Source organism: Budorcas taxicolor, chromosome 2 (assembly GCF_023091745.1).
Source record: "Budorcas taxicolor isolate Tak-1 chromosome 2, Takin1.1, whole genome shotgun sequence".
Lineage (NCBI taxonomy): Eukaryota > Metazoa > Chordata > Mammalia > Artiodactyla > Bovidae > Budorcas > Budorcas taxicolor.
In genome coordinates this window covers 43,490,681-43,562,769 of record NC_068911.1, presented here as the reverse complement: position 1 = coordinate 43,562,769, position 72,089 = coordinate 43,490,681, and the positions used below count along the sequence as shown (strand labels likewise).

Genomic DNA, 72,089 nt, shown 5'->3' with positions numbered 1-72,089 from the left:
CTGTTCTCAGGAGAAAACTGAGAATATGCCGGGGTCCAGCCCTGGTGGATCCAGGGTAATTGAAAGGGGAGACTGAGTAGGCGTCCTAGGAAAAAACTTTTATTTAATTAAAAGTATAAAGAGAGATTAGAAAAGGATAGTGTAGTAGAAAAATTAGTGGAGAAAAAGAGGCTGAATAACTTGGTTTACATGGAATACCAATCACCATCTACGTAGGCCACAGGCGTCTTTCCGTTCTCCTGAAGGAGAGGAAGCACTGAGGCCTCCCCAGTCTGATATTAGAAGCGCAGGCAAAATTAGCAGGTTTGGTGAGTACCCACGTACCAAATGGAAATTCAGCCAGAAGGGGAAAGAATGACACAGGGGAATCAGTATTTCCAGAAACTAATCCCATTTCTTTATTTTTCAGGTTTGCTTATATACTCTTTGTTATACATAGGGATGAATACAGAGTCATGCAGGGGTCAGCAGACCTGACCCTTGTCAAAATCAGGTGCTTCATATAAATGTATACAAAGGTCTTATGGGTTTTACATCATCTTCTGGCCATGAGGCCTGCTGACATTTTACGGCCCTTTCTGATAATGGTCAGTCAACCAGAAAACTTATTTTTTCCAGGGGTGATTTTTTTCTTAAACTAGGCACCACCCTCCAAATAAAGTTGCATTCCTATAGGGTGAAGGTGTAGTGGGTTACAATCAAGAAAGGAATTTACTTAGCCTAAGGTTTAACATGATTAATCTTAAAGGTTAATATTTATTTCTCTTATGTGCTAGTTATATTCATTATAAGGGCAGGGAATATGGAGACTTAGCAGCAAATATTGGCTCAACAAATGAAAAACCCTTCACCAATATAATTTCTGATCCACCCACTAATACTATACTAATAATTTTGTAACTTCTCAAAAGAATCTGTATATAGAAAGTTTTAAATCATCTCGTGCCTCTCACGGTTGGGAGGCTGTAAACAATCACATGTGGCCGGACAAACCTATTCAGGTAGGCTAGAGAACGTTCAGAGGAGTTTGTAAGTTGAAACACTCTTGCCACGCCCAGGAATTTTTATTAACTGGAGCTGCAAGTTAACTCCTTCTCCGAGAGAAATGGTGATGGGGGAGAGACCCCCGTAAAGTCAGAAGTGTAGGTGAGAGCATAAATCAGACTCTGGTTTTGGGGGTAGATGCTCGGGAACAGGGGGTTTCTTGAGGCTCGATCCCACCTTTGCATATGCCAAAGCCTCCTTCCTCGTGACCTTTGCCATGGGCGGAGTTCCTCATGCTGGATCCCGGCAAGAATAGGTTTTCAGATGGTTAGATACATTCAGGAACTGATTTTATGAGTTAAATTTTCCTCATATCTAGAAAAACACTAAGTTCCTTCATGGTGAGATCTGGTCCTTGTGACTAGCAAAAACCTTCTGCAAAAAATACATGCTCAATTGCATGAACTCCCCTTCACCTAAATTACATGTATAATGACCTACCCTCCCAATCTCTTTGGAGCAGCTTCTCAGCTATCTGAGGTGCTGTCTCTCAGGCTGAAGTCCTCATTATGCTCCAAATAACACTTGCAACCCTCACACTGAGCTTTTTTTTTTTTTTTTAATCAGCATGTCTTTTTCAGTGTTTCTAAGACTAGACATGAAGTACTGTGACAGAAATAAGAGGCATCCATTCTACCATGAACAATGTAATCAATCATGGCCAAACCTAAAAATTGTGCTTCAGATGAGATCCAAAAGATAGAAAGTGGCTTCCATTAGAAGCACTCTTACAAGCAGTAAAATTGAGTAAAAGGTAATTAAGTGAAATTATCTTATTTCAGAGATGAACTGGTTTATATGTAAAAACACTAAACACTTAACAAGAATTTTTATTCCAATACTATAATACAAAGCTGTAGTCAGAGTGTGAGTTCTTGCCTTGTTCCTGATTTTAATGGAAAGCTTGTCAAACTTTCAATGTTGAGTATGATGTGAGGCTGTGCGTCTGTCTTGCACAATCTTAATTATTATATTAATATGTTGAGGTATTTTTTCTCCTCCAAATTTGATGAAAAAAATATTTTTACCATGAAAGGATGTTGAATTTCTTCATTAAATAATACAAAGAAGGAAAAAAAATTAAGAAAGAATACCATTTATAGCAACTTTGATAAGAACAAAATAATTGAGTAAACATAAGTAGGGATGCAAAAGCCTTGCACACTGAGAACTCCAAAACATCACCAAAAGATGTTAGAGAAGGTACACATAGATGGAAAAATGTTCAAGAACTAGAATATTTCACATTATTAAGATATCAAGATGACCTAAAGATCTACAGATTCAATGCAATCTCTATGAAAACTCCCCAAAATTTTTGTTGGCAAAAAAAAAATACATCCTAAAATTCATGTGATATGTCAAGGGACTCGAGATAACCAAAATGATCACAGGTCTTCATTCTAAAACATACTATAAAATTATGGTAATCTGGAGCATGTGACACTGGCATCAAGACAGACAGAGAAGTTGAAGTGGCTGTAATAGTGGAATAGAAAGACACTGAATTCATGTCCTCCCGTAGAAACCCTAAAATTGCAACTATTTTTGAAGCCACTGTTGATGAGAACAACCTGAAGACTAGCAGGTATTCTGTTACTAAAAGCATAAAGCAGGAAGTACACAAAGACCAATAGGACTTGGGTATACAGGCTAGAGTCAAGTCTCATACCTCAGGCAGGCAACACACCTATGGGGGGCAATCCAGTTGTAGAGCTTCTCCCAAAGGAGCATATGCATCTGAGCCCCTCATAGTGCTACTCAGCCCAGGGTTCCTACACTTGGAAAGTGAAAAAAATGAAACTGTTAGTTGCTCAGTTGTGTCCAACTCTTTGTGACCCCATGGGCCATAACCCACCAGGCTACTCTGACCATGGGATTCTCCAGGCAAGCATACTGGAGTGGGTGGCCATTTCCTTCTCCAGGGGAGCTTCCTGACCCAGGGATCAAACCTAGGTCTCCTGTATTGCAGGCATATTCTTTACCACCTGTGTCACAGGGGAAGACTGCTGCTGCTGCTGCTGCTGCTGCTGCTGCTGCTGCTGCTGCTGCGTCGCTTCAATCATGTCCAACTCTGTGCGACCCCATAGATGGCAGCCCACTAGGCTCCTCTGTCTCTGGGATTCTCCAGGCAAGAATACTGGAGTGAGTGGCCATTTCCTTCTCCAGGGGAGCTTCCTGACCCAGGGATAAAATCTGGGTCTCCTGTATTGCAGGCATATTCTTCTCTGTGCCACAGAGGAAGACTAAACACCCCCTAAATTGTAGGACTTTGAAAGACAATGAGGATTCTTTTTCAGAGAACCAAAGGCCTGTAGAAAACAAAGATTTCTTACAGGCCACACATAAAATCACATACAGTCCAAGAAGAAATAGAACTCAGAGGAACCTGAGTCAGACAGCTTGCTGATATTGGGCAGAGCCTCCCAGAGAGGTGGGGAAAAATTACAATTCACCTTGAAACATAAGTACTAGTAACAAACATTTTAGCCAGCTATCCCATGACAAGGACATGGTGCTGACAAGCATTGCATTGTAATCCTCACCTAGCGTTTCAGTGGTGGAACCCAGTCCCAATCACCACCTAGGTGACATCAGTCTTGAAAAACTCCAGACCAACCAGCTAGTTGGGCAAGGACACAGCCCACCCACCTGCCATTGGGCTGGCTATCTTAGGACACCTTGAGCCCGTAGCAGATTTGGGACCCACAAAGCAGATGGCCGGCACCAGCCCTGCATCCCTTCTTCCCTATTTTTCAGAGTTAAATATTTCTGTCTCCTAATCTGGTGATCTTTACATTTCTCAAGACAGTTAATACCATTGTGTCACATCCATCCTCAGGAGAGTTGATGTTGCAAAGGATTTTAAAATGTTCCTCAAGCATAAAACTAAGAACTAAATTCTTTCTCACTGCATAGCAATTAGTATTCTCAAAAAACATGTTTCAGATTAGAAATGCTCAGGGTTATAGTCTTCATTCTTTTTCTACTTTTAATGGTAAATAAAATAAATAAAAATCAGTATCCTGCATTTACAACACACTTCATGGATTAAAGCTGTTTCATTAATGTAGCTGAACACATGCTACAGGGAAGTCTGAGGACAGATGTTCAGTTTTACTGAATAGTATCATCACTGATGATGTCCCAACCTCTGTGTTTGGATGAGCTTTGCTAGCATTCTAAAGTTAACCCGTGGTCTTACCTAAAGGTTTAGACACAAGTTAACAGTATTCTCCAATTATTTTTTTCACTGTTGTCCCTTAAATTTCCTTTCTTGGAAATTCTATTCTCTTAACTAATTCCTCATTTAAAATAGCAATACCACAAATATACTATCTATGTATGTGTTTATGGGTATCTGTGCATTATTTATAAACACAGTAAGAAATTTTCACCCCAAAAGAAATTATTTTCATTTTGTGGTAATAGATAGTGCCTAAATTTAAAATACACATTGGGATCGCATGTACACCCATGGTGGATTCATGTCAATGTATGGCAAAACCAATACAGTATTGTAAAGTAAAATAAAGTAAAAATAAAAATTTTACAAAAAAAAATACACATTAGAAAAAATAAATAAATAAATAAAAGAAAGGGGCATAATGTGTTTATTTAAACTCAGACCAAACCAAAACTCTTGCTGTGCTGCAAATAACTACACAGATCTATATCCAGCTAGTCTTACCTTATCACACTCTTTAAAAATATTTTTCATCCTACCTGTTACTAACAATATAATATTTTTCATTTATTTTTACATTATTCAGCTCAGTTCAGTCGCTCAGCCATGTCCGACTCTTTGCGACCTCATGAATTGCAGCACACCAGGCCTCCCTGTCCATCACCAACTCCCAGAGTTCACTCAAATTCACATCCATCGAGTCTGTGATGCCATCCAGCCATCTCATCCTCTGTCGTCCCCTTATCCTCCTGCCTCCAGTCCCTCCCAGGATCAGAGTCTTTTCCAGTGAGTCAACACATCGCATGTGGTGGTCAAACTACTGGAGTTTCAGCTTCAGCGTCATTGCTTCCAAAGAACACCCAGGACTGATCTCCTTTAGAATGGACTGGTTGGATCTCCTTGCAGTCCAAGGGATTCTCAAGAGTCTTCTCCAGCACAACAGCTCAAAAGCATCAATTCTTCGGTGCTCAGCTTTATTCACAGTCCCACTCTCACATCCATACATGACTACTGGACAAACCATAGCCTTGACCAGACGGGCCTTTATTGGCAAAGTAATGTCTCTGCTTCTGAATATGCTATCTAGGTTGGTCATAACTTTCCTTCCAAGAAGTAAGCGTCTTTTAGTTTCATGGCTGCAATCACCATCTGCAGTGATTTTGGAGCCCTCAGAAAGAAAGTCTGACACTGTTTCCACTGTTTCCCTGTCTATTTCCCAATAAGTGATGGGACCAGATGCCATGATCTTAGTTTTCTGAATGGTGAGCTTTAAGCCACCTTTTTCACTCTCTTCTTTCACTTTCATCAAGAGGCTTTTTAGTTCCTCTTCACTTTCTGCCATAAGGGTGGTGTCATCTGCATATCTGAGGTTATTGATATTTCTCCAGGCAATCTTGATTCCAGTGTGATTTTTTCCAGTACAAAAAAGATTCATGACCCAGATAATCACGATGGTGTGATCACTCACCTAGAGCCAGACATGCTGGAATGTGAAGTCAAGTGAGCCTTAGAAAGCATCGCTACATCGAACATAGACTGGCGATTTGGGATGCTTGGGACTGGTGCATGGGGATGATTCAGAGAGATGATATGGGGTGGGAGGTGGAAGGGGGGTTCAGGATTGGGAACACATGTACACCCATGGAGGATTCATGTCAATGTATGGCAAAACCAATACAGTATTGTAAAGTAAAATATAGTAAAAAAAAAAATTTTTTTTTTTTTAAGAAAAGAAAGCATCACTACAAACAAAGTTAGTGGAGGTGATGGAATTCCAGTGGAGCTATTTCAAATCCTGAAAGATGATGCAGTGAAAGTGCTGCACTCAACATGCCAGCATTTTGGAAAACTCAGCAGTGACCACAGGACTGGAAAAGATCAGTTTTCATTCCAATCCCAAAGAAAGGCAATGTCAAAGAATGCTCAAACTACCGCACAATTGCACTCATCTCACACGCTAGTAAAGTAATGCTCAAAATTGTTCAAGCCAGGCTTCAGCAATAAGTGAACCATGAACTTCCAGATGTTCAAGCTGGTTTTAGAAAAGGCAGAGGAACCAGAGATCAAATTGCCAACATCCCCTGGATCATCCAAAAAGCAAGAGAGTTCCAGAAAAACATCTATTTCTGCTTTGTTGACTATGCCAAATCCTTTGACTGTGTGGATCACAATAAACTGTGGAAAATTCTGAAAGAGATGGAAATACCAGACCACCTGACCTGCCTCTTGAGAAACCTATATGCAGGTCAGGAAGCAACAGTTAGAACTGGACATGGAATAACAGACTGGTTCCAAATAGGAAAGGTAGTACGTCAAGGCTGTATATTGTCACTCTGCTTATTTTACATTATTATTATCCATCTATTCCCCTGGAATCTTATTTCCACATAAAAATAACCCTTGATCTTTATCATGTATACCCAGGTCCCATAACTCTCTGTCTCATTGAATAATCAGAACAATTATGTGGGGATAAACTAAAAAAGTCAAAATTTCCAAAACTGAATTTCTCATGAAGCCTTTTTTTTTTTTTTTTTTCCTGCCAATAATACATGTTAACACTATGGCATAGCAAGGTGAAAAGCTCTATGGACATAGTACTTACTTAACTATTCAAGGTTCTAATCTCATGCTCAAACAGAATGTCAATCTCCTCAATGACTGAGTTGCTTGTTTTCAACTAAGCATCTCTTTCACCCAAGTGGCACTTCCTTTGAAACTCAGACATTTGAATTCCATTTATTGAGTCCATTTTCATGATGCCCATGAAAGTAATATATCTGCAGAAAATAGATCATCAGATGACTTTTCCTTGATACTGGAGGGGTCACGTCTTAGTGACTGAGCATGAACACCAGCAAGAGCGAGGGGTCAAGAGAGTGTAAGTAGCCTGGTAAATGAAGGTCAGCAGAGAAAATAAGAAAGATAAACTAAATCCCCGCACCCCTCTCCTCTGCCAAAAGAGAGTAATGCCTCAGTGACAGTCTTGACAATGTGGCCAGTGGTCAGACCCGTGTTTTGACGATTTCTTGTCATGACAGGAGGAGTTCTGTGAAGTGAGGTGAATACAGAAATTCAACCCTAAGAAACTTCATATTCTTGCTTAGCTTTATTGAGTTTCATTTCCCTCTTGCATACAATGGAGTGAAACTTGATCAACTAATAACTGTCCCTACAATAAGAGAGTTTAAGTTTGTAAAGAACCTGTCAAAAATGTATGCCTCATAGTTGGCCTTCAACAATAGTGAATTCACTTCACTCACTTAATGCCTCCTAAAATTTTCACCAAATAAAAATTCCATATTAAAACAAAGTATCCTTATACACCAGATCCAGACATTCTGTCTCATTAACTTTTTAGGAGTAACATCACTATGCCCTATATATATATATATATATGAATCAGAGTAGTCGCTTGGCAGTTGCTTCTCAGGAGATATTATCAAGAATGAGTGAAAAGGAATTTCTAGAGGAGATTTAAACTTACAACCAGCAAAACTTCACCCACTGAGATTCCATACAGCCTACAAATCCTTCTTCAGTTCTGACACCTTCCAAGTTTTCTGTTGAAAATTTTTAATTCATACAGCATTAATTTTCTAATTCCTCCATTGACCCTCTGATATAGCCCCCTAAAACACAATCATTGGTCTATTTCCAACTTCAAATCTTCCCTTTGGTCTTAGAGTAGAAACAACATTTACTCAGGACTTTTTTATTCACTGCTCTTGGATTAGTCTCATCTCTTCTTATCTCCTCATCATAATAAACCACATATCATTTAGTCTTGATTTGTTGAAAGGTTCATTCCTCACCAGAAATTTCAAACGACCATTTTAATAGATTAAATGCTGATTCTATCATCTTCCAGGCCTAGACATTGTGAGAAAAAGTGCTATTTCCTATGAATTTGAGATAATTATGCACAATTTACTAAATACCAGTACCCCAGTACCATGCTCAAGCATTACTCTATGTTCAAATTATGGAATAAATAGCTCCAGTTCATCACTGAGTCTAAGAAAGTGACATCTGTGCTAAATAACATGGGTTTCTGTGTTGCAGTCAGAGAAGTTTAGATTTATAGTTATTAATAATGTAAGATGACCTGGTGTTCACCATGTATATAGAGGAGCATTACAGGTATTCCCAGTTTTCTGAAGTTAATTTAAGCACTTGGTGTTTATGAAGAACAACATTAATATTTGATTATACTAATTTTTTTAAAATGGAGTTTTTACAAAAGTCAACACACAAGATGCCATAATCATACAAATGTTGGTGAGGTTTTAAGTATTTTTTTCTAATTGAAGCACAATTAATTTGCAATGTTGGGTTAGCTTCAAGTGCACAGGAAGGTGATTTATTTATAAATATACATATATATGTATATATATATATATATATATATATATATATATATATATTCTATTCGAGATTCTTTTCCATTTTAGATTACTATTACCATACTAATGTTTCTTTGTAAAAGTGAAGTGGTATAACTTGAACTTTCAAAAAATGAATAAACTTGTACTGCTGAAGTATATCATAACATGTGAGACAAAGCTACAACACATTAACACCATCGTCACAAAAGAGGTAAATCATTAAGATCACAGATAATTTTCTTATCTACATAAAAAAACATACCACAGACAACTCATTTGAAAGAAATTGAGTTAGAAGACCTACCTAGGTTGAAAGTTTGTAAGGCATCTGTATGTCTTCTTTGGAGAAATGTCTATTTAGTTCTTTGGCCCATTTTTTGATTGGGTCGTTTATTTTTCTGGAATTAAGCTGCATGTGTTGCTCATATATTTTTGAGATTAGTTGTTTGTCAGTTGCTTCAAGTGCTATTATTTTCTCCCATTCTGAAGGCTGTGTTTTCACCTTGCTTATAGTTTCCTTTGTTGTGCAGAAGCTTTTAAGTTAAATTAGGTCCCATTTGTTTATTTTTGCTTTTATTTCCAATATTCTGGGAGGTGGGTCATAGAGGATCCTGCTGTGATTGATGTAGGAGAGTGTTTTGCCTAAGTTCTCCTCTAGGTGCTTTATAGTTTCTGTCTTATGTTTAGATCTTTAATTCATTTTGAGTTTATTTTTGTGTGTGGTGTTAGAAAGTGTTCTAGTTTTATTCTTTTACAAGTGGTTGACCAGTTTTCCCAGAGCCACTTGTTAAAGAGATTGTCTATAATCCAGATGGCTAACAAACACATGAAAAGATGCTCAATATCACTCATTATCAGAGAAATGCAAATCAAGACCACAATGAGGTACTATTTCATGCTGCTCAGATGGCTGTGATACAAATCTCTACAAGCTATAAATGCTAGAGAGGGTATGGAAGAAAGGGAACCCTCTTACACTGTTGGTGGGAATGCAAACTAGTACAGCCACTATGGAGAACAGTGTGGAGATTCCTTTTAAAACTGGAAATAGAACTGCCTTATGACCCAGCAATCCCACTGCTGGGCATACAAACCGAGGAAATCAGAATTGAAAGAGACACGTGTACTCCAATGTTCATCGCAGCACTGTTTATTATAGCCAGGACATGGAAACAACCTAGACGTCCATCAGTAGATGAATGGATAAGAAAGCTGTGGTACATAATACAATGGAGTATTACTCAGCCATTAAAAAGAATTCATTTGAATCAGTTCTAATGAGGTGGACGAAACTGGAGCCTATTATACAGAGTGAAATAAGCCGTAAAGAAAAACATCAATACAGTATACTAACGCATATATATGGAATTTAGAAAGATGGTAATGCTAACCTTATATGCGAGACAGCAAAAGAGACACAGATGTATAGAACAGTCTTTTGGACTCTGTGGGAGAGGGCAAGGGTGAGATGATTTAGGAGAATGGCATTGAAACAAGTATAATATCAAATATGAAATGAATTGCCAATCCAGGTTCAATGCATGATACTGGATGCTTGGGGCTGGTGCACTGGGACAACCCAGAGGGATGGTACGGGGAGGGAGGAGGAAAGGGGATTCAAGATGGGGAATATGTGTATACCTGTGATGGATTCATGTTGATGTATGGCAAAACCAATTATATGATTATCTCAATAGATGCAGAGAAAGCCTTTGACAAAATTCAACATCCATTTATGATAAAAACTCTCCAGAAAGCAGGAATAGAGGGAACATGCCTCAACATAATAAAAGCTATATATGACAAACCCACAGCAAACATTATCCTCAATGGTGAAAAATTGAAAGCATTTTCCCTAAAGTCAAGAACAAGACAAGGGTGCCCACTTTCACCACTACTATTCAACATAGTTCTGGAAGTTTTGGCCACAGCAATCAGAGCAGAAAAAGTATTAAAAGGAATCCAAATTGGAAAAGAAGAAGTAAAACTCTCACTCTTTGCAGATGACATGATCCTCTACATAGAAAACCCTAAGGACTCCACCAGAAAATTACTAGAGCTAATCAATGAATATAGTAAAGTTGCAGGATATAAAATCAACACACAGAAATCCCTTGCATTCCTATACACTAATAATGAGAAAGTAGAAAAAGAAATTAAGGAAACAATTCCATTCACCATTGCAACGAAAAGAATAAAAGACTTAGGAATATACCTACCTAAAGAAACTAAAGACCTATACATAGAAAACTATAAAACACTGATGAAAGAAATCAAAGAGGACACTAATAGATGGAGAAATATACCATGTTCATGGATCAGACGAATCAATATAGTGAAAATGAGTACACTACCCAATGCAATCTACAGATTCAATGCAATCCCTATCAAGCTACGAGTGATATTTTTCACAGAACTAGAACAAATAATTTCAAGATTTGTATGGAAATACAAAAAACCTCGAATAGCCAAAGCAATCTTGAGAAAGAAGAATGGAAGTGGAGGAATCAACATGCCTGACTTCAGGCTCTACTACAAAGCCACAGTCATCAAGACAGTATGGTACTGGCACAAAGAGAAATATAGATCAATGTAACAAAATAGAAAGCCCAGAGATAAATCCACACACCTATGGACACCTTATCTTCGACAAAGGAGGCAAGAATATACAATGGAGTAAAGACAATCTCTTTAACAAGTGGTGCTGGGAAAACTGGTTAACCACTTGTAAAAGAATGAAACTAGATCACTTTCTAACACCGCACACAAAATTAAACTCAAAATGGATTAAAGATCTAAATGTAAGACCAGAAACTATAAAACTCCTAGAGGAGAACATAGGCAAAACATTCTCTGACATAAATCACAGCAGGATCCTCTATGATCCACCTCCCAGAATTCTGGAAATAAAAGCAAAAATAAACAAATGGGATCTAATTAAAATTAAAAGCTTCTGCACAACAAAGGAAACTATAAGTAAGGTGAAAAGACAGCCTTCTGAATGGGAGAAAATAATAGCAAATGAAGCAAATGACAAACAACTAATCTCAAAAATATACAAGCAACTTATGCAACTCAATTCCAGAAAACTAAACGACCCAATCAAAAAATGGGCCAAAGAACTAAATAGACATTTCTCCAAAGAAGACATACGGATGGCTAACAAACACATGAAAAGATGCTCAACATCACTCATTATCAGAGAAATGCAAATCAAAACCACAATGAGGTACCACTTCACACCAGTCAGAATGTCTGCGATCCAAAAGTCTGCAAGCAATAAATGCTGGAGAGGGTGTGGAGAAAAGGGAACCCTCCTACACTGTTAGTGGGAATGCAAACTAGTACAGCCAGTATGGAGAACAGTGTGGAGATTCCTTAAAAATTGCAAATAGTACTGCCTTATGACCCAGCAATCCCACTGCTGGGCATACACACTGAGGAAACCAGACTTGAGAGAGACACATATACCCCAATATTCATCGCAGCACTGTTTATAATAGCCAGGACATGGAAACAACCTAGATGTCCATCAGCAGATGAATGGATAAGAAAGCAGTGGTACATATACACAATGGAGTATTACTCAGCCATTAAAAAGAATACATTTGAATCAGTTCTAATGAGATGGATGAAACTGGAGCCGATGATACAAAGTGAAGTAAGCCAGAAATAAAAACACCAATACAGTATACTAACACATATATATGGAATTTAGAAAGATGGCAATGATGACCCTGTATGCACGACAGCAAAAAAGACACAGATGTGTAGAGCGGACTTTTGGACTCAGAGGGAGAGGGAGAGGGTGGGATGATTTGGGAGAATGGCATTGCAACATGTATACTATCATGTAAGAAACAAATCACCAGTCTATGTCTGATGCAGGATACAGGATGCTTGGGGCTGGTGCACGGGGATGACCCAGAGAGATGTTATGGGGAGGGAGGTGGGAGGGGGGTTCATGTTTGGGAACACATGTACACCTGTGGTGGATTCATGTCAATGTATGGCAAAACCAATACAGTATTGTAACGTAAAATAAAGTAAAAATAAAAATTTAATAAAAAAAAATAAAAACTACATACATCAAAGGAAGCCTTTGACAAAATAAAAAGAAAAAAAAACCAATACAATATTGTAAAATAATTAATCTCCAATTAAAATAAATAAATTTATATTTTTAATAAAATAAAGTTTGTAAGGGAACTTCATTCTAGAGTTATAGATTCTGGGCACACTTTATGGGAGAAGCATGTGTGATGTGAGGCAAGGAAATCAGTAAACCTGTTTTGGCTTCAATTTGCTTCTCTGTAAATTGGGAACAATGATAATGAAACTACCAGTTTTGGTTCTGGATAAATCAACTGAAGTGAATGTGCCTGGTAGATAATAAAGGGTTCACATAATGTACTTATATGAATCAGATCTACAGAGCAACAGGTTTGGAAATTGACCATATGCTTTTCTGTTGAGATTTGCAAGAGATGTTTACTCTTATTTCAAATTGTTCCTCAAGTCTTGGTATAAAAAATGAAAATGTTTTATTTATATTCAATAAAAAATGTGAGCCATAGGGATATTTTAGAAAAAGAGAGCAAATAAATAGTAATTTCAAATTTTCTGCTTTATCTTCTCTATTAAAAAGGGAATTAGAGATAGATTGTAAAATATTATTTCCTTTTTTTGTCAGTGACAGTCATTTTGCTTTTGATAAATCCATAGTGCAGGGGAAAAATTAGCTATTATCCCCTCATTCAACTCCCTCTTCACCATGCATTTACCTTATATTTCTATCCAATGTTTGCTTTACCATAGGGTAAGTAAAAATGGGGGAAAAAATGAGATTAAGGTCCTATGGGAAAGCCAATTTCATCAAAGTAACATATATGAGAAATCTGAAAAAGCAGCAGTAAGACTGGAGAAAAACTTCTTACTCTACAATCATCAAACTGTGAGTTTAATGTTCTTTTCATTGCCCATTCTGAACCTATGAACACTGAAACTTTGGCAGTGTACATTAAAATATCAGTATGCTTAGAATAATGCCTGCTGCTACTGCTACTGCTAAGTCGCATCAGTGGTGTCTGACTCTGTGCGATCCCATAAACGGCAGCCCACCAGGCTCCCCCGTCCCTGGGATTCTCCAGGCAAGAACACTGGAGTGGATTGCCATTTCCTTCTCCAATGCACGAAAGTGAAAAGTGAAAGTGAAGTCGCTCAGTCATGTCCGACTCTTCGCGACCCCGTGGACTGCAGCCCTACAGGCTCCTCTGTCCATGGGATTTTCCAGGCAAGAGTACTGGAGTGGGGTGCCATCGCCTTCTCCAGCCAAGATTAAAAAAATCAACAAGTGTTAGTTTCTGGATCTCTCTCTCTCTTTTAATGATCTACAGAATTTCTTACTTTTCTTTCACACTTTACAACAAGTATAGCCCTCTAAATGTATATAAACAATCACTTTCTTGCCAGTATGAACAGCCTAAGTCACTCTTCTCTTCAACAAATTCCTGATGGCATTTTTCACCTCTGTGTTTCTCGCTGTGTAAATGATGGGATTTAACATGGGAGTGAGGATTGCAAAGAACATAGCCACAAATTTGTCCACAGGGTAAGTGACCACAGGTCGCATATAGGTGAATATACAGGGACCAAAAAAGAGCACCACTACCGTGAAATGGGAGCCACATGTAGAGAGGGCTTTGCGTCGTGCTTCAGAGCCATGGGATTTCAGAGAGTGCAGGATGACTGTGTAGGAGACGAGGAGCATGATAAAAAACACTAAGCACATTCCTGCAGTGTTAGCTGCCACCATGATGCCCAGCTTGTAGGTGTCACTGCAGGCGAGTTCCAACAGTGAGAAGAAATCACACATGAAGTGATCAATGACGTTGGGACCACAGAAGGTCAAGTTGACAATGAAAAGAATCTGCACGGTGGCATGCAGGATGCCCCCAATCCAGGCCACCATCACCAGGAGCTGGCAGAGCCCCTGTCTCATGATGGTCATGTAGTGCAGAGGCTTGCAGATGGCCATGTAGCGGTCATAGGACATGGAAATGAGAAGGATGATCTCTGAACCTCCCATTATGTGTTCCAGAAAGATCTGAATCAGGCAGCCACTCCAGGAGATGGTTCTCCTCTGGTACAGCAGGTCAGTTATCAGTTTGGGGGTTGTGACAGAGGTGAAGATGCCATCTATGAAGGATAAGTGAGTGAGAAAGAAGTACATGGGAGCTGAAAGTGTGGGGCTGAGGGAGATGGTTATGACAATGAGCAGGTTGGCCAACACAGTTAATAGGAAGATAAGTAAAAAGACAATGAAGAGCATTTTCTGCAAGTGTGGATTCTGTGTGAGTCCCAAGAGAACAAACTCAGTCACGTTGTTGGGAGGTGTGAGGACATCCATTTAGGAAGTAATACCTTCCTATGTCCTGAATTATCTATAAATAAGTAAAAAAAAAATGATATCCATTAACCATGAAAGAAATTTGATCTGAATTTCTTACAACAAAGAAAGAATGATTATTTTACTGTGGAGCATGTCCTTGTCACTTTTGTCTCAGTTCTTGTTTCAAGCCTTTTTAAAAATTTTTCCAGGATGATTTCCATCTCTACAGACACCTAGCACCTGTCACCTGTTAAACACCCATAGAGCAATGTTTGGTGTGTAATGTATTGAGAAATCAGTGTTCTGTCTACATGAGATCTAGATTCTTCTATTATTTCAGCTCAAAGTGATTCTGCAAAGTCATCTCAGTGCCTCATGAACCCTCCTCTCTGTCCATCAACTTACAAATTATAATTCTCAGATGTATCTTGTAAGTTGAGAAGTGCTACACACATATAAGAGTTATTTTCTATTCCATGTGATTTACATTTGAAATGTCACCTCTAACTGTGGAAAGAAATATACCATCAACAAGTGTCTATCACAAGCAGGGAACAAAGGGAAATACATATGTCACTGATGACACACTATGCTTGGAACCATTCAGAACACAAAGATTTTCAGCTCTGTTTCCACTCTTACCATGCACATCTGCATGCTAACTCACTTCTGTTGTGTCTAACTCTTTGTGACTCTATGGACTATAGCTTGCCAGGTTCCTCTGTCCATGGGATTCTCCAGGCAAGAATACTAGAATGGGTTGACATGCCCTTCTCCAGAAGATCTTCCCAACCCAGGGACTGAACCCGTATCTCTTATGTCTCCTGAATTGGCAGGAGGGTTCTTTATCAGTAGCACCACTTGGGGCTCTTACCATAGAATCTGCTACTATGGCTTCAGTGCCTGAAACCTATTAGGTGATGAGCAAATGTTTGATAAGTTGCCATTCACCATGGGCAAATAGGGCTTCCTTGGTGGCTCAGCTGGTAAAGGATCTGCCTGAAATACAGAAGACCTGGGTTCAATCTCTCGGTCAGGAGGATCCCCTAGAGGAGAAAATGGCAACCCCCTCTAGTATTCTTGCCTGGAGAACCCCATGGACAGAAAGAGCCTGGCGGTCTATAGTCATGGGGCTGTAAAGAGTGGGACATGACTGAGAGACTAACATGCATGGAGAAATTATGACTGCTTCCCCTGACAATAAACCTAGAAGGATGTCAAGTGCTCTTTTTTTTTTTTTTTTTTTCCTGCTGGAGTGTGAAAAAGTTGGTGTAAAGCTCAATATTCAGAAACTAGGATCATGGCATCTGGTCCCATCACTTCATGGCAAATAGATGGGGAAACAGTGGAAACAGTGTCAGACTTTATTTTGGGGGGCGCCAAAATCACTGAAGATGGTGACTGCAGCCATGAAATTAAAAGACATTTACTCCTTGGAAGGAAAGTTATGACCAACCTAGACAGTATATTAAAAAGCAGAGACATTACTTTGCCAACAAATTTCCATCTAGTGAAGGCTATGATTTTTCCAGTAGTCATGTATGAATGTGAGAATTGGACTATAAAGAAAGTTGAGTGCTGAAGAATTGATGCTTTTTACCCGTGGTGCTGGAAAAGACTCTTGAGAGTCCCTTGGACTGCAAGGAGATCCAACCAGTCCATTCTAAAGGAGATCAGACCTGGAAGAACTGATATTGAAAGTGAAACTCCAATACTTTGGCCACTTGATGTGAAGAGCTGACTCATTTGAAAGACCCTGATGCTGGGAAAGACTGAGGGCAGGAGGAGAAGGGGATGACAGAAGATGAGTTGGTTGGATGGCATCACTGACTCAATGGACATGAGTTGGGGTAAACTCCAGGATATAGTGATGGACACGGAGGCCTGGCATGCTGCAGTTCATGGGGTTGCAAAGAATCAGACACGATTGAGCGTCTGAAATGAACTGAACTGAACTGATGAGAAACAAAAATAAACATTTGAAAGGAAGGTGAACTCCTAAAATTTAGTTTCTGACACACTGTATCATGTTAGTATGAAATTTTTAATTACCTATAGGAAACAGTATTTTCTTGATTAATTTATTTTCAAGATAGTGTGTTCATTATTTGATACTTCTATTTTTCAAAATTCTATTATGATATAATTTAATATAATCATATTCAGTAGATTTACAGCTTCTATTGACTTGGATATAAAAGCTCTTTCATGGATATTCAGTACACAAGGATCTGTCAAGCAAAGGAAATCCTTATTTTCAAAGTTCTAAAAAAAATAATGTATGGAAGAGAAAGAAATAATGAATTGCTAGATAGATAAAGAAATACACATACATTATTGTATACAGAGACTAACACAAACATATAAAGTATTTACTTAAGAAGTGGGAAAAAAAGTGAAAGTGAAAGTTGCTCAGTCGTGTCCTTCTCTTTGCAACCCCATGGACTATATACAGTCCATTGAATTATCTAGGCCAGACCTATACAGTCCATGGAATGCTCCAGGCCAGAATACTGGAGGGGGGTGGCCTTTCCCTTCTCCAGGGGATCTTCCCAACCCAGGGATCGAACCCAGGTCTCCTGCATTGAAGGCAGATTCTTTACCATCTGAGCCACAAGAGAAGCCCAAGAATACTAGAGTGGGTAACATATCCCTTCTCCAGCGGACCTTCCTAACCCAGGAATCCAACCGTGGTCTCCTGAATTCCAGGCAGATTCCTTACCAACTGAGATTTCAGAGAGTACCTATTACAAGCTCACATGTTCAACAAATATTTCTTGGACCAAAACGGTGTATATAAACATAAGTTTTCCCACACACTGTCACTAGGTGTTTCTCTGTTAATTACACTTACTGTCTGAGGGTTAATTACCAAATAGCCGCATTTCAACCATCCATGATATGCTGACCTTCTCACTCCTTTATGTTTCTGCTACGTGATTCCTATGCCTCCTTCTCCCATCTTACTATAGGGTCAGTCATCCATCCTTCCTGGTTACAGGCTACTGGATGACTAATGGGATGGGAAACTTGCCAGAAATTTTGCAAAGAAAAGACAAGAGAAAACATAAATATAATAAAATGTATTCTGTGAAAAATATATTTTCGTTTTCAAAAATAAATGGATGAATATCTTCATTTTTAGTTATCCAAGATGAAGATTTTATACCTGTGTGGAAACAAAGTGAAATGGCTTCACTTTATTTCCTTATTCTAAAGTGAGACTCCACAACAGAGCAAAAACAGTTATAGAGTAAAGAAGTAAGAGTTAAATGTTATTAATAAGGTTTAGAAATAATGATGAAGAAATAACTTTTTCACTTTTATTTGGTTCAACGATACTCTTTCTAGGAAGACACGCTAATGGAAAATATTTTAATGGAGAAAAATTGTTATTTACAGTTATATTCTACACAATTTTTCAGACCTGTGGGAAACTTGAGAATGAAATAGAATGTTCAAAAGTGGAGAAATGGATAATTAAAATATAGTGCGTCTCTTTGAGTAATATGTAGTTTTTAAAAGATATTTTTAAAGCATGCAGTATCATTGAAACATACATGAGTTGTAACATAAATGGAGAAAAATTTTGATGCAAATTTGAATTGCATAATTATTCTAATTTAATTCTAACTTTATAATTAAGTTCAGTTCAGTTCAGTCTCTCAGTAGTGTCCAACTCTTTGCGACTCCATGAACTGCAGCACCCCAGGCCTCCCTGTCCAACATCAACTCCCGGAGTTCCCTCAGACTCAGGTCCATTGAGTCGGTGATGCCATCCAGCCATCTCATCTTCTGTCGTCCCCTTCTCCTCCTGCCCCCAATCCCTCCCAGCATCAGAGTCTTTTCCAATGAGTCAACTCTTCGCATGAGGTGGCCAAAATATTGGAGTTTCAGCTTCAGCACCAGTCCTTCCAATGAACACCCAGGACTGATCTCCTTTAGGATGGACTGGTTGGATCTCCTTGCAGTCCAAGGGACTCTCAAGAGTCTTCGCCAACATCACAATTCAAAAGCATCAATTCATCGGTGCTCAGCTTTCTTCACAGTCCAACTTTCACATCCATACATGACCACTGGAAAAACCATAGCCTTGACTAGATGGACTCTGCTTTTGAATATGCTATCTAGGTTGGTCATAACTTTTCTTCCAAGGAGTAAACATCTATTCTAATGTAAATATGTCATAAGAAATAAGGACTCAAAATATTTTTACTTATAAATTGATAGTATTATTTGAGTCTATCTTTCTTGATGTTTTGTAAGCTGAAAAAATGATTTAAATGTCATATCAGTGTGGATGAATGGTGATTATATTATTTTTAAATTCCATTTATATGTGAGAGTCTCTAATTATGAGATTTCTTGGGGAAAAAAAAATTTTAAAAAACTTACCTATGAACTTGCCTGACATAGATTCATGGCCAGGGCCCCAATCAGTTGTTACTACACCAAGAAAGAAGTAAAGTAGTAAGATTTCAAAGTTCCAACTAGCTCAGCTACAATAAGTATCTTTGTTGACTTAAAAATGGTGCTTTGGGATAGCCTTAAAAGTATTACCACATGTCCTGCATACAGGTGAATTTTATAAAGTTTCTTAGCTATGACTAATAGGACCTCAGAGGTATTGCATCATCATTAGTATCCCAATATCCCAATTATTTCATATAAATTAACTGAACAGTAGAGAACTTATATGTCTCTCATCTTTAATTTTTAACTTCTACATGAAGTCTACATGTAGACAAACTACTAAGACTAGAGAAAAAAAGTTGATCACTTGTGAATTAGGTATTGTAAAACAGTTGAGTTTATTATGAGGCCTTAATATTTAATATTATATAAAATAAGCATTCAGGTAGACAATCATCTGATTTTTAATTTTTATTATAATAATTTATTTTGATTGATCTACATTTATTCAAATCATAATTTTTAAAGATTTTTTTAAGATGTACATTAATTGATAATCATGAATCCTTTTATACTATTGGAACTTCATACCAGGTGAAGTTTTCACACCAGTACTTCTCAAAATAGTTGTTTTTGGACAATTCTGGAATTAGATTAACAAGACTTTAATGAAAATAATTCCCTTATTCAATTATATCTAAAGATGATTAAAGTGTCTATTTCAGTCATTTAAATTTAATTGTATTAATCCATATGGTATAGAGAAATAAGCAATGATATTCACAATTCATAGCAAAGAAATATAAGATAATAAGAGTGCCATTTCCCAAGGGAAATTTAGAAACCGGAGCACTAAATCCTGGACCAGAATCCTTATATTAAATTATTGTTTTATAACTAAATCAGAATGAACTGTTTGATATCACCAACTGTAAGCCCATTACAAACATCCATGAACAGAAACATCAATGTATGAAATTATTTTATAAATATCTTCAAATCAATTAAACTCAGAAATATTCTTATGTAGAATAACGCTTACAATGTTCAAATATAATTGCATTAATAAAAAGAAAATAATTTGTACATAATTCTCATTGGCTCCAGAGAATGTGTCACTGTGAGCAACAGGTGTCATGAAAAAACAGTTTAATAAAACTGAAACCATGTGACCAAACCTAGTTTGAAAGAACTCTCCAATATTATAGTGCTATAATAATATTTGTGATAGCAGATGTAAAAGCCTAAAGGAGGATTTGAAATATCTAAAGTACTCCATGTGATAAGGATTTTGCTGAAGTGTCATCGTTAAAACGTCTTGAACTTGTCTTTCAACTCTGGAATGAAAAGCAGAGTCAGATCAGAGAATTAGCATGTATGGACAAAATCATTACTCCTAACGCTCATAAAAGATTGAAATCCATTCAGAATAATCCATTTAGCGGTCATCCAGCCTCTACTTAAGTAGCTATAGTTCTAGTTAGAGAGATTGCTTTAGAATCCCCACACCTGTCTAGTCTAGCTCCTTGAACCCTAGAGTAGCATAAAAAGGAGAGAGTGCACTTAGGTCTAAATCAGTGAAGGTTTTTGTGTAAAGAATTATTCAAAAGTGGAGTTCCTGGAGTTATATCAGGAAATCCTACTGCTTTTATGCTCAGTTTCAACCCCATGGACTGTAGCCCAGGAGGTTCCTCTGTCCTTGGGATTCTTCAGGCAGGAATACTGGAGCGAGTTGCCATTTCCTACTCCAGCGAATCTTCTCAACTCAGAGATCGAGCCTGTACCTCCCACATTGGAAGGCAGATTCTTTACACTGAGCCACTTGGGAAGTGCATTTTGGAGAACAGTTGATCAATAATGTTGTGATAGTTCCAGGTGTACAGCAAGGTGGTTCAATTATACATATACATGTATCTATTATTTTTTCAGATTCTTTATCCATTTAGGTTGTTACCTTACTTTGACCAGTGTTCTCTTTGCTGTACAGTAGGTCTTTGTTGGTTATTTGTGTGGGAGGAGTTGACTGAAGCTTATTTAGTGCTCTGCCTGAGAACTATGTTATTGTAAAAAAAGATATGCAATACTTCTTTTGACTCAACTGAAAAGGAAAAGTTTGAAACTATAAAAAGATTTGCTGTTGTTTTTATTCAGTCACTAACTAGTACCTGACTCTATGACCCCATGGACTGCAGCAAGCCAGGCCTCCCTGTCCTTTACTATCTCCTGGAGTTTGCTCAGACTCATATCCATCGAGCTGACTATGCCATCCAACCATCTTATTCTCTGTCACACCCTTTTCTTCCTACCCTCAATCTTCCCTCACATCAAGGTCTTTTCCAATGAATTGACTCTTCACATCAAGTGGCAAAAGTACTGGAGCTTCAGCTGCAGGATCAGTCCTTCCAGTGAATATTCAGGGTTGATTTCCTTTAGCATTGACTTGTTTGCTCTGCTTGCTGTCCAAGGGGATCTCAAGAGTGTTATCCAGCACCAAAAGTTGAAAGCATCAATTCTTTCATGTTCAGCATTCTTTATGGTCCACTTGGCTCAGATAGTAAAGAATCTGCCTAAAATTCGGGAGACCTGGATTCAGTCCCTGAGCCAGGAATTTCCGCTGGAGAAGACAATGGCTACACACTCCAGTATTCTTGCCTGGAGAATTCCAAAGACAAAGGAGCCTGGTGAGCTACACTCCATGGGGTTCCAAAGAAAGGGACATAACAATGCACCATTCATGTAACTGTAATCAACCTGGATGTTCCTTAAAAGCCCAACAAATTAGCTGACTACCAGAGAATGACCTCAGTCTATGCCACATGGAGCAGAAGAATTATTCACTCACATCCTGCCTAAATTAACTCTCCACAGTCAGATACAGACCAGTGTATGACAAGATATAACTCTGTCTGTGGACAGATACAGGTCTGTGTATGATCAAACATAGATCTAAGTATGGTGAGAAATATCCCTGTGAGCACACATACATGGAGAATCATGTGTGATCATATCAAATAAATATGAATATACATACAAATGTAACTATACTGTTTATCAGATACTTATCCATGTGTCATTACATTACAGATCCATGTATGATCACATATAGACATATACATACAACTGGATACAGATTCACATATTGAGTATATATGTATGTGTGTGTATATGTATATATATATATATATATATATATATATATATATATATATATAATCATAGAGATACTTTAAGTTGGGTACAGATCTGGAGAAGGGAATGGCAAACCACTTCAGTATTCTTGCCTTGAGAACCCCATGAACAGTATGAAAAAGCAAAAAAATGAACTCCTCAGTCCAGTAGGTGCCAATATGCTACTGGAGAAGAGTGGAGAAATAGCTCCAGAAAGAATGAAGAGGATGAGGCAAAGAGAAAACAATACCCAGTTGTGGATGTGACTGGTGATGGAAGTAAACAGATCTGAGTGTGTGGCAGTAGGATACATACTTGTGTACTCTTAGACACAGGCCTATGAATGTTTGGTTACAAATATTTGTATTTATAGAAATACAAACATTCTGTGGCTTTGGGGCTTGTGCTGCAATTCATGCTAGCAAAAGACACTAAGCCTTTTTCTGATGATCAGCTTACTGAAACTGTGAATTAAAAGTAAATAACAGAGTCCTCTTTTTAAAGAGGAAAACCATAAAGCAAGATTTATGTGCTTTCTTTGGAGATGATTACAAAATTTTACTGAGCTTTCAATCAATCCTTCCCAATATGTGTTTTATTCTGGATAAGAAAAGAAATATTAAGACACAGTTCTCCTCAAAATAAATGTGTAGTGCCATGAAATCCTAAGTATGTTGTGTTAGGAAGTTTTTAAACTTTGCTAAATGACCCTAAAGCTTAGAAGAAGAGGATAGAAGGCCCACAGATTGAACGTTCTAAGTGATATAAAACCCGACATACTAAATGGAAAAGCTTCAAATTATTAATGAATTTAAATAGTAGACCAACTTTTTTCCTATTTTGGATTAGATATTTCCCCATCCCAAACAAAACTTAATTAAAGGTTGGTTTAAAAATTAAGTATTTTAAAATGTTGTTTTAAAAAAGTTAAACTTTAAAAGTATTTGGAAGCATGTGGAATTTTTCAAGTGATGTGATAGAAAAAATAAAATATTAAATAATATTAAAATGGCATCTTTATATTAAATACTCATTATAACAAACATTATATTACCAAGTAATATTTGTGTAATATATATATGTGTGTGTATGTGTTTATATATTTCATGTAGAAAGAGCTAATCAAATTTATCAATAGAACAAGAATTCAAGTAATTGACAAGGTCTATAGAGTGAATTCTACATTCTATATATTGTGCAAGAAACAGAACACAAAGACAATTAGGTAACTTTTCCTGACTTCAGGGAGATTATGAAAAAAAAATAAACATAGTCTTAATTAATAAGTAAAGAATGTTTACCTTGTCACTTGAAATGACTATACAGTTTTGAAAACTAAGTTTCTGTCTTGGTCTATTTGGGCTATTCCCACAGAATACCATCGGTTGGATGATTTAAACAATAAACTTTTTTTCTTTTTTCCTGGCTTGGGGTATAAGAAAAGTGTTAGTCACTCAGCCCTGCCTGACTCTTTGTGACCCCATGGACTATGGCCCTCCAGGCTCCTCTGTTCATGGGGTTTCCCAGGTAAGAATACCAGAGTACATAGCCATTTCCTTCTCCAGGGGATCTTCCTGACCAACCCATGTCACCTTCATTGCCAGGTGGATTCTTTATCATTTGAGCCACCAGGGAAGCCCTCAGAAGTCCAAGATTAAGAAGCTGGCTGATTTCATGTCTGATAAGGTTCCCTCCCTAGTTCATAGTGAAAGTGAAAGTCGCTCAATCACATCCAACTCTTTGTGACCCCACAGACTATGCAGTCCATGGAATTTTCCAGGCCAGAATACTCGAGTGGGTGGCCTTTCCCTTCTCCAGGGGATCTTCCCAACCCAGGGATCAAACACAGGTCTCCCGCATTGCAGGCAGATTATTCACCAGCTGAGCCACTAGGAAAGCCACCCCTTGCCCACCCCCAGTTGATAAGTAGCCATCTTTCTGCTGTGTCTTCATATGGCAGAAGGGTCAAGTGAGTTCTTAAGTTCTCTTTATGAGTGTATTAATCCCATTCATGAGGACTCCACCTTCATGACTCTAGTCATTCTGAAAGGGCCCAACTTCAAATACTACTATATTGTATAGAATTTATTATACAGAAATTAACTTATGATTTTGGAAAAGGGCACACATTTGCAATCTATAGCAACATTGAAAGGTGGAGGAATAACAAATAAATTTTGGTAAATCCAAAAGCTTGTCATGATTTGGTGAATACTATTATATTATGTTTGAGAATACTTTGAGATAATATAAAATATCTCCATGTAACACATAAAAATCAGGATATGAGTTTTCTCATAAAGTGTGATTTAATAGTGTGTGGGCGTGTGCATGCTAAGTCTTGTCCAGTGTTTTGCCAACCCATGGATTGTAGCCTGCCAGGCTCCTCTGACCATGGGATTTTCCAGGCAAGAACACTGGAGTGAGTTACCACCTTTTTCTCCAGGATTTACTAGTGAAAATCACACATAACCACATAACCTTAGCTCCTCATAAGGCCAGACAAAGTAAGAGAGGCAGAATGTTTCTTTGACCACACTCTTCAGATCATTTTGAAGCAAGTAGTATTTATTAACATTTGGGCTTCCCTGGTGGCTCAGTGGTAAAGAACCCAACTATCAATACAGGAGACAGGGGTTCAATCTCTGGGTTGAAAAGATCCCTTGCAGAAGTAAAGGGCAACCAACTCCAGTATTTTTGCCTGGGAAATCCCATGGATAAAGGAAACTGTCAGGCTACAGCTCATGGGGTTGCAAAAGAATTGGGAATGACTTAGAAACAAAACAACAAAAAAGCAAATATTTATTTCAAGCCTGATTCAGAGAGAAAGAGGATTTTATGAATAATGTCTCTGTGAAATAAATCAATATATTCTGGCCTTTTTATATCTTAGTAACCTGCATTTTAATAATAAGGGAGATAAGAATGACATATATTGTAAGCATCTTTATTTAAAAATGCATCACCAAAATATCTAGTATTGAGTTGTGTACTTCATGTCTGAAGCTCATGGATTATGCTAAACTTAAATATGAAAGATTCAACTTGGGTATCTCTAGAGGGCTATGGAAAATGACAAGGAAAAAATGATGATGGGAATACTGAAAAACAGCAGTTATCACCAGGTATCTTAAACTATCTGAAAAATTAATAAATCACTTTTTTCCTTTTTATTTATCTATTTTAATTGGAGGCTAATTACTTTACACTATTGTGGTGGTTTTTGCCATACATTCACATGAATCAGCAATGGGTGGACATGTGTTCCCCATCCTGAACCCCCTGCCCACTTCCCTCCCCATCCCATCCCTCAGGGTTATCCCAGTGCACCAGCTCTGAGCACCCTGTCTCATGCATCAAGCCTGGACTGGCAATCTATTTCACATATGGTAATATACATGTTTCAATGCTATTCTCTAAAGTCATCCCACCCTCACCTTCTCTCACAGAGTCCAACAGTCTGTTATTTACATCTGTGTCTCTTTTGCTATCTTGCATATAGGGTCATCATTACCATCTTTCTAAATTTCATATATATATGTGTTAATAGACTGTATTGGTGGTTTTCTTTCTGACTTACTTCGTTCTGTATAATAGGCTCCAGTTTCATCCACCTCATTAGAACTGATTCAAACGCATTCTTTTTAATGGCTGAGTAATGTTCCATAGTATATATGTACCACAGCTTTCTTTTTTTTTAATTTATTTATTTTAATTGGAGGTTAATTACTTTACAATATTGTATTGGTTTTGCCATATATCAACATGAATCCACCACAGATATACACGTGTTCCCCATCCTGAACCCCCCTCCCTCCTCCCTCGCCATACCATCCCTCTGGGTCATCTCAGTGCTTGTCCATTCATCTGCCAATGGACATCTAGGTTGCTTCCATGTCCTGGCTATTGTAAATAGTGCTGCAATGAACATTGGGGTACACGTGTCTCTTTCAATTCTGCTTTCCTCAGTGTGCATGCCCAGCAGTGAGATTGCTGGGTCATATGGCAGTACTATTTCCAGTCTTTTAAGGAATCTCCACACTGTTCTCCATAGTGGTTGTACTAGTTTGCATTCTCACCAACAGTGTAAGAAGGTTCCTTTTTCTCCACACCCTTTCCAGCATTTATTGTTTACAGACTTTTTGATAACAGCCATCCTGACTGGCATGAGATGGTACCTCATTGTGGTTTTAATTTGCATTTAATGAATTACTTTTATGAAAATGTAACTTATACCTGGTCTTTTTGAGGATATAGGATTATGCAATTAAGAGTATGATTAAGATTTGGTTATATTTCTGTATTAATATTTTGTTGATTTATTTTTATAAATTTGGCTTCCTTACATTTAATACTTATAGCTCTGAATCACCATTCTACTTCAGTGTTAACATGCTAAGCAATATCAAAAAATAATATATGCAAGGTATATTGTAATTATAAAACTAAGATAGATACTTCAAAATTAATATAGGCTGTCTTTGTGTGCAGAGGAGTGAACAAAATTTCTATGTCATATTACTATTATTTTTCTGAAAAATGTAATGAATCATAATAAAAAATTATATTATTTGAGAGAAAGTTGAGAAAACTTTACACCAAGTAAAATAAATTTACAGTATAAACTATACCTTAATTCATATATAGCACATACATTTATAGTCTTATAGAGACACTTTACACCTCTAAACTGTACATATTTTCATAAGAAAATGTGACAATCTTAAAAGTGTATTTGAAACAAAATATACACTTTGAACTAGGAAATTATGAAAATACTTAAAAGTGTATTTTGATCATTGGAAGTGTTCACATAATAAATGATTCCATCATGGCCAAGGTATTAACCCTGAGTAGTAATTTAATATTTCTTTGAGCCCCCTTTTTTAGGGTGGGGGCAAGAATACTGGAATGGGTTGCCATTCCCTTTTCCAGGAGATCTTCCCTACCCATGGATTGAACCCAGGTCTCCCGCACTGTAGGCAGACACTTTACCATCTGAGCCACCTAAATAATCCCACAAGACTTTCCTGTTAAAAGCAATTATTTATTGAAAATAGGTGATACATTTTCCTGCTGCCTCATTTTCTTTTTGTGGTCCAGAGCTTTTTCATGGCATTTTTCATCTCACCATTTCTCAGAGTATAGATGAGTGGGTTCAACACAGGGGTGATAATGCTGTAAAACAGAGTCAAGGATTTATCAACGGACAAGGTAGAAGGAGGCCTGATATACATAAAAATACAGGGCACGAAGAAGAGGACCACCACAATAATTTGGGAGCCACAGGTGGACAAGGCTTTGCGCCTCCCTATCTGACCACGATTCTTCAGGGAGCGCAGAATGACCCCATAGGAGATAAGTAAGAGAGAAAAGATGATCACACATATTGCCCCATCATTGGTAAGTACTATAATGGCAGTAACCTGGGTGTCAGTGCAAGCAAGTTTTAACAAGGGGTACATGTCACACATAAAGTGGTCAATGACATTGGGGCCACAGAAGGGAAGATTGTAGACAAAGAGAGGATGAAATACACCATGTAAAAACCCACCAATCCAGGTCAATAGCAGCAACAGAACACACACTCGCTTATTCATGATGGTCAAATAATGCAAAGGTTTGCAGATGGCTACATAGCGGTCATAGGCCATGACCACCAGGAGGAATATATCAGCACCACCAAAAAAGTGCCAAATAAAAAGCTGGGTCATGCAAGCCTGGAAGGAAATGGTTTTCCTTCCATACAGTAAGTCTATAATCATATTTGGTGTGACTGTAGTAGAATAAATAGCATCCATAAATGATAAGCAGCCAAGAAAGAAGTACATAGGGGTATCCAGGATTGGACTGACCACCACAGTCAGGACAATAAGTAGGTTGCCCACCATGGTCACGATATAAATGAACAAGAACATGACAAATAATATTTTCCGGCCCTGTATGCTTTGAGTGAGCCCCAAAAGGACAAATTCAGTTACATTGTTCCTTTGTTCCATAGGTGCTTCTGCCTGTATTATTTCAGAGTTCAGGTCAAAATTACCTGTAAATATAATTGTTATTAGTGAATCCTGAAGTCTTAAGATACTTTACTAATATATTTAATCAATGAGAATTATAGTTTATTATGATCCAATACTTCCAGATATTGTAATAGAATGCTGAGTAATATATTGCCCTGAACCTCAAAAGTCTTAAAGAGCAGCAAGTAATTAAAATACATATGTGAGAAAAGAACACATTGTTAAGTAAATGAGTTGCTACAGTGTCCTTCCATTTAGAAGTTGATAAAATTGTATATTTAATTAATATGTTATATACAAATAAATGTTGATTAAAGTTTTAATAAAAAAGTAAAGCAATTTTTTAAAAATTTCACTTTCTATTTATTAGGGAGGTGATTTCCTCAATTCTAGCAGAGGAAGAATTTTAGCCAATCATTGGAATTTCAGATAGATACATTTGAGAATTTCAGATTTTTTTTAAGGACTTAGGAAAAGATACAATAGCACCAATTGACAAAATAAACTGGAAAAAGATTCACATTGTATGGAATAAACATAGATTTAATACATAAAACATAATTATCTCTAAGCAGTTTGCAAGTAAAAGTGTAAATTAAAATGTAAGCATATATTTAAAGGAATAATGCATCTAAGTGGCCAACACACATAAAGGAATTCTGAAACTTATTTGTGAAGAGAAAAGTAGGAATTGAAGTAATGTCTTACTGGCTACAGTATCATCTTGAGTTTTGAAATGCCACTGAATCAAGGTCTACAGATGCTACAGTTTAACAAACAATGTAGAATATAGTAATTGAACCATCATCAGGTTTACAGATATCTCCTCATGAAGATATCCCCAAATAATTACACTTGAATTTAATTTCTAAGGAAACTTCATGTTAGAGAAAGAAATTTAGTCCAGAGCATTAGAAGGTGAAAATATCTAAACAGAATATTACAAAACAGAATCAACTGTCACATATTTTAGTAATCACAACTAAACTAGATTTCTAACATGGCTGATTATGAAAATCACCAAATAAAACTCTTACTAGTCTAAATTGTCACAACACCAATATATTCTTGAAAATAGAAAACCTAGAGCAGAACCTTGTATAGAAACACAGTTATTGGGTTACCTGCATAAGAAGACAGCCATTCGATCCCTGTTCTGGGCTCTGATATTTTCTCCTTTTTGTCATAACGGATGCCAGCTCTGTGAACACAAAGAGCCACATGCATGCATCATCACTCTGCTTTGTACTGTTTTCATGTGGTCAACTCTTTCCATGTTAGCAAGAAATCAACTCATCTCAGTCATTCAGAAAAGCATTATCTTTCAAATTGCTTGGCTTTTCAAAATGATTGTGAATGTCCTGTTACCCAAAGAACTTGATTGTTGAATAGAGACCCAAAATATTTGCTGTTGGCAGAATTTATCTCAAACACCAACAAATATGAAATCAACGTTTTTATTAGAGATAAAACTGGAAATTATTTACAAATTGTTTAAATAAAAATTTTTCTGTACAATATTTTACACCAATCAAAGTAAAATAGTGAAATAATCTGAATAGCATATCAATTCTTAATTAATTTTAAAATACTCTTCATTGTTGAACTTTGGCTTTTCTGAAGAATGGAGAATAATTTCATAATACATACATCGTTATGATTTGAGCCCACTATTTAAATTCTCAAAAGTCTGTCATGTGAGGTGAGGAAAAAGGCCCATAAATACCTTATCTATTTTGAAATAGGGCACATATTATTGAGTTATTCAATTGGTGCATCTCCAAGGATAAGTCTTGTCTAATTAAATTCATTGGGACCTTAAACATGATTTTGATGGTGCACTCTTTACCTCCAGAGATGCCACCAGTATAATCAGCATGTAGAACAGGACTTAAAGAGCCCTGTCCTCTTGGGGAAAAGCTATAAAAAATAGCTTGATGTCATTTCACCAAGAGAGAACTGTCCATCTCTGCAAAAATATGTAAACTTTCTTTTTAAAAAAATGACCTAAAAATAGGCAAAACTATTCAAGTTTAAGCTTTGTCTTTGAAAATCATATCCAACTTGAAATGCAGAAGATAATGGATGACAATATCAGAAGAAGTCATTTAAAACTTGTTTTAAATGTAGATAGATTAGATAGATTTTTTTTTCACATAGTTTGTCAACATAGCTTCAGATAGGCAAGTTGAGGGAGTCTATGTTAATATGGAATTGGGGAAATAGAAATTTGGGGGACTATTATCCCTTTCATCTCAAAGTGCTCATGAGCCTTCCCCAAGGTAGAGAATATACTATTCTGTGTCCTAATTGCAATACAGTTCAAAAGACTTAAGTCTATGCATATATACAATGCATTATATGTTACCATTAAACAAGAAGCATATAATAAAAATAAAAGTTTCTGATTGTTTATAAATTAAACCCCAGGTTACAATTTAGTTCTCAGTCATTCTCTTTGTCAGTCTCTCTCTCTGCCTCCCTTATCTCTTTTGCTCTCTCTCTCTCTCTCCATGAGTTCAGTTGGTCAGTTGTGTCTGACTCTTTGCAACCCCATGGACTGCAGTACTCTAGGTTTCCCTGTCAATCACCAACTCCCAGAGCTTGTTCAAACTGAAGTCCAAGTCAGTTATGCCATCCAACCATCTCATTCTTTATTGTTACTATCTCTTACCTTCGATTTTTCCCAGCATCAGGGTCTTTTCCAATGAGTGGATTCTTCATATCAGGTGGCCAAAGTATTGATGTTTTCAGGAGAATAGGTTTATAATCTTCAGTATTCTACTCTCAGAATTCTGTTTTAGATGAAGACACTCAACTTCATCTCCTCAACTCAGAGACTGGACCAGGATTTTTGGTGGTACAGCTCTCTGTTTCACAACATGGAAATTCTTTAAAAAATAGTCAACCAGAAAACCCCTAGACAGAAATCAAATTGTTCGTTTACCATCTCTCAGTGATCACTGTCAGCTTCCCCTGACATATAGTGACTTGAAAATAATTGTCCTATTTTTCTTCACTGTTTCCTTATTATTCAGTGACTATACAAGAATATTTATAAGAATTCTAGTCATGGTTTCAAATAGTTGAAAATAACCAAAATAACTCTTAATTGAGAAAGGGAAAACCAAACTGGGATGCATGCTTGAAATGGAATACTATTTACTAATAAATGAGTGAGCTATTCATAGATAAAATAATATGCGTAAATATCTGATGCATGGTACCAAGAAGAAGTCAAATTAAAGGGTTGTATGGTCGACAAAATCTTATAATAGAAAATGCAGGAAATTCACCAAAACTGTTAAAACTAATAAAAAATATACAAACAAGGCTGAAGGATACAAAGTCAATACAGAAAATTTAGTTGCATTTACATGTATGAATAATGAACTACCCAAAAAAGAAATTAAGATATTAATCTTATTTCTACTAGCAATAGTAAGAATAAAATAGATAAGAATAAATTTATTATAAACAGTACTGCGATAAACATTGGGGTACAAGTGTCTCTTTCAGTTCTGATTTCCTCAGTGTGTATGACCAGCAGTGGGATTGCTGGGTCATATGGCCGTTCTATTTCCAGTTTTTAAGGAATAGCCACACGGTTCTCCATAGTGGCTGAACTAGTTTGCATTCCCACCAACAGTGAAAGAAGGTTCCGTTTTCTCCACATCCTCTCCAGCATTTATTGCTTGTAGACTTTTGGATAGCAGCCATTCTGACTGGTGTGAAATGGTACCTCATTGTGGTTTTGATTTGCATTTCTCTGATAATGACTGATATTGAGCATCTTTTCATGTGTTTGTTAGCCATCTGTATGCCTTCTTTGAAGAAATGTCTGTTTAAGTTCTTTGGCCCATTTTTGATTGGGTAGTTTATATTTTTGGAATTGAGCTGCAGGAGTTTCTTGTATATTTTTTAGATTAATTCTTTGTCAGCTGCTTCATTTGCTATTATTTTCTCCCATTCTGAAAGCTGTCTTTTCACCTTGCTTATAGTTTTCTTTGTTGTGCAGAAGCAATCGAGATGTCCATCATCAGACAAATGGATAAGAAAGCTGTGGTACATATACACAATAGTATTATTCAGCCATTAAAAAGAATACATTTGAATCAGTTCTAATGAGGTGAATGAAACTGGAGCCTATTATGCAGAGTGAAGTAAGCCAGAAAGAAAAACACCAATACCGTACACTAACACATATATATGGAATTTAGAAAGATGGTAACGATAACCTTATATGTGAGACAGCAAAAGAGACACAGATGTCTAGAACAATCTTTTGGACTCTGTGGGAGAGGGCGAGGGTGGGATGATTTGGGAGAATGACATTGAAACATGTATAATATCATATGTGAAATGAATCGCCAGTCTAGGTTCTGTGCATGGTACAGGATGCTCGGGGCTGGTGCACTGGGATGACCAAGAGGGATGGTATGAGGAGGAAGGTGGGAGGGGGGTTCAGGATAGGGAACACGTGTGCACCCATGGCAGATTCATGTTGATGTATGACAAAACCAATACAATATTGTAAAATAATTAGGCTCCAATTAAAATAAATAAATTTATATTAAAAAATAAATTTAACCAAGAAGGTGAAAGATTTGTAAACTGACAATTATATGAACAACAACAACAAAAAAAAAAAAAACTGTGGAAACTTCTTAAAGAGGTTGGAATACCAGCCCACCTTATCCTGAGAAATCTGTATGCAGGCCAGGAAGCAACAGTTAGAACTGGACATGGAACAATAGGCTGGTTCCAAATTGGGAAAGGAGTACATCAAGTCTGTATATCGTCACCTTACTTGTATGCAGGGTATTTCATGTGAAATGCTGGACTGGGTGAAACACAAGCTGGAATCAAGGTTGCCAGGAGAAATATAAATAACCTCAGATATGCAGATGAAACCACACTTACAGCAGAAAAAGAAGAAGAACTAAAGAGCCTTTTGATGAAAATGAAAGAAGAGAGTGGAATAACTGGCTTAAAACTTAACATTCAAAATGGGGGAACAATGGAAACAGTGACAGATTAATTTTCTTGGGCTCAAATATCACTGCTAATGGTGACTGCAGCCATGAAATTATGACACTTCCTCCTTGGGAGAAAAACTATGACAAACCAGGACAGCATATTAAAAAGCAGAGACATTACTTTGGCAACAAAGGTCTGTTTAGTCGAAGTTATGGGTTTTTAATTAGATTTAATTAGACAAATGTAAAAATATTTCTACATGGCCAAAAACATTCTGCACAGCATAAATACATCAAAAACAAATCAAAAACTGAAATACTAATATTGACAATTCCACTTACATACTGAATGGGATAATTTCCATCAGTTCAGATCAGTTCAGTCACTCAGTTGTGTCTGACTCTTTGCCACCCCATTGATTGCAGCACACCAGGCCTCCCATCTCCCAAGCTCCAACACCAACTCTTGGAGCTTGCTCAAACTCATGTCCTTTGAGGCTGTGATGCCATCCAACCATCTTATCCTCCATCACCCCTTCTCCTCCTGTTTTCAATCTTTCCCAGTGTCAAGGTCTTTTCAGATGATGAGTTATTTGCATCAGATGGCCAAAGTATTGGAGTTTCAGCTTTAGCATCAGTCCTTCTAATGAATATTCAGGACTGATTTCCTTTAGAATGGACTGGTTGGATCTCCTTGCAGTCCAAGGGACTCTCAAGAGCCTTCTTCAACACCACAGTTCAAAATCATCAATTCTTTGGCACTCAGCTTTCTTTATAGTCCATCTCTCACATCCATACATGACTAATGGAAAAACCATAGTTTTGACTAGATGGACCTTTGTTGGCAAAGTAATGTCTCTCCTTTTTAATATGCTGTCTAGGTTGGCCATAGCTTTCCTTCCAAGGTGCAAGCATCTTTTAATTTCATGGCTGCGATCACCATCTGCAGTGATTTTGGAGCCCTAGAAAATAAAGTCTCTCACTGTTTCCACCGTTTCCTCATTTATTTACCATGAAGTGATGGGACCGGATGCCATGATCTTAGATTTTTGAATGTTGAGCTTTAAGACAACTTTTTTGCTCTCCTCTTTCACTTTCATCAAGAGGCTCTTTTGTTTTTCTTTGCTTTCTGCCATAAGGGTGGTGTCATCTATGTATCTGAGGTTATTGATATTTCTCCTGGCAATCTTGTTTTCAGCTTGCACTTCACCCAGCCTGGCATTTTGCATGATTTTCTCTTCATATAATTTAAATAAGCAGAGTGACAATATACACCCTTGATGTACTCCTTTCATGATTTGGAACCAGTCTGTTGTTGCTGATTTCCTTAGGATATAATTAAATCATTAAGATCAATTTGGAAAATATCAGGAATGGAAATAAAATGTGATATTCATTCATAAGCAGTACATGAAAATGAATACAAACCACTTTAAACACGTGAATAGATGTCCAAATTCAGTTACATATATTTTTATAATTAAAGTATGCAAATGAAACACAATTTTTTTTATCTGATTTTCAAATACCACAAATGTTTTCCAAGCCATGTTTTATAAGAATGTGGTCAAACAATTTTTCAGAATTAGAGAAGTAGTGAGTGTGATAAAATTCATGGATAGCATTTTAGCAATAACTACCAACATAAATGATGGTGCTAGTGGTAAAGAACCTACCTGCCAATGCTGGAGGCATAAGAGCCACGGGTTCCACCCCTGGGTCAGGAAGATCCCCTGGGGAAGTGTGTGGCCACCCATTCCTGTGTTCTTGCTTGTCTTGCTCCTCCAGGCCCATGCATAGAGGAGCCTAGTGGAGGACTACAGTCCTTGTAGCATCAGAGTCAGACATGAGTGAGCCAACAGCCTGCACGCATGAACATAAACATTGCAGACATATATACCAGTTAAGTCAACAAGTTGACTTCTAAGATTCATACTTACAAAATATTAAAAGGCCTGTATTGAAAAACCTGAAGAGGACTTAATCCCTAGATTTTAGTGTGTCTTTATGAAGAAGCTGGGCTTCCCTGGTGCCTCAGCTGGTAAAGAATGTATCTGCAATGTGGGAGACCTGGGTTCGATCCCTAGGTTGGGAAGATCCCTTGGAGAAAGGAATGTCTACCCACTCCAGTATTCTGGCTTGGAGAATTCCATGGACTGTAGAGTCCAGAGGGTCAAAAATGTCAGACACGATCAAGTATAAAAAAGTTAAGCAGGATGGTGAAACTAGAATGACTTAGATCTATATAGACTGGCATGTCTATATTGAATATCTTCGAGAGATTGAGAAGATAAATACAAAATTTATACAGAGCTAAGTCAACACATTCATATATGAAAATATGCCTGTATTTGCAAAATTATTATTTGAAGAATCTCAGAAACAGTGTACAGTGACTGAATCTAGGGGAACTGAGAGGTATTGGGTGTGGAGTTGGCAAGAGGTGTATTATACATTATTACAGTTTGCTTGGCTTCTATTTTTAATACTTCTTAAAATACTCAGCTGTTTAACAAGTGGTGCTGGGAAAACTGGTCAACCACATGTAAAAGAATGAAACTAGATCACTTTCTAACACCATACACAAAAATAAACTCAAAATGGATTAAAGATCTAAATGTAAGACCAGAAACTATAAAACTCCTAGAGGAGAACATAGGCAAAACACTCTCCGACATAAATCACAGCAGGATCCTCTATGATCCACCTCCCAGAATTCTGGAAATAAAAGCAAAAATAAACAAATGGGATCTAATTAAAATAACAAATGGCATCTGCACAACAAAGGAAAATATCAGCAAGGTGAAAAGACAGCCTTCGGAATGGGAGAAAATAATAGCAAATGAAGCAACTGACAAACAACTAATCTCAAAATATACAAACAACTTACACAGCTCAATTCCAGAAAAATAAACGACCCAATCAAAAAATGGGCCAAAGAACTAAATAGACATTTCTCCAAAGAAGGCATATGGATGGCTAACAAACACATGAAAAGATGCTCAACATCACTCATTATTAGAGAAATGCAAATTAAGACCACAATGAGGTACCACTTCACACCAGTCAGAATGGCTGCAATCCAAAAGCTTGCAAGCAATAAATGCTGGAGAGGGTTTGGAGAAAAGGGAACCCTCTTACACTGTTAGTGGGAATGCAAACTAGTACAGCCACTATGGAGAACAGTGTGGAGATTCCTTAAAAAATTGCAAATAGAACTGCCTTATGACCCAGCAATCCCACTGCTGGGCATACACACCGAGGAAACCGGAATTGAAAGAGACACATGTACCCCAATGTTCATCGCAGCACTGTTTATAATAGCCAGGACATGGAAACAACCTAGATGTCCATCAGCAGATGAATGGATGAGAAAGCTGTGGTACATATACACAATGGAGTATTACTCAGCCATTAAAAAGAATACATTTGAATCAGTTCTGATGAGATGGATGAAACTGGAGCCAATGATACAGAGTGAAGTAAGCCAGAAATAAAAACAGCAATACAGTATACTAACACATATATATGGAATTTAGAAAGATGGTAATGATGACCCTATACGCGAGACAGCAAAAGAGACACAGATGTATAGAACGGACTTTTGGACTCTGAGGAGAGGGAGAGGGTGGGATGATTTGGGAGAATGGCATTGCAACATGTGTACTATCATGTAAGAAACGAATCGCCAGTCTATGTTTGATGCAGGATACAGGATGCTTGGGGCTGGTGCATGGGGATGATCCAGAGAGATGATATGGGGTGGGAGGTGGGAGGGGGGTTCAGGGTTGGGAACTCATGTACACCCGTGGTGGATTCATGTCAATGTACGGCAAAACCAATACAGTATTGTAAAGTAAAATAAAGTAAAAATAAAAATTTTTTTAAAAAAAAGAAGTCACATTCTGAGGGTATCTTGTTGGGTGCCCACGTTAGCCTTGTTTGATGTGGCCATACCAGGGTCATCTTGGTGTCGGCGGCCACAGTTGTTCTTACAAACTAAATTTCCCTAGGTCTTTAAAAATGTACATGAAGAAAAAATTACTTAACATATGTGTATTCTTTTGACAAATGTGATAAATTGACTTATGGGTAACTAAAAAAAATAAAAAATAAAATAAAATCATAGCCCACTCACACCCTATAAATAATGGTTTATTTATAGACATATTTATACTATACATTTGCTATACTTATTTTTACAAATGTATATTTTTATAAATGTACACTATGCCCCACTTTACTGCACACTCACTTCCAGATATTACAGTTTGAAAAGAGGGAGAGGATGCATGTATAATCTCTAAATAAAACATCATTTCCTTTAAGTATCCTTATGATATCTAATTGGCTTCCAAAGTGGCACTAGAGGTAAAGAACCCTCCTGCCAATGCAGGAGATCTAAGAGATGCAAGTTCTGTCCCTGGGTTGAGAAGTTCCCCTGGAGGAGGGCATGGCAACCCACACTAGTATCTTGCCTGGAGAATCCCATGGACTCAAGAGTCTAGCGGGCTATCATCCATAGAGTCACAAAGAGTTGGATGTGACTGAAGTGACTGAGCACGTACACGTGCATGATATCTACTACTTGACACACAGTAATGTAGAAAAATGAATGTATTTTGATCATTGGTAATGTTTCAGATATCCCCATTTCTATTTTTTCTTTTTTTTTTTATATTTCAGAATAACCTCTTAAAGGATGCAAATTTCCTGACGTTACATATAAATTACAATGGGATATTGTCACTCAATAGTTCAAGTTTACACAATTCAAGCTTCTGCTTAAGCATTTAAAATCTAAGGTGGTTTGTCTCCACAACCTGAAGTAAAAGATATTGTACTTTGAACAGTACCATATGGCCACATTCAATTATGGGACTCTTAACATCCATAAGAATAATCTTCTTGAGTATTTTATGTTTTATAGTTTCTAGATTCATCTCCATTGTATCACTATTTCAAAATGTGTTTATACATTATTCATGAAATTTGACTACTATAAACAGTTTTTGTTGCTTAGTCACTCAGTAGTGTCCAACTCAATTGTGTCAAACTCTTTGCAGCCCCATGCCCTGTAAGATAGACAGATAAGATAACCCACCTTATCTGTCCATGGAATTTTCCAGGCAAGAATACTGGAGTGGGTTGCCATTTCCAAATCCAGGGCAACTTCCCAACCCAGGGATCAAACCTAAGTCTTTTAGGACTCCTGAATTGGCAGGGGGTATGTGCAAAATGTGTTTATTACCTTACTTCTGTGAACATAGAACTTATCTTAAAGAATAAAATCTTTAATAAGCAATATCCAATATGATTTATTTGCTGATGTAGAGCAGAGAAGGCAATGGCACCCCACTTCAGTACTCTTGCATGGAAAATGAGACTTCACTTTCACTTTTCACTTTCATGCCTGGAGAAGGAAGTGGCAACCCACTCCACTGTCCTTGCCTGGACAATCCCAGGGATGGAGGAGCCTGGTGGGCTGCTGTCTATGGGGTCGCACAGAGTCGGACACAACTGAAGTGACTAAGCAGTGATAGCAGCAGCTGATGTAGAGACTTCTACATGCAAATGCCCAGTATTTCTCTAGGGTATAATTCTTGGGGTCATGAACTATATTGAGGCAATGATTATAACCTATTCTTTAGGTCAGCCTCATTTAGAGATACCTTGGCACTCTAGTCCCTGCCTTTCACTCAGGAATCAGGGAAGGAAAAGTGCAGTCCCTGAGGTAAATGGTAATCTTTGGTCACTACCTCCTTCCAACCTAGTCTCGGTCTCCACGGCTGACACAGTGTTTTAATTACTCAGAATACTTGGTGCCAAAGCCAGATCCACACTAACAGGCACTTTGGTTAATTTATTCTCCAGTGAAAATTTCTTTGAGCAACCAGTGGTTTCTTGGCAGGACCTACAGTGCTGAATCCTACCATGAAGCTAATAAAAATGGCTCCTACTAGCAGGCCTCAATTCCCCCAACATAATAAAAGATTCTCTGAAGACACTGCATCAGCCACTGTGAATGGTGTCTGTCTCCAGGCCCTGCCCAGTCAATAGAAACTAAGACCTCTTGCCTTTCCCTCACATGCCAACTCCCTGCTTTTACCTAGAATGCCTTCCTAAGATCACTCTTCTTCCGCTTCCTGTCACTCAGAGCATGGGCACAGCACCGTCTTCACATTGAAGGCTTTGTGTCCCTTTGAAGTTTCCATTTTTATGTATCAATAGATGACATCTAATGATACCTTTTTAATGTGCAGCCAGTTGTTTCCCAAATTTGAGTATCTTGAAAAAGACACTTTAATAAGGATGATCTGAAGTTCAGCTTCAGCCTTGGTCTTCATCTGAAATCAATTATTAGTTTGGACTTCAGGATTTGCAAGTTGAATGTCTATACCACTGTCATCCTCTGTCCTTCAGGGATATGACTGCACTGGTTACTGCCATGTATTGATACAATCTCCATAATGGTGCTATAACAAATCAGTCACAAGACATAGATATACTTTTAACATATATGTATTTGCTCTCAAAAATTAGTGAACATTTTAGGTGTGACATGGCTTCCCAGTGGCCCAGTAGTAAAGACTCTGCCAGCCAGTGCAGGAGGCACAACAGACCTGGGTTCAATCCCTGGGTTGGGAAGATCCCCTGAAGAAGGAAATGGCAACTTGCTTCAGTATTATTGCCTGGAAAGTTCCATGGACAGAGGATCCTGGCAGTCTACAGTCCCTGGGGTCGCAAAGAGTCAGACACAACTGAGCAAATGAGCACTGAGTTCTGGGCACTGGAGAAAATACCCCCTTACTGGTTTCATTTTTTTCCACTTTGGCTTTCTTTTTGATATGATACATTAAGGAGATAGACATTCTTATCATATCAGTAATTATAATATTAACTTCTTTTCCAAAATGTGAAATAGACATGACAGCCACAGCTACAACTGACAGTAAATCACCTCAAGAACAAATACAAATAAGATCACAAAGCAAAATGAAATCGATCAATATTTTCCTTCCCTCACTTCTTTCAACCTAACACCTCAGTGATAAAGAATAGAATTTTATTCTCTTCTTGCCTCAAACTCTTTAATAAAATTATCTGATAGGACTTGCATTGTTCCATAATATTTAACTGGGTATATGCACATGCACACACATAAAATCCCTTAAAGTGTATAAAATTTATCCTTAAGAAATACTTTTACTTTTTGTTTGGCTTGGACATTTTTATAAAATGATAGCCATGGAAAAAGTCTTGGTGAATTTCTTCAATGAGATTTTATTTTTATTTTTTGTTACCAGAATAGGGCAGGAAGAGGAAAGAGAAGAAAGAAAAAATAAGATGCACGATGATTCAGGCTTAAAATGTACAGTCTTTGTAGGGAAGGAAAATAAGCTCTTCATGGAACCACCCTGAGAATGGTGGATGTTCTAGGTTCTACCTCTGATACCCAAGTTTTTTTTCAGAATGATCTCTTTGCATTGTTTCACACCAGGGCATTCTACAACAGAAATTGGCTTAAGGTTCCCAGCTACTGGAAGATGACTGAAGAACCAACAAATGCCAATATTTCTATTCCTGATGAGTAGTGTCAGAGAAGAATGCTAACACACCTGAATATGTAGGGAGGTCACTGTAGTATCAGTGGTGCCTGATAAAGCTAACTCATCATGAGTGATCATCTGAATCAGCTCTGTGGGAACATTTTAGGGACCTAGGTTTCACTGGTGGCTCAGCTAGCTAAGAATCCACCTGCAATGCAGGAGACCCTGGTTTGATTCCTGGGTTGGGAAGATTCTCTGGAGAAGGGCTAGGCTACCTACTCCAGTATTCTTGGGCTTCCCTAATGGCTCAGCTGGTAAAGAATCTTCCTGTAGAGACCTGAGTTGGGAAGATCACCTGGAGTTTATTGGGAAGATCCAATCCCTGGGTTGGGAAGATCACCTGGAGAAGAGAACAGTCACCCACTCCATAACTGACCTGGAGAATTCTATGGATTGTATAGTCCATGGGGTCCCTAAGAATTGAACATGACTGAAGAAACATTCACTTTCAGGCTTCTAGGAACATGTGATTATTAGAGTCCCCTCCTCCATTTACGTGGAGAAGGAAATGGCAACCCACTCCAGTATTCTTGCCTAGAGAACTCCATGGACAGAGGAGCCTCATGGGCTGCTTTCCACGGGGTTGTACAGAGTTGGACAGGACTGAAGCAACTTAGCATGCACTGAAGAGGGAAATGGCAACCCACTCCAGTACTCTTGCCTGGAGAATCCCAGGGACATAGGAGCCTTGTGGGCTACCATCTATGGGTTCGCACAGAGTCAGACACGACTGAAGCGAGGTAGAAGCAGCAGCGGCAGCCTCCATTTAGATCATAGAAATCCATAATGAAAACCGTGCTATCAGATTGGAGTGGACTATGAATTAGATCTGGAGCCTTCATCTGGGACTTCCCTTGTGGCTCAGATGATAAAGAATCTTTAATTGGCTTGTTACTAACGAGTTGACAATACATTCTTTTAACCTGGGAATCTGTCACATATGCAAACAAATAAGCTAAGCCAATGCTATGATAGATGCTTAAAGACCAATTCCAAGGACAACTTTTTAAGCAGATAAGGGAACAAGCCACATAAGCATTTCCCTGCACAGATTAGGGCAACCTGCTTAGCAATTATTTCTTTAGCTCTCAGTTCAGTTCAGTTCAGTCGCTCAGTTGTGTCTGAATCTTTGCGACCCCATGAATTGCAGCACACCAGGCCTCCCTGTCCATCACCAACTTCAGGAGTTCACCCAAATTCATGCCCATCGAGTCAGTGATGCCATCCAGCCATCTCATCCTCTGTCATCCCCTTCTCCTCCTTCCCCCAATCCCTCCCAGCGTCAGTCTTTTCCAATGAGTCAACACTTTGCATGAGGTGGTCAAATTATTGCAGTTTCAGCTTTAGCATCATTTCTTCCAAAGAACACCCAGGGCTGATCTCCTTTCGAATGAACTGGTTGGATATCCTTGCAGTCCATGGGACTCTCAAGACCCTTCTCCAACACCACAGTTCAAAAGCATCAATTCTTCAGCCCTCAGCTTTCTTCACAGTCCAACTCTCACATCCATACCCGACCACTGGAAAAACCATAGCCTTGACTAGACGGACCTTTGTTGGCAAAGTAATGTCTCTGCTTTTGAATTTGCTATCTAAGTTGGTCATAACTTTCCTTCCAAGCAGTTAGCGTCTTTTAATTTCATGGCTGCAATCACCATCTGCAATGATTTTGGAGCCCCAAAAAATAAAGTCTGACACTGTTTCCCCATCTATTTCCCATGAAGTGATGGCACCAGATGCCATGATCTTCGTTTTCTGAATGTTGAGCTTTAAGCCAACTTTTCCACTCTCCTCTTTCACTTTCATCAAGAGGCTTTTTAGTTCTTCACTTTCTGCCATTAATTCAGCCCTTATGTTGTCTTCCACAAGGTGGCGCGCAAGTTGAATAGTATTTTAAAACCAACTTTCAAATTGTGTCTGACTCTTTGCGACCCCATGGCTTCTACCACGGATAGTATGAAAAGGCAAAAAGGAATTTGCAATTCAGCTTTATTTAGGTATAACTGGTACACAAAAACTACACTTAATTAATACTTACAATTTGATTAATTTGGACATATTATGTTAATCAAGGTAATAAAGACATCCATCACATTCAAGAGAAAAAAAAAGTTTACTCTTTTGAGGAAAAATAAATACAAAGGAATTTGTAGATTGACCTGTCTTCAGGAAATGTTAATTGTTGTGTGGATTTTTAGCTAAGTTGTGCTTTATCCCATGAGTGCGCTTTAGGACTGCACTAAGCGGTCTCACTTTTTTTCCCCCCATACTGTGAAGCATTGAAACGTGCCCCTTGCAGTGGAAGCATGGAGTCTTAACCACTGGAGTGCCAGGGAAGTCCCTAGCTAGCCTCAGTTTAAATACCTGAACTGGATCTCAAGTGAGCCTTCTATGCTGCAATTCCAGCATCCATCTATCCTCTCAATGTTCTAAAGTGGATAAAAGTCTCTTAGGGCAAGTAATGATGAAGGGCTAGAGTTCTATTTTCACCTTTACTTTTATCTTTAAAATCCCAATATCTTCTTTTATTTCTTCAGTCTCAACCAATGACTTGACTTTCTACTTAAGAGAATACCTGAAACAATTAAAAAAAGTATTTCCAGAAACTCACATCACCCCTTCTTCCCACCCCCAACATCCATACCCACTTAATCAGCCTCCATGTCCATTATAAAATTCTATCTGCTGTAAATTATCAGCTCTACCATCCCAGGTCTTCCCTGGTGGCTTAATGGTAAAGAATCTGCCTGCCTATGCAGGAGACAGGGATTTCATTCCTGGGTTGGGAAGAACCCCTGGAAAAGAAAATGGCAACCCACTCCAGTATTCTTGCCTGGGAAATCCCATGGACAGAAGGAGCCTGACAGACTAAAGTCCATAGGGTCACAAAAGAGTCAGACATGACTTAGCTGCTAAACAACAGTAACCACTGTTCCAAGCCAACATGTCCACTTGTGTACCAGACAGATCCCATTTCCTCCTTCTACGTAAGAGCAATGATCTGATAATCGCTCCCTTACCCCCTTTTGCTCTCTTCAGAATCATTCGCATCATCATGAAACATGCTGTTGTTTCCTTCATCCTGAAATACCACGTTTTCAACACCAATTTGTTGCCAGAAACTTATTCCATTAATTTCTTCCCTTTCATAGCAAAATATGATGGAAAAAGTTTTCATTCTTGACATATTTTGTTCTGTGTTTCCAAGTTGAGAGTCTCACTTCTGTGGACATCTTCTCTTTTTAGCTCTGTTTTATATGCCAGTTGTTGCCTGTTTTGTATATATGGTCTCATCAATGACATGCTGGGTTTTATAATATAATTCTTACAATTTTATAAAATTATCACTGATTCACCAAGTATTTGGGAAATGTCCAAAGATTTAAATTACAAAAACATTAATAAGTACATAAAATTAAATAATATAAAATAATGGTTAACATGATGAACAAAAATATTAAAATTATGTAAATTATAAAAATATATAAAAATTATGGATCAATACAGAAAATATTTTTGTTATAAATAGAATTGTCTAGTTTGATTGGAAAGTTAGTCATTTCCCTGTACACCACAAGCAAAAGAAAGGCCAATTTTTAAGGGTGTTTCAAGAGGGAGACAAGCATAAAATAGGAGCTTAACTATTTGCTATTTATGCTCCTTGGAGAGAATGTTTCTGGGAATGACTTGATGGACTGACTCTTGAGCCAGGAAAGATATGGTACAAAGTAGTGCCCGCACTGGTTTAACAACAAAATAGATGACAGAAATCAAGGACAGAGTATAAAATTTGAATAAGAAACATGAAAAAGAAAAACAAACAAAATAGGGTTCAAAATAAGAAAATAAAGCTACAGAAACAACAGAATCTGGTTCTCGAGCCTCAAAAGAGTATCAAAGCAGATGGCAGAAGTGAGGAATGGTCTTGTGCTCCCACAATTGTGATTGCACTTCATGTTCTGTCTCTCCATGAGACATTGGTTAAAATAATACAGATCTGTGCTCCATAGATTCTGCTTATCTTTGTACAGGTCCCACTGGAAGAGAACTATGTTGTCCACACTGGGATGACAACATTTTGCCTTTCCTATCAATCCAGTTTCATTTATACTGTGGCAGAATTAGCAATTGGCATCTTTTGCACTTTGCCATCTCGAGTCAGAGTTTGTTGCACCATGGCCTTCTCATGGCCTGTTTGACTTCTGCATTCCTCAGAGTGTAAATCAAGAGGTTGAGCAAAGGTGTCCCAATAGTGTAAAACACAGCCACCATCTTATCCACTGTGAGTGTATGTGTATATATATGGTACAAGAATAACACAATAATGATAATTTGAGAGGTGCAAGTAGACAGGGCTTTCTTTCTTCCTTCTGCACTATGATTATTCAGAGAACGTAAGATGAAAACATAGGAGATTAGCAGCAGTATGAAACTCACCATGCATATAGCCCCACTGTTAAACACTATGAGTAGATTGATGACATAAGTATCAATGCAGGCAAGTTTCAACAATGGTTGCGTATCACAGAAATAGTGATCAATAACATTGTGGCCACAGAAGGGTGATCTCAAAACCAAGAGAATCTGCGCTGAAGAATGAAGGCCCCCACCCAAGCCAGTTTCACCAGTGTGCCACAGACATGCTGGCTCATGATGGCTGTGTACCACAGGGGCTTGCAAGTGGCCACATAGCAATCAATGGACATGAGGACAAGTACCAAGATCTCTATGCACCCAACGAAGTGAAATGCAAAGATCTGGGTCATGCACTCATTGTAGGAGATTATTTTCTTCTCAGATACAGAATCTGCAATCAGCCTAAGGGCAGTTGTTGTCACAAAACAGGCATCAGCAAAGGATAAGTAGAAAAGGAAAAGGCACATTGGGCTCCCAAGTGTCTGGCTATTTCGTATGGTCATCACAATTAAGAAGTTTGCCAACAGAGTTGCAAGGTATAGAAGCAAGAAGATCACAAATACTACTTTGTCCTTTAGTAGATTCTGTGCTAACCCAAGCAGAATGAACTCGTTCACACTGCTGTTCACCTCCATGGTTATGGTGAATGGAAAACAGGCATAGCTGAGAAGTGCTTCATCTGCAAAGGAAGTGGGGGAAATCATGACTTGGCAATAGAAATGTATTTGGACTTGAAATTATAACTTTTAGAGTTATGACTCCATCAAAACATATAACTCACTATTTCTCAAGGTTTTCATGCATTGCAATAAATTATGAAATAATGTTTTTTTATGCTGGTTTTCATGCTTTAACCAGGGAATGAGGGAATAGGGAATAAGATTTGTGTGAGAGAACCCTCAATGACCGTGCTCTTTGCCAAAGTCTGAGAGTTTATGACTTTGTTGTATGATATCGATCAGGTCACTTTAATGTCTTGATGCCTTTTCTTCAAATGACAATTAGAGGATCCAATAGATAAATGTGTATATGATATATATGCTCACATAATGTATATACACATCAACTACTGAATTTTATATATAAAATCCATTTATATATAAAATTTTATATTCTATATAATTTTATAACACTTTTGGGGATTCTTTCTTGAAGAAACACATTTCTTGATTTGGAAACCAGGTTGCACCCATTATTTCTGACCTGTTCAAAATCATGTTTGGATTAAGCTTTTTTTTATTTTTTTTTATTTTTTAATAACTTGACCACTCTCATGTTATTCAGCCTTCTGGATGATATTTGATTTAGTGTTTGTACAATGTGAGTCTTAGCAGTCTTGCCAATGACATGGTGCTTAATTCCCTGAAGGCTGCATCAAACTCCTCCTTAATACATTCTTCATCACTGTATTATAGTCTGCCTGATGATAGATGTCTTTCTCTTTTTTAATTTTTATTTTTACTTAATTTTGCTTTACAATACTGTATTGGTTTTGCCATACATTGACATGAGTCAGCCACGGGTGTACATGAGCTCCCAATCCTGAACCCCCCTCCCACCTCCCACCCCATATCATTTCTCTGGATCATCCCTATTCACCAGCCCCAAGCATCCTGTATCCTGTATCGAACATAGACTGGCGATTCGTTTCTTACATGATAGTATACATGTTTCAATGCCATCCTCCCAAATCATCCCACCCTCTCCCTCTCCCACAGAGTCTAAAAGTCTGTTCTTTACATCTGTGTCTCTTTTGCTGTCTCGCATACAGGGTCATCATTACCATCTTTCTAAATTCCATATATATGTGTTAGTATACTGTATTGCTGTTTTTCTTTCTGGCTTACTTCACTCTATATAATTGGCTCCAGTTTCATCCACCTCATTAGAACTGATTCAAATGTATTCTTTTTAATGACTGAGTAATACTCCATTGTGTATATGTACCACTGCTTTCTTATCCATTCATCTGCTGATGGACATCTAGGTTGTTTCCATGTCCTGGCTATTATAAACAGTGCTGCGATGAACATTGGGGTACACGTGTTTCTTTCAGTTCTGGTTTCCTTGGTGTGTATGCCCAGCAGTGGGATTGCTGGGTCATAAGGCAGTAAGCTTTAAGAAAAAATTGTTTTTCCAACTTTTAGGCTAGTTGCAATTATACTATTACTTTCATTGCCAATTAGGGCACATGATATATTTGAGTAAATCATTTAAACTGACATTTTGAGAAAAAACTACTATATGTTTGAAATAATCCATTACCCATGCTATTAAGAAATGCATCAAATTAATCTTCACACTCTATGGATCCAATATGAAGTGCCATTTCTTATATTTCTAAAACTCATATAATGCCCTGCCCCATATCTGATTCTCCTACTACTGTTTTCCAGAGGTTTGTACTCTTCTAGTTTTTATCTAAGACATAATTTTTAAATGTATTTCAGGATTTAAACATACAAATATCTCCCATTGTTCTATTTTATTCTTTTTATAAGCATCAGTTCAGTTCAGTTCAGTTCAGTTCAGTCGCTCAGTCATGTCCAACTCTGCGACCCCAGGAATCGCAGCACGCCAGGCCTCCCTGTCCATCACCAACTCCTGGAGTTCACTCAGACTCACGTCCATCGAGTCAGTGATGCCATCCAGCCATCTCATCCTCTGTCAATCCCCTTCGCATCCTGCCCCCAATCCCTCCCAGCATCACAGTCTTTTCCAATGAGTCAGCTCTTCGCATGAGGTGGCCAAAGTATTGGAGTTTCAGCTTTAGCATCGTTCCTTCCAAAGAAATCCCAGGGCTGATCAGAATGGAATGGTTAGATCTCCTTGCAGTCCAAGGGACTCTCAAGAGTCTTCTCCAACACCACAGTTCAAAAGCATCAGTTCTTCGGCACTCATATATAAATTTTCAATCATCTTATAATATTTTTATAATTTCTAATTTTCATTTTTGATTACTAAAAGCCTTTCACATTTTTTAAGGAGTATCCATACTGTAATTATTAATTTATCAACCATAAATTAATGTATCAAAATCTCATAATATAAATTCTATCACATATCTTGACTTAAGTTGTTTACAAATTTTCATCCTAATGAACAACTTTTGAATAAACTCTTCTTATACAACTTTTTGTTATTTTAATAATTTCATCAAAATATGTCCCAGAGATTACTGACATAAATATGCATATTTCATAATTATTAACAACTACTAAATAATCTTCCAATTTGGTTACTTCAATATACTTTAGAAAAAATAGAATGAATATTTTTGCATAATAAAATCTCCAACGTTTATGGTAGATTACAGACTGTGAAAAGTACCCTTAAAAATTCATAATTAACCAATTTCACTCACTGGATGAAAATGTTAGTTCCTTACATATTCTGTGAGTGTTTTCAGGATCTTATGTGTATTTATATAGTTAAATATCTCTTCTTATGCACCAATTGTATTTTTCCATTATTTCTATATTTATAACAATAGGGCATGAATTTCTAATAGAAACCTAACATGGGGCACTCATATTTACTTGATAATCTGAATTAAAATTATATGTATTTTGATTAGCAACAGTGCATAATATTGTGTATATATTTACTTATATTTTATCCATTTTGAATTATGTAAATCTTTTGTAAATAAAATGTTAATACCTTTAAGTTATGAGCTTTTTCAATTTTATACACTAAAATCTATCAAATTTACTCTCCTTTCCATTTTATTCTGTTACTTCAATTTGAGAGATTTCACCTTTATTCTTTCTTATAATATTTCTGTGCTTTTTCACTTAAATGTCAAATGACCTTTTAATTGGTTTTAATATGAGTTTTGAGACACTTTTTCTCTTTCCGATTAATTATCAATCCTTCAATGCATCAATAACAGCATCAACTCAGTCATCAAACATGTACTAAGAAGCTACTCATATCTAGAGTCAGCTGATAGGGAATGGAAAAATGTCCTCTACCTCTTCACAACCAAGTTGGAGAAGTAACATTCCTCTACATAAGATCATTAATTACATAAAATTACACACAATTCTATATGATAAAACAAATTAATTTTAATGCCAAAAGTAGAAAGATCCATGGAGAATAAATTGATTGGACTGTTCAAATATGAGAGAAAAATGGAGCTATGGCTTTTGATACATTAAGCTGAGGTTTCCAACAAGAGTCTCTGAAACCCAAGTATCCAGTAAGTTTATACTGGGTGAAAGGTTGTTGTTGAATTACGGCACCAGGATTCTTGGCCCGCAGAGGAGAAGAATTCAATCCAGGGCCAGAGACAAGGCTTGATCGCTCAGAGCTTTTGTGTAACAAAGTTTTATTAAAGTATAAAGGAGATAGAGAAAGCTTCTGTCATAGGCATCAGAAGGGGGCAGAAAGAGTACCCCCCTGCTAGTCTTTAGCTGGATGTTATATAGTCACCAGCAGTCTGTTAATGAAAGAAAGGAATGTCTCAAAACTTAGAATGGCACCAGGCCCCTCACCCATAAGATGTATTTTGGGATAATCTTGGCTCCAAATGGTTTATCTTGGGCCATAAAAGGATTAACTTGAATCTTGAAGAAGGGCAGAGCACCATACAAATAGTGTCATTTACATAGATTAGAGGAACAATATCAGAGTATTAACATACTGGTTTATCAAGTAGGTTCTGAGCCCAAAAGGCAGAACCAACTTGAAGACAGAGTTTGGGGTAAATGCATAGTACATTAGCATAGCTTAAGATAAACATTTCCATAAGAAAAAGGCATTGGCTAACTTCAGGTGAAACCAGGTGTCATGGCAACACAGAATTTAAAGAGAAACCTCCTTTTACATTTGTATAGAGAAGGAAAAAAATATTGCTAGTTTGTTTCCTCCTGCCGCTTAAGGGAGATAAAAATATCTGACACTTGCAGGCTATTTCCTCCATTTGGAGACTCCTGGCCTTCCTGCCTGTTACCTTCTCATGGGTTTCCTTGAATAGAATTAATATTTTCATATCAATAAGTCAAATTGTCCACTTACCTCTAATAAATTTACACATATAAATAAAACTTTAGGTTTCCTTGTAGTGTAGCTAAAATATAGCCAGGACATGGAAACAACCTAGATGTCCATCAGCAGATGAATGGATAAGAAAGCTGTGGTACATATGCACAATGGAGTATTACTCAGCCATTAAAAGAATATATTTGAATCAGTTCTAATGAGGTGGATGAAACCGGAGCTGATTATACAGAGTGAAGTAAGCCAGAAAGAAAAACAGCAATACAGTATACTGACACATATATATGGAATTTAGAAAGATGGTAATGATGACCCTGTATGCGAGACAGCAAAAGAGACACAGATGTATAGAATGGACTTTTGGACTCTGAGGGAGAGGGAGAGGGTGGGATGATTTGGGAGGATGGCATTGAAACATGTATACTATCATGTAAGAAAAGAAGTGCCAGTCTATGTTCGATACAGGATACAGGATGCTTGGGGCTGGTGCACGGAGATGATCCAGAGAAATGATATGGTGTGGGAGGTGGGAGGGGGGTTCAGGATTGGGAGCTCGTATACACCCGTGGCTGACTCATGTCAATGTATGGCAAAACCAATACAGTATTGTAAAGTAAAACAAAGTAAAAATAAAATTAAAAAAAAAAAGAAAGATTTAGAAATGTTATAATTACTATAATCGCAAAATGGCTTCCCTGATTGCTTAGTTGGTAATAATCCACCTGCAATGCAGCAGACCCTGGTTTGATTCCTTCATCAGAAGATTCACTGGAGAAGGGACAGGCTACCCACTCCAGTACTCCTGGGCTTCCCTTGTGGCTCAGCTGGTAAAGAATCTGCCTGCAATGTGGGAGACCTGAGTTCGATCCCTGGGTTTGGAAGAACCCCTGGAGAAGGGAAAGGCTACCTACTGCAGTATTCTGGCCTGGAAATTTCCATGGATTGTATAGTACATGGGGTCTCAAAGAGTTAAACACGGCTCAGCAATTTTCACTCACTCCAAATGACAGTTTCAGTAATCTCTGGTGAGTATTTAAAAGGGGAATAAATTAATGATTGTTCAATTTCAGTGCAATAGGTTTCCAAAAGGAGATGAAGACAAAAGGCAGGGGGCCCTTTGCTGTGAGAAGAGGAGCAGTTTGGAGAGAATGATTAAATATCATTAGAAGAAAAACAGCATGCATTGCTTTAGGAAAAATATATCTTCTCTCCATAAAGACTGCACTCTCATTAAATCAGAAAGCTGTAAAAGAAAATCTGTGGGCAGATAATAGACCACTGAAACCAGTGCATCTAATTTTATTTCGTTTCGCTTTAAGTAAGCAAAGAAAATATTTGGGAACATAAAGACTTAATCTATACATTAGGTTGGATCAATACCCCCTCAGAACTTTATGACAGAATTCAGTCTGTATTTCCAAACATCCCTGGATCATCCCACCACTTCACCGACTTGTTGTGAAGAGGCTAAGGACACTTTTCCATGCTCTATCTGTTGACTCTGCATAATGAATAGTCTCTTAGTACATATCTGATGACTGACTTGTTGGTATCTCTGATGCCACGAAGGATTGGTGATCAATCAGAAAGAGGAAAAGTATCTGAAAACTCACATTTAAGTAAATTAATAGGTCATTCAACACTAATATGAAAAAGCACAGAAATACTATAAGGAAGAATAAAGATGGTATCTCCCAAATTGAAATAATAGAATGATACTAGTAGTACTAGTGGTAGAGGAGACTATTTTTGCTTCCTTCATCCTTAGATTTTTACTTTCACCTGTTGAAATTTTAACCAATTAAATGATATTTGGGGCCAAAGTCTGTAATTTGTTTTTTTTTTTTCTCCAGGGAGACATGTGTCTATATCTTCTCTGCTCCTATATTACTATGTGGGTTTCCATACACATATGATTGAATAAAGCAATACTGGATTAAATATTTTTATCATCTAATCTTATCATTCAAACAAGCTTTCCCTTGTACTATTTCATCTGACTTCCATAATTTTTTGCAAGGCAACTGTGGCCATTTGTTTGTCTTTTTCTAGTTACAAAGTTTGATCTGTAATACAGAGTATTTTAACTAAGGCAGTTAGAGTATAACTAGACAAGGATGTACCTAGATAGCCTAGCACTCACCCACATTTCACATAAAATATCAAATCCCAGTCATCACATAGATTGCATCTTAAAAAAGAAATTCTGAGCCATCAGAGAAGGATGTCAAATTGATACCTTAAATTTCTGTCCTGACTCCAAAATCAAGTTAATTAAACTGCATATTGAGGCTAATGTCAAAGCAGAAAACTAAATTAATCTAAATGGATTATAGAGAAGAAGAGGAAGGAAGCAGACTAATGAAGTTAGAGCAGGAGAGAGGAGAGCGAGTGAGCAGAAACCAGGGAAAAAATAGTCAGGGATAGGATACAGAAAGACAGAGTGGGAAGGTGAGCAAAAATATTAGAGAGGGTAGTTTGAGTCAAAATTTCATCACAGTTCAGCTTCTTTCTTCCTGGCTGACCACACAGTCACTTTCCTCTAAACCAAAAGGGGAGTCTGATTATGAGCAAAGGGTTGTCAGGGGGCTTGAAAATTCAACTGTGTAGAAAGCACAGTTCTATTTTATATTCCATCCTAGAAACATCAGCAATGACCTACACTTTCAACAAGAAGATCCCCAAGAGAGAAATTTATACCAAGTTGGCCTCAATCCAGTTCATTGTACCTTCTGTGAGCAGAGATGCATTTAAGAGCAAATGGCAACCCACTCCAGTGTTCTTGCCTGGAGAATCCCAGGGACGGGGAAGCCTGGTGGGCTGCCGTCTATGGGTTCACACATAGTTGGACATGACTGGAGTGACTTAGCAACAGCAGCAGTACAGCTATGTGCCAACTCCAAGGAAATCCTAGGAACCCTAGATCAACATAACCCTTCATTGGTGTGAACACTCCCCAGGACCTCCATCATCCGTTAGAAGACACACTGACTAAAGATTCTAACATCTTGGTCTTTAGGAGGCAATTAGAAGAAAATATTTCAGAGAAAATGAAAAAACTTACCTCTTATGAGCAAACAGGTGACTTCCAATAAAATACACTTGAAAAATCTTCAACTTTAATTTACTTAAAAGTTAAATTATATGAAACCTGAATAAAACACACAAATCTTCATTAAGATTTATCTTGGGATTTATCACAAGAGGTCATGGGATGTAAGGAGTTTATGGAAAAAGGGAACTCTGCATGTGGCAATAATTCACAAGCTCCTCCTAAGAAGCACTTGTTTAGACAGAACAAGGTCTCTTATTGAAGCTGAGAGGAGTCATGTGAAAAATAGGGCCAATTTCTTAATTTGCTTCTTGGAGAACTTGTGAAGAAAACTATTTCTGCATTCTGAATGAGAAATGCCTCTGAAGTCAGCTGTTTTCCCACAATATATCTTTTGGAAAATCATGAGTTTAAGTGCTTTCTTTTTACTGCATAGGATATTTATAGTAACTCCTACAAAAGTCTGTGAATGCTTAACACAGGACTTCAGCTTCAGGAGCTTCCAGGAAAGTATTTCTCCCAAACCAGTCCCAAAGGATATGCAATGAGCTACCTAGCTCAGACAGTCCAAGAGCAAAAGCAAACCTGGGGGACAATTAGTTACACTTCAGCGTATGTGATTTGATGTGAGGAAATTCTCTTTCCTTCTCCATAAGGTTTCTTTAAGCCCATCTCTTCATCAGGACATTTGAAACCCATGAAAGGCTCAGAGATGAAATATGTACTATAAACTTGAGACCTGGCCTTTCCATTTATCTTTTATGTGAATTTCAGCAAATTTCTTAATCTCTTGAATTTCCTATGTTCCCTTAGGAACTGTTATAGGCAGTTATGGGTCAGTAGTAAAGAATTTGTCTGCCAGTCCTGGAGATGTGAGTTCAATCTCTGCCTCCGGAGATCTCCTGGAGAAGGAAATGGCAACTCACTCCAGTATTCTTTCCTGGGAATTCCATGGACAGAGGAGCCTGGTAGACTCCAAAAAGTCACAAAAGAGTCAGACTTAAGGACTGAACAGCAACAATAATCAATATTTATTTAATTTAACATTATTGATGTTCAAACCTTCCATTTCTAATCCTATTCATGTTTTTTAAATCAGTTTATAGAGGGAGACAGGAAAGAAGTAAAAGAGAAAGAAACTTGAATACTTGTCTCATGTATTTTCTTTATCAAGATAGATGCTCTTCCTCTTAAAAGAAACAGAGCTAGATCTTTGCTTTTGAAGGGTTGTGAGGTATAAAAGGGTCTTCGCTGGTAGCTCAGCTAGTAAAGAATCTGCCTGTGATGCAGGAGACCCTAGTGCAATTCCTGAGTTGGGAAGACCCCCTGGAGAAGGGCTAGGCCAACCACTCCTCTATTCTTGGGCTTCCCTAGTGGTTCATATGGTATATAATCTGCTGATAATGCGGGAAATCTGGGTTCAATCCCTGGGTTGGGAATATTCCCTGGAGGAGGGGCATGGCAACTCACTCCAGTATTCTTGCCTAGGGAATCCTATGAACAGAGGAGCTTGGAGGGCTACAGTCTCTGGGGTTGCAAAGAGTCGGACATGACTGAGGGACTAAGCACAGCACAGCACAAAGTATTAAACACAGGCTAGATTACATCAAAATGTTACTTTCCTACCTGGGAAATCATATTACAACCAGCACAGTGGTCTGAGAATTACCTATAAGGTCTGACATTGCCTGCTAGGTATCTTCAATAAGTATGAAGTGAGAGGCCCAGGGTATGTATAGGTGAAAGCAGACAGCAACTGAGGTGAGAGAATGCCATGAATAGATTGCACCATGCTTTGCACTTTTGCTAAAGGGTCTAATGGCAACCAGCAAGTCCAAGCAGCTCAAAGAAACTTTGTAGGGAAAAATCACATTCCAACACATGGCCTTTTTTTTTTTTTTTTTAACAAATAGACTGGAAGAATCCTGAGGAAGATTTTTGATGTGTTCCTTAAAGTCTTGGGGCTTCCCTGGTGACTCAGATGGTAAAGAACCTGCCTGCAACACTAGACAACCAGGTTCCATTCCTGAGTCAGGAAGATCCCCTGGAGAAGAGAATGGCTATGCACTCCAGTATTCTTGCCTGGAGAATCCCATTGGACAAAGGGGTTTGATGGTCTGCAGTCCACGTGGTCACAAAAAGTCGGACATGACTGAATGACTCACTTTCACTTTAAAGTCTTTGACCACCCATTAATTAAATGGGAATATGAAGACCTACTTCTAAAAAGTTTCTCTAAATACCAAAATATATAGCATAAAAAGAATCTCTGGCTCAGAGAATATGCAAAAGAAATATGTATATATAAGCCTGGAGAAATATATATATATATTTCATTAATCTACCCTAAACAAAAGAATTCTGGGTCAGAGAAGTGAAATAAATCACCAAGTTCACACAGCTAGTTAGTAACAGAACTGAGACTAGAATATACTTCTCTCAAAGATGAATCTAAATTGCTTTAATTTTAACACAATATGTATAGTAATGTATAGCAATATAATAACATAAAGCAATAATAAATAATTTATATGATATATCAGAAATTTATGCATTCTCTAAGAGTAAATAGGGAAGGGATCCTTGAAATCCAGGATGGGATTTGCTATTTATAAACCTGTGCTGGAGGAACCCCTACAGTGGAAGTTTTGTGATTGTGCTGGTCTCTTCCATTCCTGTGTCCTGATTTTCATCAGTCACTAAAATCAGCATCCTAAATATACACTTCTTTTCATCTGGGATAGCTTGAGTAAGCTCCTGTTTCTAATTTGTAAGATATTTTCTTTCTTCCCTCCAGGAATTTTATAAACCATCAAATGAATAGCAAGTGAACTGATCAGTAATGGTTCTCTTTAAAAAAAAAAAATAGATTCCAATATGCATAAAATTCAATTATTTTTAAATTTACATATAAGGAAACAGAGTTGCCATATTAGAGTTCATAAGTGATCTGAGAGAAAGCATTCTTTCCCAGGCCCCACGTTAATGGTCTGTTATTGGATGATCTGTCGCCCACATTCCTGGCATATTGTTTACCAGCTGAGCCACCAGGGAAGCCCAAGAATACTGGAGTGGGTAGCCTATCCCTTCTTCAGTGGATCTTCCTGACTCAGAAATTGAACCTGGTTCTCCAGGCTTACAGGTGGATTCTTAAACCAGCTGAGCTACCAGGGAAGCATTGGACGACTTACTACCTGTCAAATAAGTTTGACACAAAGTTTTTGTCTAAGAAAGTATGACAATGTTTACACTTACTTTAAAATTTTCTAAAAGTTTAGCATTTTATTTTTCATTAGAAACCACCATTATTCTGGTCCACATTTTCCTCATGGCACTTTTCACTTCCTTATTTCTGAACGTATAAATCAAAGGATTGAGCAAGGGAGTTAAGATGGTGTAAAATATGGCTACCATTTTGTCAAAGCAGAAAGCGGATGGAGGTCGTGCATACACAAATATGCATGGGACGAAGAATAAAATCACAACAGCAATGTGACATCCACAGGTGGAGAGGGCTTTCTGCTGCCCTTCAGAGCTACGGGTTCTCAGAGACAGCAGGATGACCCCATAGGAGACAAGCAACAAGGAGAAGATTAGGATACAGATAAACCCACTGTTGGTGACTACCAAAAGCCCAAAGATGTGAGTGTCAGTGCAGGCAAGTTCCAGCAATGGGTACAAGTCACACATGAAGTGATCGATGACATGGGGGCCACAAAAGTGCAGCTGGAAAGTGAAGAGAATCTGTATCATGGAATGAACGAAACCCCCTGTCCAGGCTACCGCCATCAGAAGGACACAGAGTCTGTGGTTCATGATAGAAGAATAGTGCAAGGGCTTGCAGATGGCCACATAGCGGTCATAGGCCATGGCACTGAGGACAATCACCTCCACCCCAGCAAAGAAGTGTTCAGCAAAGATCTGGGTCATGCAGCCTTTGAAGGAAATGGTTTTCCTTTCATGGAGAGAGTCCACAATCATCTTTGGGGCAATGACAGAGGAGAAGCACGCATCCAGGAAGGACAGAAAAGTCAGGAAGAAGTACATGGGGGAGCCCCAGAGTGCTGGGCTGCTACTGATGATCACCACAATTAGCAAGTTGCCCCCAGCAGTTGCAATGTAAATGAACAAGAATACAATAAATATTGTTTTCTGCACATTTGGACTCTGTGAGAGCCCCAAGAGTACAAACTCAGTTACAAAGCTGTGGTTTTGCATGATTTCCAAGAAAAAGATGAAAGCCACCACAGTGAACATGTAGCATCTACAATGATGAGAAAGAAAAATTTGTTTCAGACCAGTTTGTACTACTATTATGATCATTGACAAGTTGGTACATGCATATGAAAAATTATCTTACGTGCTAATGATCTTCATGTCAGTGAGAACACAAAATTAAAAGTTTGTTGAATGCAGTATGGGATATCAGGAAGAATTGTGGTACATATAAATTATTAAATACTTTAAGATGTCAGAGCTTCGATATAGGGGAAGGGAAAGGATCCAGGTGTGGTGGAGATAAGAAACCTTTTTTATCTCAGCTGCCAACTCTGATCCCATAGTAGTATGTTCCTGGCATCAACTGTTAGAAAGATTCTGAAGCCACATCAAAGTTCTGAGGAAAGGAGGAGGGCAGTTTATTAGTCATGCCTGCGACATCCCTGATCAGGTGACTTCCTTATCTACAGATAGAAGAGTAAATGTGACAAAACTTATAGAGGTGCTCGAAAATCATGACTAATCCCTGAATTATAACTTTAAAAATCTGAACTCAATTGAGCCTTTAAGATTAATTCAATCATCCTTTTTGTACATATAAAAGCATTCTCATTGGGAAAGCACCATGCTGCAAACTAAACATTCATAACAAGTATATGTATGTTGAGTTTGTATTTTTCCTAATTCATCATTTAAAAACAAGAACGGAAGTTTATAAATAGAATAATATCTACCAATGAGTATGTTATAATGACTAAGTTAAATCATGCAAGGAAGCAACTCTTCAGGGTCTAGTGGGTAGAAAACAGCTCATGTTAGATCTTCTTACCCTATCTTACTGGTAGGAAATTCATTCTTAAGGAGATAAAAATATAACAAATAGCAGGTGCTGGGTCTGGAATTTTAATCCCAAATCTCTGACTTTAACACTCAAGTCCATCCCACCTGCTCTATAGGGAAAGAAGCAAAAATTTTCTAGCAAGAACTTGAAAGCAGGGGCCTTTCTAAAGTCTCCATTCATTGTAGAGGTTAAAACTTTCTGATTCCCCTGTTTATGTTTGAATGATGACTCTTGATTAAGGATGCAGGGCAAATGAGGTATTAATAGAATCAGAAGGTAACAGCCCAGTTACTTACAGATATAGATAAGTAACAACTGCATAGGTGAGGGAAAGAAACAGGATGCTGAATATAGCCAGAGTCTGAATGCTTAATTTTTTTACTAATGATTTATATAATGTGGCCCAATCTGATCAAGATCCAAGGATATCTGTTTCAAATTATATGACTTTATTGTATCCCCCCGGGGTAGGAAATGGCAACATGCTATGGTATTCTTGCCTGGATAATTCCATGGACAGAAGAGCCTAGTAGACTCCAGTCCCTGGAGTCGCAATGGGTTGGACATCACTGAGCAATGACTACGCACTCAAGAACATTGTAATATAAGGATGATCATGTCTAACCTCCTTACTCATTTCACAAGATTATAATGAGGGTCAAATTGGAAAATGTGAAAATGTTGTTTATGGTAAAATGCCTTTACCAATTTTAGTTTCTATCCTCTCATTTAAAAAGCCAGACAACTTAACCACACAAAGATTTCATGAGCTATTCAGATTATTACTCCACATTTTGACTTCATTTTCCATAGCAACATCTAGCTGTAAAGGATTGTGTCCTCCCCTGTACATATAACAGAAATTTATCAGTCAAATGGCATGCAAGTGTGTGTGTGTGTGTGTGTGTGTGTTAAATAAGAGAATAAGGCCAAAAATTAACCTTACCATGAGAAATAAAAATAAGCTGATTTTTGTGACTGTCACTTACAGCTAACAAAAGCAATTTATAATATTAGAAAGACTAGCATATACAGTTTTATATTAACTAACATTTGTCTTTTGACTTACTTTGAAATGTATTTCCATTGTGTTCCCAGCATAATAGACACTCTGAAAGTGTCTGCACTATGAACTTCGTACCCACTTACAAGTCATCACCACGAATAGAAAAATGTAAAGCAAACCATGTAAGAGCATCAGATCAGTCAATGACAATTTATTAGACTTAGTATCCTGCTTTTGTGTAAAAACTGTACAAATTGAATTATGTTGGGGCTTGTCTAGAATTGGTTCATAGTTCTTTTCAGGTCTCCTATATCCTTCTACTTTTCTTTCTATTCACTGTATCAATTTTTGAGAGTTTGATATTGAAACTCCAATTTATCTACTTAAAAACTAATTGTAATATATAGTGGAACTATATGTAACTTTATACTGTATTTTCCAAGTTGCCTGTAAGTGTGTTATCATACTTTCATTATTTAAAAAAGAAAAAGGAAAATATTTTAAAATAATTAAAGTAAAAAATCTAGGATTATGGCCTTTAAAAAAGAGAAAAATATATATAGTAAACATATGATTTAGCAGTTATCAGCTTATCCTTCGGAGAAGGCAATGGCACCTCACTCCAGTACTCTTGCCTGGAAAGTCCCATGTACAGAGGAGCCTGGTAGGTTGCAGTCCATGGGGTCGCTAAGAGTCAGCATGACTGAGCGACTTCACTTTCGCTTTTCACTTTCATGCATTGGAGAAGGCAATGGCACCCCACTCCAGTATTCTTGGCTGGAGAATCCCAGAGAGAGAGGAGCCTAGTGGGCTGCCACCTATGGGGTCACACAGAGTCAGACACGACTGAAGCGACGCAGCAGCAGCAGTAGCAGCAGCTTATCCTTGGATGAAGGCGAGAGACATAATGAAATTAAATGAGGAAGAATATCAACTCCAGATTCATACTGAACTAGCTTCAAATCTAGGCTCCTCTACTTAGTTGTACTATGTGATGGGGAAAAGCAACTTAAAAATCTAAGGCTTGGATGCTACCTCTGCAACTGAATATAATTAAAACGGCTATTGATAAGGTTCTTGTGAGGATCCGATAAGGCAATACTGATAAAACCATTTACACAGTTAAAAACATAGAAGAAAATCACAGTAAATGGTAAGAACAAGTCCTCAGAGCCATTGGCAAAAGTAGAAATGACAGTTTTTAGTTCTAATTCCTGCTTTACCATGATCAAGGATGGGAAGTATTTTTACTCATCCTTTTACTTATTCACAAATATAGAATATTTTATTGGTTATAGTGAAGATATGTTTAAATGCTTGAACTTTTAATAAAGAAAGAAGATTCATTCATTTATCCATTCATTCAACCTTCCAATAAATTTACAAACTACTTACTATGTGTTATACACTATTTCAGATGTTGGAGTACACTTTTAAATATTCATAATACTCTCTGAACAAATTATTGTGACTGTCAGACCCACATGTCTCTATTTCTTTTTCAGGTAGCATCATTGTACACATACACACACACACACAAATCAAATAATGTAAAGGGTGAGGGGGAAGAACAAGGCTCTAAAAATAATTCTTAGGCTGTTAATCTCCCTTATCTGGGGTGTTTTAAGATAAATATCATTTTAAAATTAAAGTGCTCACTAAATATAAACAATTCACCATCATTTTTTCAGATAAGAGGAATTTCCACAAATAGAATTAAAACATTGACAATGGAGAATACAGTGTTCTCATAGTTTATGATCACAAGATGTATGATTTGATGTCATTTAAAAGGCAATTGTCCTAAATGCAATGGGTTGGCCTGGATTGAATCCTAGAAAAGAAAAGAGACTTTAGGGGGAAAATTAGTGAAGTATGAAAAAATATGGTGTTAATGGTAATTACTAAATGTTCATTTCACCATTTTGAAAAATATTCTTCATAATTATTATGGAAATAAATAGCAAATATTTTCAGAATCATAAATGTTTTTGTATTCGTTATACTGGTAACCCCAACACTGAAATTTATTCTAAAAGTGAAATGAGATGCTATAAGTTTTATAATGGAAGATGATGTCATGTCATTTATAATAGTGAAAATTCAGGAATATCTGAAATGTTCAATAATAAGATGTTTATGTAAATCAGACCACTACAACTTAATAACATAATATTCTATAACTAAAATACTAGTCAATAATATAGATGGTGAAGCATTTTACAATATGTTAAATAAGAAAAACAAAAATAAAAATTTTAATAACTGCAGATCTGTATAGACATTTCAATACAATTTTAAAAGCAAGAAGGGAACATTTGAAAATGGTAGAGAATTTACTCTCAATACCCACATATTGAGTATATACTTCTTGGTATAAGTATATACACTTCTTGATACAAGAAGTTTTGACATTAAAAATCAAGGTTAAAACCCCTAATACCATCTTCTCCATCACCGAAACAGTTCAGAAAAAGATGGAGTTTGAGGATAATTTTACTATCTGTTCAGTATCACTAATTTTCATAGGTGGAATGAACGTACTAAACACTTTTAGCTATTCTAAACCATCCACAAAGAGCTGAGTCATGGGTCCAGCCTTCCCCATCCTCTGTACTCAGTGTGATATCAACTTTCATTTCATATAATTATTTAGGAAACAGTTTATTCTTTTTACATTTCTCCTAGAAGAGTTCATGACCTTTCTTGATAGCCTTTAGAATTTGCGACTGCACGAGAGACTTCACAGGGCCCCTCAAACCATGAACTAGTGACTCTGGGCCATGCCTGGCATGCGTGCTCATGCTTAGTTGATCAGCTGTGTCCAACTCTTTGTGGCCCCATGGTCTGTAATCAGTCAGGCTCCCCTGTCCATGGGATTCTCCAGGCAAGAATACTGTGGTGGGTTGCCATTTCCTCTCCCAGGGAATCTTCCTGACCCAGAGATCAAACAAGCATCTTCTGTGATTCCTGCATTGAAGGTGGATCATTTACCTCTGATCCATCCAGGAATGGTGTCTCCCCACTATTTCTACTTCCTTCTGTTGCTTTCCATTCATTTTGGCAATAATACCAGTCCAATATCATTCTGAAAATAATATGAATTCCTGTTTCAACTTTGATATATATACACTATTCAAAACCATATGAGATACTGGTAGTAAGTTGGTCCTTATAAATAGTGTTTTAAAGGAAACCCTGCATATCCATTGGAAGGACTGATGCTAAAAATGAAGCTCCAACACTTTGGCTGCCTGATGTGAAGAACAGACTCATTGGAAAACACCCTGATCTTGGGAAAGATAGAATGCAAAAGGAGGAGGGGGTGGCAGAGGATAAGGTGGTCAGATGGCATCACTGACTCAATGGACATGAATTTGAGCAAACTGTGGGAGACAGTGAAGGATAGAAGAGCCCAGAGTGTCTATGGGGTCACAAAGAGTCAGACACAACTTAGCAACTAAATGAGATCAATTATATTTCAAGCTTAAATTAAGATATTACCCCATTCAAATTAACCTCCCTGTTATGTTCATCAAAATCACTGTCTTTTTGGTCCAGGATTATTATTCATTTCAACTAGGAAGGATTTATTCTTTCCCTATCTAGTTAAGCATATTCCTTTCCTTGACAATCTGAGAAATACATTCTTTGTAGATGTCAGATCCTTTTCTTGCCTCTCAATATTGCTCTGCTGATTTTCCTAAATGTATCAACTATTTCTAGAATTTCAAATAACCTTTCAATGTATGTGTGTCCTTCCTAATGTATACCTGAGCCTTCTTTCCTCTGTTGCCTTAGTAATTTAGTTCATTTTAAGAAAGAGACAAAGCCACAATAACTAGCACTAGGGCAGCTCAGAACTTCATCCATTTAAATGCTTGAGCAATTCTAGGAGAAATACAGTGCTATTTGTCATCAAGTGCACTTAGAAAAATTAAGTGAACAAATTTAAATCAGAAGACTCTTCCCTGTGGTTTAAGACACACTTTCTTATCCTTCTTGTCCTTCCTTGAGCCATTCATTAGCATTTTTGGTAGGAATACTAAGTACTATGTTATTATCAATAACACTGTAAATGGTGAACAGTACTTGAATTGCCATTCTCCTATATTGGTATTATTTATAGAGCTTCAGAAAAGTTGCAGTTTTAAATCTAAATCAATAGGATGAGGGACAGTATTAAAGAATGCATGATAAATGAGAATATACTAAAAAAGAAAAAATAAAATATCATTGATTAGTTATGACAAAATATTCACTTGTTGCATTTAATAGTTATCAGCATTTAACTTAAAGAAAACCTGGAGAGAGGTCTAATATCATTAGAGTTCAAGTAATAGGTTTTCCTAGCCCTCCAAACATGTTAGCATTCAAACAGTTTCTACTTATTGGACACTTAATATATGTTAAGCACTGCCAAATCAAATCTTAGTTATTATTTTATTTGTTTCCAAGTCTTTGAGGTAATTAAAATATAATCTCCATTGAAGATAAAAATTATAGGGCTTGCTGGGTGGCTCAGAGGTCAAGAATCCACCTGGCCATGCAGGAGATCCAGATTTAACCCCTGATCGGTGAAGATTCCACATGCCATGGAGCAGCTCAGACTGTGCCCACGACTATGGCTCCTGTGCCCTGGGGCCTGGGAGCACAGATACTGAAGCCCACGCATCCTAGAGGCCATGCTCCACACCAAGAGAAGTGACTGCAAGGAGAAGCCCAAAACTAGACAGCAGCTTCCTCTTCCCACAACTAGAGAAAAGCCCACACAGCAACAGAGTCCTGGCGCAGCCAAATTAATACATAAATTAAATTATTAAAAAACAATAAGATAAAATTCTAAGGCCAAACACGGTTATATAGCTAGTCCCAGAGTAGACAGCCTACCTTGCCTTAGACTTGGTTGTCTTCTTCACAATGTCCTTAATTTTAAGTACTATATCCCCATTTAAAATCCTTTCTGAATACGCAAAAATGTGAATTCTAAATCTCATCATGTGTCAGCTTCTTGAAAATTCTCATAATGGCAGTTTCCTGTTCTCTATGGAGAGAAGTCTATTCAATAGCTGGCCAGAAAGTAAAGGATGTTTCTAAGTCTTACTTCAATGCCTAAGAGAAAGGGGAAGGCAGCTCTGGCAGATGGAGTTGAGCCTTTTTCCTGATGCTTCTCAAGTGCTGTCTTCAATATGGTCCCTAAAATAAAGAAAGAAGAAAACTTTCTTGCTTAACTTCCAACTGGAATTTAAAGAGGTTCCCTTTGAGATCATGAACCTGCACAACTACTTCTCAGTCCCCTCAGGGTTTAGCAATTTACCATCATGATTTTCCAAGACACAATTATCTGTGGTTTGAATTACTTGAGTGTTTGCAAAACTTTTATGGCCCCTGCCAATTTAAGGCTTTTTTTTTCTTTTTCTTTTTTAAATGATCCTAGTGTTTGTATTTAAAGATGCTTTCGTTTTCCTTCATATTCAGAAATGGAAAACTTTGTATTGGGTTGACCAAAAAGTTTGTTCAGATTTTTCTCTAAGCTTTTATGGAATAGATCATAGTATGAGACAAAATATAGTGTCTCTGCAGAATTGAGATGAAATGCTTGTGTGCACTAAATGCAAAAATGTGAGTTCTGGGACTAGGCAAAATTTCAGACAATGAAGACACATACCATTTCAGGACAAGAATGTAATTGTACTGATTAAAGAACAACAAACTTTACAAACGTACAAAAACGTGTACATTAATCCAAGATGTTATTTACTTCTGTCAGTACCTAGCCCTGATACACCATGAGTTTAAAACAAAGTGCACAATTTTAGAGACTAAAGGAATTTTTCTCGTTTCATTTTTTTGAGAAAAAAAAAAGGTGGGAGGAATTACAGTGATGAAATGCAACATTAGGATTGGGAAAGTCTAGATTTAGTTCATGAGGTCCCTGCAAAGACAGGCCACAGTGAGGAGTTTGTTGCCCTATATACTCTTATACCTCATAGAAAGAAGAAGTTCTGAAATGATTCATCAGAGAAGTGAAAGCCTAGGTTTCATTTGACTATGGTGTTAAGGGACAAGCGTTAACCATCTGACAGTGGGCCACACTCCTGAAGGAGATGATGTTTTGAAGTTATGACTCAATTGCAGGACTCCAGCAATTAATCCTGGAACCTTAGTTCTTACTTGAAAGCACACTTAGTATCTTCTACTTTACTCCATATCTTCCTTTGCTTAATTCTTTATTATTTGTTTCTCTTAGAGGAAGTCAGTGGGACAACACAGAAATAATAGCATCAAGATGGAGTGGGGAAGATCATATAACAAGCAGGTTATCTATGAAAAAAAAAAATAAGGTGAACTTAAAAAACTTTAAAATCAGAGACAGAAAGAAAGATACACAGAGAAAAGCACAAAAATAAGGGGATGAGGCAGAGGGAAGATAAGTGACAATATGCCCTTCTGGGATTTATCCAACCTGCCTCTTGAGAAATCTGTATGCAGGTCAGGAAGCAACAGTTAGAACTGGACATGGAACAACAGACTGGTTCCAAATAGGAAAAGGAGTATGTCAAGGCTGTATATTGTCACCCTGCTTATTTAACTTCTATGCAGAGTACATCATGAGAAACGCTGGACTGGAAGAAACACAAGCTGGAATCAAGATTGCCGGGAGAAATATCAATAACCTCAGATATGCAGATGACATCACCCTTATGGCAGAAAGTGAAGAGGAGCTAAAAAGCCTTTTGATGAAAGTGAAAGAGGAGAGCAAAAAAGTTGGCTTAAAGCTCAACATTCAGAAAACGAAGATCATGGCATCCGGTTCCATCACTTCATGGGAAATAGATGGGGAATCAATGGAAACAGTGGCAGACTTTATTTTTTGGGGCTCCAAAATCACTGCAGATGGTGACTGCAGCCATGAAATTAAAAGACACTTATTCCTTGGAAAAAAAGTTATGACCAACCTAGATAGTATATTCAAAAGCAGAGACATTACTTTGCCGACTAAGGTCCGTCTAGTCAAGGCTATGGGTTTTCCTGTGGTCATGTATGGATGTGAGAGTTGGACTGTGAAGAAGGCTGAGCGCCGAAGAATTGATGCTTTTGAACTGTGGTGTTGAAGAAGACTCTTGAGGGTCCCTTGGACTGCAAGGAGATCCAACCAGTCCATTCTGAAGGAGATCAACCCTAAGATTTCTTTGGAAGGAATGATGCTAAAGCTGAAGCTCCAGTACTTTGGCCACCTCATGTGAAGAGTTGACTCATTGGAAAAGTCTCTGATGCTGGGAGGGATTGGGGGCAGGAGGAGAAGGGGACGACAGAGGATGAGATGGCTGGATGGCATCACTGACTCGATGGACGTGAGTCTGAGTGAACTCCGGGAGATGGTGATGGACAGGGAGACCTGGCGTGCTGCGATTCATGGGGTCGCAAAGAGTTGGACACGACTGAGCGACTGAACTGAACTGACACACTTCCTGACAGATCAAAGTTCCTGACAGATTAAAGTTCCACCTTCATCATTAATTAAATTACAAAATGTGTATCTCCAAATATAGATGGCTCAATTTTGAGTCATTTCTTCTGTTCTTTAGAATTTTTCTTAACTGGGCACACAAAAAAATTACAAAAAAAAAAAGCTTTATGATATGCCTGTGGTCTGGTAAGTCTAGTCCCCTATCTCTATTCTTTTTATATTGTTTTATCATCAAGGCTATGCAAATCCAGGCATACTCCCTTATAAATATTAGAGCTGGATTATCAATTTCCATGAAAATATACTTTGTCATTTAGGGATGTTCTGTTAGTTCGTCACAGAACAGTAATGTCTTAAATCAAGGTCTCTCTTGGGCTGTACAGAACAAGCCATATAATTTGTAAAGGACTCCACTATAATAATATTACTAAAATATTTTACAAAATTAATGGGTGTGTGAGATATAGTGATTTAGTGCTGGGAACTTAGAATCACAGGTAAAGAAGATGTACTTATTTATTTGTTTTTTATCCAATAAGAGCACAGAAAGAAACTTCCTGGTGTCCAAGCACCTCTTCCTGTTCAGTTCTAGAACCCACTTCCTCCTGTTCTCTTTAGAACCCTTGTATTTTGGAATAATGCCTCTGAAGTTCCTTTTTACCATATATTTATTATGCTTTATATCACAACTGATAAGCTGCCTTGTTTATTAGACTGCCCACAGTTACTGCTGACCAATTATTTTCTCAACAATATTTCCTTATTAATGAGCACAAACAAATTTTGAGGACTAGAGGCTGATGTAAAATGTGACCACTAATTCATTTCCTGGTCATACTAGGAATTGCACAGCAGAAGTAAAGAATTACTCAGCTTCCAACCATGTCATCCTTTAAATTCCTTAGGCTATAATCACTGCATTCCTAGAAGGTGATTTTTTCAACACTGACCACAGCCTGCCTTTCACTCACCACCACCAGTAGGCACAATAGGTGAGAGACCTGACTACAGACAAAGGAAAGTGGTACCATGCATGCTAGTTATATTCCTCATCCCCCATGGTTTAGCATCAGCACAGGAAAGCGCAGTGCCACCACATCCATGGAAGCAAGAGAGGACCAGTTCCACTAGAGAGCAATGTAAAGCCCTTGCAGAAGTTAAGCACAGCCGCCTCTGAACAACTGACAGATGCATAGCATAGAGCCTAAAGAAGCACTGGGATGACCTTCTTGGGTATCAGTAGGAAAAATGAACAGGATATAGGATGTGTGCCTATACTACTGTATATGGGTACTGCAGTCAGCCATGGACAGGTGAGAGCTGAGAAGGGCCAGGCATCTGGCCCAAGTCAAGGGTCAGAAAGGGACCACGTATAGTTTAGATCCTTAATGGATCTTGTGTCCCCCAAGTCAGCAATGTGAACACCATCCTAGTAATCAATTGAATACAATATCATAAGAAAACAAAAACAAAGAACCAGCTAGTGGAAGCTATTTGCTTGCTAAACTGCCCTTCTGGAACCAAGGTCCTGACCATGGGGCCATTTATAGCTTCATAGGTGAAGAATACAGAGCCTTGGAGAATATCTGGTGGACCCCACGGCGGGGATAGAGCATCAGAGAGAACCCAGAAGGGGAAAGAGAGATATGAGAATGGTGCAGTCTAACCCTGGCTGGAACATCCCACTAGAAGGTATTTTCTAGTCCCAGATACTGCAAGATAGTTTTGAAAAATTCTCAGAAGACCTTCAACATATGGAGAGAAGAATAATGGCCCTGCTTGCCTGGGCTTAAGGGCAGTACTACCTAAAATATCGGCTCTTCGCATTTATAAATGTAAAGTAAAATAGCTATGCTGATGACTGGAACAAATTATACCATGCAGAGAGAAATATACAACGTAGAGACAATGTAAAGACTCTACAGCAAGAACACACTGGCCAGTATGAGGGACACACTGGTGCCAGTAAGGGGTCACTCATAAGAGTTGGGTTCAGAGAGACAGCAGGGCAGCCAGTTAGAGCTACCTGGATTTACTAATTGTAAGAATTTTAGCTTTTGGCTTGAGTGACATGGAGAGGACTTGTAAAGTGTGATACAAACTGAGTTACTAGTTAAATGGATAATAGTGAGTGCTGTGTTGAGGACAGAGTACTAGAACAGAAGATGCCAAAATAAAAACAGGAAGAGTAGAAATGAAGTGAAAGAAGAGAGTGAAAAAATTGGCTTAAAACTCAACATTTAAAAAACTAAGATCATGGCATCTGGTCCCATCAATTCATGGCAAATAGATATAAGGAAATGGTGGAAACAGTGACAGACTTTATCTTCTTGGGCACCAGAATCACTACAGAGGGTGACTGTAGCCAAGAAATTAAAAGATGCTTCCTTCTTGGAAGAAAAGTTGTGATAAACCTAGATAGCATATTAAAAAGCAGAGAGATTACTTTGCCAATAAAGAGTCATCTAGTCATAGTTATGGATTTACCAGTAGTCATATATGGATGTGAGTTGGACCATAAAAAAGCTGAGCATTGAAGAATCAATGCTTTTGAACTGTGGTATTGGAGAAGACTCTTGAAAATCTATTGGACTGCAAGGAGATCAAAACAGTCCATCCTAAAGGAAATCAACACTGCATATTCACTGGAAGGACTGATGTTGAAACTGAAGCTCCAATACTTTGGCCACCTGATGCGAAGAGCCAACTCATTAGGAAAACCCTGATTCTGGGAAAGATTGAAGGCAGGAGGAGAAGGGGATGACAGAGGATGAGATGGTTGGATGGCATCACCAACTTGATGGATATGAATTTCAGCAAACTCCAGGAGATGATGAAGGACAGGGAATCCTGGTGTGGTGCAGTCCATGGGGTCACAAATAGTTAAACACAACCAAGTGACAGAACAACAGCAAAAAGGTTTGAGGCATTTCAATAATTTAGGTGAAAAATGATAGTAGCTTGATACTAGGTAACAGGTCTAAAGGGCTATCTCTGTGGCTCAGTAGAAAAGAATCTGCCTGCAATGCAGGAGATGTTGGTTTGATCCCTGGGTCAGGAAGATCCTCTAAAGGAGAGCATGGGAACCCACTCCAGTATTCTTGCCAGGAAAATTCCATGGACAGAGGAACCTGGTGGGCCAGAGTCACTGGGGTTGCAAAAGTCGGACATGATTTGGCAACTAAATCACCACTACCACCACTGAAGTTTGAGCCAAAAAGATTTTCTGAAAGACATGGGGTGAAAATGAGAGACCAGATATGCCATCAGCTGAGACAGAGAATGTTGTAACTAAAGTAGGTTTGGGGATGAAGGAAGAACCAGGGCACAGCTTTAGCACAGTTTAAAAAATCTGTTAGAGGTGCGGTCCTAAGATGGTGGAGGAATAGGACGGGAAGACCACTTTCTCCCTCACAAATTCCTCAAAAGAGCATTTCAACGCTGAGCAAACTCCACAAAACAACTTCTGAATGCTGGCAGAGGACATCAGGCAACCAGAAAAGCAGACCGTTGTCTTCGAAACCAGGTAGGAAAAAATATAAAAGACGAAAAGAGAGACAAAGGAGGTGGGGAGGGAGCTCCCTCCCAGGAAGGGAAGCCTGTCCCAGGAAGGGAATTTTAAGAAGAGAGGTTTCCAAACACCAGGAAACACTCTCCCTGCCAAGTCAGTGACGAGCCTTGGAAACACAGAGGGCAACATAACAGGAAGGCAAAATAAATAAATAATTAAAACCAAGAGATTACAAGCCCAACAGTAACTCCCCCAGTGGAAAAGCAGCACAGATGCCTGCATCCGCCACTAGCAAGTGGGGGCAGGGCAGGGAAGCACAGGAGGCGTGGGCTGCAGAGATTTGTAAGAATCGGGCAGAAACGCCCCACACGTAACCAGAACAATCTAACTTGGGCTAGTAAACCAGACTGTGGGATAGCTACCACGTGAAAAGCTCGAACATAAGACACCGCCAGGACCACGCACAGAACAAAGGACAGAATGGAAATAGCCGGCTACAGACCATCCCCCACCGGTGACAGGCAGCCAGAGCCATAAGGGCTGGAAAGGGGCAATTGCAGACCCGGAGAGACTCTACCTACCAAACTGCAAGCAGGCTTCTTTGCTAAGACTTCTGGGGGTGCTGGACAGTCACCATCTGCCTCACAAGGGGCGCCAGCTGTACACCCAGAAAACTGAGCAGCAGAGACAGAAAAGGCAACAAGTCGCAGCGACTGCGCTCACCAAACTCCTGAGCTACTCAGACCTGGGAAGGGCACAAAACGCAGTCCCAACCAAATCTGAGCCTCTGAGGGCTACCTGAGCACCGAACCTGAGCGGCTTAGACCGGGGAGGTGCACGCAGCCTAGGGCTGGCCTCAGACGGTTCCCAGCTGAGCATCGTAGAACTGGAACGGTTTGTGTGCCACGAGAAGGGACAGGTCCAGCGGGGCTGAGACACTGTGTGCACGCGACAGTGCTATTTGTTTGCAGCATCCCCCCCTCCCCACAGCACGACTGAACTAGTGAGCCTAAAAAACCAGCAAACAGAAGAAGTTAAACAGAGGGAACCGCCTTCGAAGTGACCCCACACTGCCCACAACATCAGAGAAGGGACAGATATATCTACTATTTTTACAATCATTCCTTTTTTTTCTCTCTCTCTCTCTCTTTTTTTTTCTTTTTTGTCTTGTTTTTTTTTCTAACTTTTTTTTAAATTGTTAAGTCTTCTATTTCTCCTCTGATTTTTATTTCTATAACCTACTATTACTTTTCAAAATAAAGACTATTTTTTTAAGGCAAACACCATATATAGTCTTTATGTGGTTGTTGTTGGAGTTTTTTAATAATTCTTGTGGCTTTGTTTTTTCTTTTTTTTTTTTTCTT

The 72,089-nt window shown here is 38.0% G+C and overlaps 3 protein-coding genes and 1 pseudogene across 3 annotated transcripts; all 4 read right to left on the bottom strand.

Moving 5' to 3' along the window:
* Positions 1-14,101: 14,101 nt before the first annotated feature.
* Positions 14,102-15,028, bottom strand: LOC128070246 (olfactory receptor 140-like). Its single transcript, XM_052663559.1, has one exon. The coding sequence runs from the start codon at positions 15,026-15,028 to the stop codon at positions 14,102-14,104; it is 927 nt and encodes a 308-aa protein (XP_052519519.1).
* Positions 15,029-27,672: 12,644 nt separating this feature from the next.
* LOC128069147 (olfactory receptor 4A47-like) lies at positions 27,673-28,590 on the bottom strand. The gene has a single exon (XM_052662425.1). It carries the CDS (start codon positions 28,588-28,590, stop codon positions 27,673-27,675), a length of 918 nt encoding a protein of 305 aa, XP_052518385.1.
* A 16,771-nt stretch (positions 28,591-45,361) lies between these two features.
* On the bottom strand, positions 45,362-46,254 carry LOC128043594 (olfactory receptor 4C11-like; annotated as a pseudogene).
* Positions 46,255-56,960: 10,706 nt separating this feature from the next.
* Positions 56,961-57,899, bottom strand: LOC128065486 (olfactory receptor 4C15-like). The gene has a single exon (XM_052658663.1). It carries the CDS (start codon positions 57,894-57,896, stop codon positions 56,961-56,963), a length of 936 nt encoding a protein of 311 aa, XP_052514623.1. The 5' UTR covers positions 57,897-57,899.
* Between the last annotated feature and the right edge of the window lie 14,190 nt (positions 57,900-72,089).

What these genes read in the sequence shown, in the direction of transcription:
- LOC128070246 (XM_052663559.1), bottom strand. Translation starts at nt 15,028, where the DNA reads ATGGATGTCCTCACACCTCCCAACAACGTGACTGAGTTTGTTCTCTTG.
- LOC128069147 (XM_052662425.1), bottom strand. Translation starts at nt 28,590, where the DNA reads ATGGAACAAAGGAACAATGTAACTGAATTTGTCCTTTTGGGGCTCACT.
- LOC128065486 (XM_052658663.1), bottom strand. Translation starts at nt 57,896, where the DNA reads ATGCAAAACCACAGCTTTGTAACTGAGTTTGTACTCTTGGGGCTCTCA.